Source organism: Solanum verrucosum, unplaced genomic scaffold (assembly GCF_900185275.1).
Source record: "Solanum verrucosum unplaced genomic scaffold, falcon-dt-bn FXZP01000141.1, whole genome shotgun sequence".
NCBI lineage: Eukaryota > Viridiplantae > Streptophyta > Magnoliopsida > Solanales > Solanaceae > Solanum > Solanum verrucosum.
In genome coordinates, this window is record NW_026020335.1 from 36279 (window position 1) to 108367 (window position 72089).

Here is a 72089-nt window from a genome sequence, read left to right on the forward strand (position 1 = left end):
TCAGCTTGAAGATATTTTTATTTCTTCAATTTATTTTCAGTTGTAATCTTGTAATTCTATTATTTTGTAGTTTTTCACTATCAATTTTAAGGAGATTCATAATGGCTACAATTGAAAAAACCACGGATGTCAAGATTGGAGACTTTGACAAGCCATTTCGGTTCAATGGTAACCATTTCAAGAGATGGAAGGGTAAAGTACTTTCCTACTTAAGTCTTCTCAATGTTTCTTATGTGTTAACTGAGAAGAATCCTAATAAAGTAGACATCACCTCTATGAATGATGATGAAACTATTTCTCATCTAGAGAAAGTGAAAAAGTACGATGGTGATTCTTATAAGTGTTGGTATTATATTCTTAATTGTCTATTTGATGATTTTTATGATTATTATGATAGAACTAACTCTAGTTTAAAGAAAATTTGGAAAGCATTGCAAAGTAAGTATGATACCGAAGAGGCTAGAGCGAAAAAATATGCGGCTAGTAGATTTTTTCGTTTCCAAATGGTGGACAATAAATCAGTGGTAGACCAAGCTCAAGATTTTATAATGATTGTTGGAGAGCTTAGGTCTGAGGAGGTAAAAATTGGAGACAACCTTATTGTTTGTGGCATAGTAGATAAACTTCCACCTTCGTGGAAGGAATTTCAAAAAACTATGCACCACAAACAAAAGGAAACCTCTCTTGAAACCTTAATAATGAAAATTCGTATGGAAGAAGAGGCAAGGGGGCAAGATGCACTTTTACAAACAGAAGAGATCAACATCACAACGAAGTAAATTTAATTACTTCAAATAATGCTAATCCTGAATCTCACAAAAATACTTCTTTGAAGCCTAAGAAGAAAAAATTCAAGAAAAATAATGGTAAACCTCCCAAGAAAAATAATGGTAAAAATAACCAAGCACAAAATCAACAAGTTCAAGATAAGGGAACATGCGTTGTTTGTGACAAGAGTGGGCATATTGCTCGATTTTGCAGATTCTAGAAACGTGGTCCTAACCCTCAGGCAAACGTTATCGAAGAACCTTTTGTGGCGGTGATTACCAACATAAACATGGTTGAGAGTGTTGACGGATGGTGGGTTGATTCTGGTGCAAACCGTCATGTTTGTTATGACAGAGACTGGTTTAAAAAATATATTCATTTTAAGGATCCCAAAACCATCATGCTTGGTGATTCTCACACAACTCAAGTGCTTGGAACGGGAGATGTCGAATTGCGTTTTACTTCTGGAAGGGTATTAACTTTGAAAGATGTACTTTATACTCCTTCTATGAGGAAAAAATTGATGCCTAGTTTTCTTCTTAATAACGCAGGCTTTAAACAGATTATTAATCTGATCAATATGTAATTGTGAAGAAGGGTATTTTTGTGGGGAAGGGGTATGCTTGTGGTGGGATGTTCAAACTGAATGTAGGAATGAATGAAGCTTCTACTTCTATTTATATGTTTTCTTCTATCAATTTTTGGCATGCTCGTTTGTGTCATACTAATGATCGTTATGTTGGAATCATGAGTAGTTTAGGATTAATCCCAATGGTTAAAAGGAATTTTTAAAAGTGTGAGGCTTGTAGTAAAGCCAAAATCACTAAAAGGCCTCATTTTCAAGTTGAAAGAAAAACAAAATTGTTAGAATTAGTTCATACTGATATTTGTGAACTTGGTGGAATTTTAACTCGTGGAGGTAATAGATATTTTATCACTTTCATTGATGATTTTTCTAAGTTTACATATGTTTACTTGATGAAAAATAAAAGTGATGCTTTCGAAAATTTTAAAACTTATCTCCATGAGGTTGAAAATCAGTTTGGAAGAAAAATAAAAAGAATTAATAGTGATAGAAGCCGTGAATATGAGTCAAATGAGTTTAATTCTTTTGTTAAATTATTGAGAATAATTCATGAAACTACTCCTTCTTATTCTCCTTCATCTAATGGTTTAGCAGAAAGGAAAAATAGAACTTTGGTTGAATTGACTAATGACATGCTTATTGAGTCACATGCACCTTTAAATTTTTGGGGTGAAGCTATTTTGACTGCTTATTATGTGTTGAATCGTGTGCCTCATAAAAAGTCTAAATTGACATCTTTTAAATTGTGGAAAGGTTACATGCCAAGTTTGAGATATCTAAGAGTTTGGGATTGTCTAGCCTTTGTGAGGCTAATGGATCCCAAGATTACAAAGTTGGGTAAGAAAGTTACTACTTGTGCTTTTCTTGGTTATGCTTCAAATAGTACAGCTTATAGATTTTTTAATCTTGAAGATAATGTTATAATTGAATTAGGTGATGCTATTTTTCATGAAACTAAATTCCCTTTTGATTCTAAAAATAGTGGGGGTCAAAGGATTGAACAAAATATTTTGTCAATACCTAGTTCTTCTACTCCTACTTTGAAAAATAAAGAAATTGATGATTTTGAGTTAAGAAGAAGTAAAAGAGCTAGAGTAGAAAAGGATTTTGGTCATGATTTTTGTGTGTTTAATGTTGGAGATGCCCTCTCACTTTGAAAGAAGCATCATCTTCACATGACTCCATTTTTTGGAAAGAGGTTGTAAATGATGAAATGGAATCACTGATTTCTAATAAAACTTGAAAGTTAGTTGATTTACCGTCGGGTTGTAAAATAATTGGTTGCAAATGGGTCTTACGAAAAAAATTGAAACCGGATGGATCTATTGATAAATATAAGGCTAGACTAGTTGCAAAAGGTTTTAAACAACTAGAGGGCCTAGAATTTTTTGATACTTTTTCACCGTTAAAAATAGTTACATCCATAAGACTTTTAATTGCTATTACTGCAATTTTTGATTTGCAAATTCATCAAATGGATGTAAAAACTGCTTTTTAAAATGGAGACCTAAATGAGGAAATTTATATGGATCAACCCGAGTGTTTTGTTGAAGTAGGCCAAGAAAGTAAAGTATGTAAACTTACTAAATCCCTATATGGCTTGAAACAGGCACCAAAACAATGGCATGAAAAGTTTGATTCCTGCATGATTGAAAATAGTTTTAAAACAAATGAGTGTGATAAGTGCATATATCATAAGTCTTGGAATAATTCACATGTGATTATTTGCCTATATGTTGATGATTTATTGATCTTTGGCTCTAACATTAATGTTATTGATAAAGCTAAAAATATTTTTAGAAGCCATTTTGATATGAAAGAACTTGGGGAGGCAAATTTTATTCTTGGAATAAAAATAACAAGAACATGTGATGAAATTTTCCTTGACTAGTCACATTATGTTGAGAAAATTTTGAAAAAATATAACTTTCATGATTGCAAGCATGTTGTTACTCTTTTTGATTCAAGTGTTCACTTATTTCCTGTTGAATGTGAAAATGATGCAATAAATCAAAATGAATATGCCAGCATAATTGGAAGTTTGAGATATGTGACCGATTGCACTAGGCCTGATATTGCATATGCAGTAGGAGTACTTGACAGGTTTACAAGCAAGCTAGGTAATGAACATTGGCATGCTATAACAAGAGTTATGAGATATTTAATTGGAACAATAAACTGTGGTTTGTTCTATAAAAAATATCATGTTGTACTTGAAGGATTTTGTGATGCACATTGGAACACTTTATCATGTGATTCCTGCCCTACCACTGGTTATGCCTTCACTTTAGGTGGTGGTGCTATTTGTTGGAGATAAAAAAAGCAAACTATAATTGTTAACTCTACCATGGAGGCTGAACTAATTGCTTTAGCTTCAGCTAGTGAGGAAATAAATTGGTTAAGAGATTTATTATTTCAAATACCTTATTTTGAAAAATCAATTCCTCCTATTTTAATTCATTGTGATAGCACCGCTGCAATTGGTAGAGTTCAAAACCGTTATTACAACGGTAAATTCAGACCTATAAGGAGGAAACACAGTAATGTAAGATTGTATTTGACAAATGGTACCATTAATGTTGATTATGTCAAATCGTGTGATAATCTTGCACATCCTCTTACTAAGGCCTTAACAAGAGAAAAGGTTTGGAGCACATCTAGGGGGATGGGATTGAAACCTATAAATCCTTGAGTCATATATGAGGAAACCCAACCTGGGGACTAGAGATCCTATAACCAGGTTCAAAGGGAAAAACTAATCATATGATGACTTGTTGTGAAAATGCACTATCTTTTTATTCCCTCCCTATGATGTGAGTGCATTGTTTCCTGTAGTGATTTGTGAAGGTTGAGTTGATAAAACTGTTAATGAATATATATATCCCATATGGGTGGTGTTAAGCTTACATGAGCACTCTCGACAGATTTCACCTATATGAGTGTGGAAGTAGGTCGCTTCCTATGAGAATTGGGCTTATTCTCATATGCACTCATGAAACCGGGATAACACAAGGTTGTAACGTAGTGGCTTTAAAGCTCATGTCAACACCTTGATTATTATGTGTGGACAGTGATATTTTATTTCCCTCAAGCAGCCATAGTTCAAGTTTATTGTTTCATTAAGTGAAGGTTTAATACAGAGCACACCTTCATTATGCATAGTAGTCTTCCTTCAGCTGATAGACTCTCTTGATTAATATTATAATAAGTGGGGGATTGTTAGTGTAGGCATTTTAATATTACAAAAAAATCCATCCATGCCCCGCTGCTTGTCAATCACATCGGAAAACACTGCTTCACACCACAAAAAAAAGAAGAAGGGAGCTACATCTGAGTTAAACTTAGAGATGGAAGTCTTCTTTCCTTTCCTCTAGAATATTGGATTGGAAGGTGGCGCCCTCGCCCCTCAATCCTTATTTGAAGGGAAAGATAATAGATTTTCTCTGAAAGGAACTAAAACCTAAGGAGTTATATCTTTCTCTTTATACACAATATCTTGTAAGGTAAAGAAAAAGATCTACTGTGGCCTTATGTTGGCATGGGATTTGGGTTACCTCCCTTCGCTAGTTAGAGTTGTGCTCTTCCTGAGCAGCTTGCGTGCGCTATTGGCGAAGCTATTTCTTCTTACTGGATGCCCGGTGCCCACCAAAGCACAGACTCTACTCACCCATGTTGTAGGGGCTTCAAAGAAAGCTTGTCAGGGGCTGTAGTTTTCTCTTTCTGTCGGAAAACGAGCTTCGCTTCTGGCAAAACATCGGGAGGGAGTGCTACTGCTTCCTTAATTCATCAATTCCCATCTATGAATGGGATCCAATTCGGTATCTTGTGTACAAATTCATATTGTCAACGAGGATCTTAGCCCTTTTCCTTGTTGTTTTCCCATAAAATGAACAAAAAAAGGAATGCCTTTAAGTGAGAGCAAGAAAGTCATTGCCAGCTCTTTGAACGAATACGTTCTTGGGCCACAGGAAGAGCATCTCTCTCTGTCTATTCAAAGATCCAAGGCTGCTAGTGTTGTTGGTGACATTGGTTCCCCGTCCCTACTCTCCTATAACAACAACGAATGTGCTAAACTATTAGGGTCTCCCCGCATGCGGCTCACGCCATTCAAGGTGGCGAAGGCCCTAGTACTACTGACTTTGCACCAGATTAACCAGCCACACAACTAAACACAACATTACAAAGTGTCCTTTTTTTTGGTGCAACACAGGAAAACACCCTTTTTTTGTCATCCCTACAACTTTCTAGATTTTGTATTGAACGCATGGCGTAGCTAGGACCCTTCAAATTATGTTATATTGAATTGCCACATTGACAATTTTTGTCGTTCAAGTTGCCTCTAAGGCATTGCTCCCTCTATTCATTGTTGTCGTTGGTGGACATTTTCTTTACTGCTTCTTCATTGGCAGTTAGAGAATTCACACATTGACTTTTGTCCGTTGAATTGCACTTGCACGTTGAGGGGCATTTGTTGCCCACATTATTCTTTACTCTTAATTCCTCCATATTACCCTGTAACCTATGTAACTCCTAAGGCCATTATCTTCACTATTTACTACACCATTATCTTCCTATTTATTCCTAGGAAGACTTCTTCTACTATAAATAGTGGTGGTCTTCATTTGGTTTAGGAACATAAGAAAAAGATAGAGAGGAAAAAGTTAGTCACAAAAGAGAGTTCTTATTAGTTGAAGGGAGGTGTTCTATTTGTGGAGCTTTGGACTCAACTCTTGTCCAGAGTTGTTGAGTTATACTTTGTGTTAAGGTTGTTCTTTCCTGGAGGGACAAGTCAAGAAGAACTATTGCTGGACTGGTGAAAAACATTTGCTGCAGTGGGCTTGAATCTCCGTAAAGAGAGTGAGATATCCACGCCTTAGCCTCAAGAGATTTTTATTTCTTCAATTTATTTTCAGTTGTAATCTTGTAATTCTGTTATTTTGTAATGTTTCACTAACATGCTATAATTCCTATGTTTATGCATATTGTCTCATACTTAGTACATTCCATGTACTAATGTACACTTGTACCTATATTGTCTCACTACTGAAGGGTTCCGACGCTCCTACCTCCCATACTTGTGGCTAGTTTATCCTTTGGGCTTTTGAATATTGGCAAGTCATCATGTTCCACGGACCGAGACTCTTTTAATTCGTTTATGTCATTTATGTTTTTTGACTTTGTATGTGATGTATGAGTTACATCCTAATCACTTTCCTTATGATGTAGTAGATGGCTTTGACACTTATGTTAGACTTCTACTTGTCAAACTCTTTTGATGTATAAATGCTATCTTTTAAAGTCTTTATTTCTATTGTCTTGTATGATGTATGTCAAGTGGCTTGTGTAGCGCCTCTTGGGGTTCTATACGTCATGTTACGCCTAGTGTCTGCTTTGGGTCGTGACAATGTCATCACATCCTGGGATTGAAGAATGAGCATCTTATAAAAAAAATTAAAAGTAGGAAGGAGAGTAAAAACGTCGTATTATCCATCTGAAGCAATAGCTAAAGTTTTGTGCTGGTTATATTTTTTAAAGAATATAATATGGAGTAATGTTCACACTTTAATACTTTAATATACCTTCAAATATGTAAAGGAAAATAGGTAATAAACTATTCCAATTTGTATTTCTATTATCAAACGTTTATTTTCATTTCATTTAAAATAAAAAAATATTTTTTAAAAAAATAGGGCTAAATGGGTCATAAACTTTTACAATATACACATATTTTAAAAATAAATATCATGGTGCAATTCGAATTGAGTTGGCTAATATGCTTTGTTGAATTAACAAGAGTGAGAATTTATTCTGATCTATAATACAGAGACTTCACAAACATTCTTTAAGTTATGTGATTATATTATTTGTAATGGTTTTAAGTTATAGATTTATAATGTTAAGTAAATTTAATAAGTTATATAGTACGTTCTTACTTAATTTTCACTTATCATTTTGGATTAATGATAGAGAACTATTTTTTTTATTATGGATTAGAAAAAATAAAAATATGAGTGTGTACAAAAAACAGAAACTAAGAAAAATATTTCATTCTAAATAATTTCAAAAAGATTCATTATTTTTTCTGAAACGGAGAAAAGGCTCTTACAAAAACTTAATTAATTACAAGTTATTTTATGCAAGTCATTTATTTATGAATAATTTAGTACTCATTATGACCAAGTAAATTCTCATTAGCAAAAGCCTAGAGATTCACACTTGATGTACCATTTTCCTTCACAGCTTCCTTAGCTAAATTACTCCATTTCTTGGCATTTCATCTCAATTCTTTCCCTTCTTTGCTGCCTCCCATCGCGATCTCGATACATCTAATGAACTCATATCTTTCCACAACACCACCTTCACTAACATTAAGTCTAACACCATTCTTCCAAATATCTTGAATGAATTTTGCATTACAAACTTGATCATTCCAGAGCGGACATGCCACGATAGGTACCCCAAATGCTATACTCTCCAATGCCGAATTCCATCCACAGGGAGTCAGAAAACAACCAACAGAAGGGTGTTTTAGAACTTCCACTTGCGAGCAGCAACTTACTATCTTCCCTTGCATTTCAGGTTCGTCTTTGCAACTCAATTTATCCTCCATCTTATCTCCATCTTTCCCTTCTCTAATCACCCACAAAAATGGTCTTCCACATTTTAACAATCCTTGACCAATCTCCTCCATCAATTGACTTGATATTTCGGAGTAACTACCAAAAGCTATGTAAATAACTGATCCTTTATCCTTTAAGTTCAACCAATCCATATAATGTTTTGAACTAATCTCAATCATATCCGCTCAAAAGGCATTATCTTCAAGAAAAACTGAAGGAATTGATGGCCCGATTCCAAACATAGTCACATGCTTTAAAATTCTCAAAACATCAAATTCCAAAGCATCAAAAGTGTTTACAAGAACTCTTGGATTTTCTTCACTATTCAACATTTCAATTTGATTTTTAATAGACTCAACTGCCCAATTGGTACTTTCCATGTCATCATACGCAAAAGAAGGAAAATCAATTGGACTAAGTGGTGGCAATCATAGTTCTTGAAATAATCAGAATAATCAGTGAATCTATAATAATAAATATAAAAAACTGTGGCAGGTTGGATCCAAAATAATGTAGATGGGATATTAATTTTTTTGCCACTAAACCAACCCATTCCATAATAGTAGTGTATATGACATGTGAAATAGGGGTACCATTTTTTTGCATTTGATTGAATCAAATTGAAAATAAATTCTGACCCGTGAGACTTTATAGAAGAATAGAACAAGTGAAACTCATCAATTGAACTTAATTGGAATTTGCCATCATAGCCATCAGAGAAAGGAGCAAAGCTTAATCCTCCAATATTTGGGAGTTTTTTTATTTTACTGAAAGCTGATAGGCTTGTTGTTAAAGTGACTTCAATGCCTAAATTGATTAATTGTTTTGAAAATTGAAGACATGGATTAATTTATCCTTGGCCTGGAAGTAGTGCTATGAGAACATGAGATTTTTCATTCTTCAAGTTTTTCATATTTTTGGTGGTGAAAAGAGAGGTATCCATGAAGGAGAATGAGAATTTCGGGAAAGAGAACTTTGTTGAGAAAGAAAGCATTTTTGAACTAGTTTGGTTACAACTGATTAAGGTCACACATATCTATACTAGTATGTAGATGGTTCTAGAGATGCAAAAGCATGATATTTTTGTTATTCCAAGAATCATCATTATTATTCAGTATAAATGCAAGAAATGTGTGATGACTACTTTAGACTAAGAATAAAAAAGATATAATGATAGCAAGAAATGTGTGACTACTGTAAACTAAGAATCAAAAAGAATATAATGATAGCAAGAAATGTGTGACTAATATAGACTAAGAATCAAAAAGAATATAATGATAGCAAGTAGCATGTTTTATTATCATATATATTGTGTGCTAACAAATTAGAGATATAAAGCATAACATTTTTGTTGTTCCAAGAATCATCTATATTATTCAGTAAAAAATAATGCAAGAAATGCATGAGTACTTTAGACTACGAAACAAAACAATATAATGATAACAAGTAATATGTTTTCTTATCAGATATATCGTGTGCTACCGAATTAGAGATACAAAAACACTACATTGTTACATACTCGATTATAAATCATTATTATTATTTTTGTAAATAAGAAACATGTAACGTAATTTAAAATTAGAATATAAAGAAGTAAACACATGAAAAAAATAAGAAATTTAAAATATAATATATATATATATATATATATATATATTACCTAGCTACACTATAATTTTTCTATAAGGAGCGTAACTTTTTCATTACCTTTAATTTGTTCAACAACTTGAAATAATCAAACAAGGAAACACTGCTAATTTTCATTTTTCCTATGTAACCTAAGGAAGCAAAAAATCCAAGCGATGGGTCATATTGGTGTTTCACTTAGCTTTTAGGTATTCAAAAGTTTTAAAAGGTTTTATAACTTCTTGAATCATGTATTGGCTTGATTCTTTTTCTTGTTCCAAATACATGAAACTATGATATAGGGTGAGAGAACACAAGCATGGTATCTTTATCTACTCTGATACAATATTGAAATATGTGACTTTATATCTCATTTGAAAGTTTTAACATTTAGAGAAGACACACTTTTACTTAATTAATTATATATTTTGATTACCATTTTGTTCGAGAAAAGAAAAGATACACATATAGTTTAGAAATTGATTAAATACAACCAAATTAAAGATTTTCTGTTGAATTAATTTCATTGGGTGAAATAGACATGAATGTTCTTATAGTCGGCATATAACCTTTTGATCAACTTTAATAAACAACAAGAAAAAATCCTATAAAAATTAACCATCCCTAGTAAAATGACAAAGTATGTTCACTTTGAATAATCAATCTTATTTGTCTTGTATCTCCCAAAATATATTTCACACTGATCATAACAACTTGAATTTCACCTTCACGCTCATCGCGATTTTTTAGCCCTTCAAACTCATTCTTGAACATCCTTCTAAGCTTACGTATGAAATACAATGTAGTGTAATTAAATGTTACTTCCAGAATGGTTTAGGAAAATTATTAGGAACAAAAGTCACATTCTTCATGCCTCCAACCACTGCATCTCTCCACACAAAATCTTACAACTTAACCTTACCTTTCATCCTGGCCTATTTTCTTCTTTTCTTCTCTACTATTTTATTCTATTACATACATTTTCTTGTGTTCTTCTACTCTCTAATTGTTTGAGTTAGCTATGCATCAACATGTAATGACCCGGAAGGTCATTTTTGGAAACTTTCATAAAACAATATTTTTACCCCTCCCGAGTTGCTCTGAGTCATGTTTGATCAGTCGGTGAAGTTGGTTGAGAATTTTGAACTATTCGATAAGTACGGTCATTTAGTTGATAGGTATTTATTAAATAATTAATTTTTTAGTGAGTGGTTAATTAGCCAAGTCTATAGTTTGTTTGATAGTCTTACCGCTTGATCTATGTATAAAAAAATAAATTAAAGAAAAAGGAGATTATATTTTTACTTTACTAAACTCATATGCAGCAAACTACAAAGTGGAGATGTGAGATTCTTGAGGAGAAATGTTGATCAAATCACTAATGTTGGATGCGTAACTAATGTGAGGTAGAATCAAATTTAGAGTGCTCTTAACTTTAAGATTCTTATTCTCAAATTTTTCCACAATATTTTACTACTTTGTCAAATTATTTCTAAGAAAAGTATATAAAGCACAATGTGATTCTGTTGAATTCTTTCCCCAAGTTAGTAAGTAATTTGATGATGATCAAATAATTATGGCTAATAGTAGATGATTATGAGAAGTCATTGAGGAATTATTAGTAAAATGCAACACCTCATAAATCTACCTAAGACTGAACCAGGAAATAAGGGTGAACCACGGAGGTCCAGGAGCCCCTACACAGACCATGGAACCCCACACGGTCCATCAATATGCCCATGAAAGCAAGCCAGACCCCCCACCTCCCTCCAAGGAAACTGAGGAACCACAGACCACTAGACAGAAGTGTGTCGTGGAAACAACCTAGTACAACCCCAATTCACTGTGAAGAACCACAGTGGCCTACACGAACGTAAATGGGGCAATTTAGTCTTCAAGTATTTGGTCACCTTCAAACGGTCATATCATTTAGCACAAAATGAATTTGGTGGCCCATGCCCTATCAACTTAAATATCTTCGAGTCCTCTTTCCAACCCCACTGAGTTCGCTAAAATCCAAGCTCGGAGTAAAAATTTACGCTTGTTTTAGTAGAGATCTATTGGGCAGGGACATAACCACAACCCAGTTGACGGGCAGTGGTCCTATTGACGGTCCATCAGTCCCACCGTGAAGGCCACTTCGTCAGTTTTAAGTCAGGGTTATTTTGGTCATTTTCCCTATGCATTGGGTACTTAAACTACGCCGTTTGATGCCTAAACTATGCCGTTTTACTCAATCTAAGCCTAATAATCTAGTCAGAACCTACCCAAAACCCTCAGTCCTAAAATCACCCAACTTAGAGCGAAAAGAAGAGAAAGAGGCGACCAGTTCTCTCAAGACCAAGAACAAATGTTCTTCGAAGTTAAGCCCCAAAATCTAAAGAATTTCTCCATAAATTTTTTCACCAATTATGTGGGATTTAACTAGTAGGTTCCTTTCACCCATTAGGTCCCTAGAATTTAGTTAGTTCTTCAGATTTTCATACACTATTCAAACCTAGGGTTTCTAGATTTTTAAGATTTATTGTGATTATGGTTCCTTTGATCTAAATAAATTGTTTCTTGATAATTTAGTATAATTCCATGCATAGCACTCAGAACCCTAGCTTCTGTAAATTTATCCTAGTTCATGAATTATACTTGCTAAGCCAACTAAATAGAAATTAATGCTTCAGATTTCGAATGATATATTCTCAGTATATTGCATTCTCAGTTAGCATGTCAGTTTAAGCTATTCAGTATTTAGTGAATTTTAGCTTCATGAATGTTCACTTGGGAGTAGACTTAGCACCGAGTTAGACTACGATTTAGCGTACCCTTAAAGTCCTAGAACTACGTGCATGCGTAGGTTTATAAGTCCCCTCTGTTGGGCATTAAATACAGTGATCATGCCACAGTCATGCCTCTGTACCCTGGCAAGGTATATTGGGTCCTCTCGATGGGGTTTATACATCGGACTCCACGTTTAGCTCACGTAGTTAATGTCAGTTAATAGTAGCTCCCATAGTCAGACTTTTTTTGCGTTTACTAGGTTTTTAGCATTCACTTCAGTATACAGTTCAACATATTATCTTCATGATTAGTACGAGGTCATTGCATCTAGTTTAGTTTTTAGTTATACTTAGTACATATTTATATCCTTGTTTAGATTATATCATTGCTAAGTTATGCATTGTTCAACTTATATACTTTGTTCAGCTTAGCATATCTATATCCTACATGCTCAGTACATTCCAAGTACTGATGCATACTCTGCGCTACATCATTTCATGATGTAGGTTCATGCACACAGCATCCAGATCACATTTAGTTCGATCCTCAGTCCGGCTTCCGCAGCTTTAGTGGTGAGTCCTCATACTTCGAGGACAATAAACATGATTTATCTTTTAGTCTTTATTTTTAGTTTTAGTCTTTCTAGAGTTAGTGTTCCAGTAACGCAATTCAGTTAGAGGATTTCCAGACATAGTAGTAGTTCAAATCGAGTTGTTAAGTGTTGTTTCAGTCATCACGAAACTCTTAATATATCTTATATATTCATACTAGTTGGGTTTTTCCCATTTCAGATATCCACTATTTTGGCTTCTGCATAATACATTATTTACTTAGTTATTTTTCAGTATGCTTGTCATATGCCAGAATTAGGGTTAACTTGGGGTCACTCGTGATCCTAGGTCCCGTGTTACGTCTAAGGGTAGCCTCGGGGTGTGACAAAAAATATGGTGTATATTGACATTAGGTTTAAGGATTTCCTCAAAGTTGTAGTTACTCAAATTGTAACTTAATGATGAATTTCTATTTATTTATTTATTTTAATTTCTTATGATTAAATTTTTGACATATTGGTATATCTAAAGTATTGGGTATCTTGTATTATATGAATACCATTAGATTTATGATATTTGAAAAATTGGAACTTAACCCTAGGCTTGAAATTTGGAAAATATGAGAGTTGACATATTAATTGGCATCAATATTAGGAACTTGATAATAGATTTGGATGAATTTTTGGTTCAAGGCTAAACATATAGTAATATGGGTGTGGTTAGTTTTGAAATCTTATTGTGGTTATCTATTTGAATAGATTGCATTGATTTGGAAGTTCAACACAAGGGGAAGGCTCAAGTCCCAGAGTGCTTGTTTGATTATTTGAGGCAAGTGGACTTCTCGACCTTTGTTAAGTGTATAGAATCGTGTATTTCCTTGTTGTATGTGTTGGGGAGTAATGGGACTTGGTGATATGTTGACTTGTTCATATGGAATGATCTTAATAATGAAAAAGGGGTTAAAAAGGCAACTTGAATTATTTATTGATGTGTGGTGAGTTGAGAATGAATTGAAATGTTTATTGATTCATTGTTGATGTTACATCATGATTGTGTTGTTGTGGATTATGCATTGATATGAGAATGGTCATATCTCTCTCTCTCTCTCTCTCTCTCTTTCTCTCTCTATCTTTCTCTCTCTCTCAAAGTAGAAGATTACAAAGGTTGCTTCACTATTGCTTACCCTAAAAAAAGTAAAGTTAAATTTGTAAGTGAAAAATTGACCGAATAGCGAAATAAGCAAATAAATAAAATCTAATATAAGAGGAAAGCTAAAACAATTTAATTATTGAAATAGATAATATTATGTAAGTATAACTTCATAAAGAGATTTTTGATGTTTTGTGAGGTGATAATTCTACAGTTTTTATAGAATGACTTCTCAGGAGCTGATTGTCAAATATTAAACCCTCATTAACTCATGATAAATAATTAATTGAATGCTATTTAAGAGTAAAGGAGTAACTTTGCGCTTCACTCATGGGTCGGTTTCATAACGTCTAATGATTGTTGCACACTTTTCCTCTGGGTGTTCCAAGCTTTGATCCATTATGATTTTTATGGGGTGAATCATGCTATCGATCTTTGTAGTAATGTTGTTCACTGAAAGATTCAGACAAACTCCTCATCTAGCTTTATATTGAGTGATATATAGTACTCTCCATGTGTCATAATTTGATATGGCTATATGTCTTGAATACTCCCTCTATTAGGATTTACTTGTCAAATTTTGACTTGACACACTTATTAAGAGAACAATAATTAGGTCCTTTTATTGCATTAAAAAAAAAGAGAACAATAATTAGTATCACGATTTTACCATTTTAACCCAATTAAATAGTAGGATCTCATACATATTTACTCACTACTTTTTTCAAAGACATTAACCCAATGTAAATAAATTAAGGGTATAATAGGAAGAAAAAAATTGCACTTTCTTAATTTGTAAAAAATGACAAGTAAAAGGAGAAATCAATTTTTTCACAACCCAAGATACACCCTAAATGTGACATGGTGTATAAGACCCCGAGAGGCCCTACACAAGCCACTTAGTATACATAATACAAGATAATAAAAATAAAGAATTTTAAAGAGATAGTCTTATAACATAAATAGTTTAACAAAAGTGAAAGTCTAACATAGTCTCAACTAGCCATAAATTATAGCAAAGAAGTGATTGGGACGTAGCCCATACATCACATACAAAGTCTGAAAATGGCAATAAGAAAAAACATATAAGAGTGACATTGTCCTTGGAGTATGAAGACTCACCAAGTCTTCAAGTCTCTAATACAATCAACTAGCCAAGAATGGACGGAGAAGAGTCGTCAAGCCTGAAATTAGTGAAACAATGTAGGCACAAGTATGCATTAGTAGATGGAGTGTACTAAGTATGAGGAATGCAATAAAACATGAGACGTGATCATAAGGGGACATAATCGAAAACATTCAATGCATGGCCAACTTAAAACAAAGTAAAATTAAGAAGATTCATAAATCATTAACATGGTCAATGCATCTTTAAATCATAAAGGAAGCTTCATAAGACATTAGTAATTAAATTATTTCGTTTTGTGGGAAGTTTACCATTAACCAACATAGACCATGTGAGCTATAACATGGAATATGGTATATCCCTCACACCGAAAGAAGGGGGAACTACTTCCCAAGTAGAATTTGTACACATCATATCATATGCTACATGCAGAATCTCTAGCTAGGTCATTTAAGACAATCCTATGGTGGCGCATAGTTTATGAGACATGGGTAATCTCCACTAGTCCACTCGGTGCTAAGTATAAATCCCACAAAATATTTATTTAATCATATTCATATTATCATCCATGGGAAAGTACAATTAAGATAATAATTCAAGCTAGAAACATCATAGCGTAGCTCCTTAGACCATGGGTGAGAAAATCTTTCACAATCCATAATCTTTTCACTATAGCTTTATAAGGTCCATAGTCATTAACTTCATACTAAAAATACCCTACTACTAATTGAAATAGTTTTAAAACTGTGATATTCATTGATGGCATATCCAGATACCATACAAATCAAGACCTAATTTATGAAAATAGCCCAAAAGCATTAAGGATAAATCTAGATGTCATTCATGTCATGTGATCAAGCTTCATAGAACATATATATACCTTCATCTATAAGCTTACTTAAGTCATACACCTTTATTTAATGAAAATAGGAATGATCTCATAAAAATATATTCATAGATTCAAGCTTTTTCATATATTCATGTAAGTTAGAGTTCGTAGTCAAAATTCATAGATCAATGCATGGGTTCACATGGAATTAGTTTAAAAGCATGTAATTAAGCCCAAATTACCAAAATAAGATCACAATCAAGAAATTGAATCCATACAAATAGAACAATGAGGAATTGAATGAAAACCTTATCAAGTTTTGGGAAATTGAATTGGAGAATTGAAGAAACTTTGGGGACTCAATGGGTGATTGGAACCCATTGATGAACTCCCTACATACCTTGATTGAAGTCCTAAGCAATGATGTATAAAAGGATACTTGAACTTGAAGAACCCTACATTTTTGTTCCTATATCTAAAGAGAAGATTTTTGGAGAAAACCTTGTAAAGACATTAGGAATTTGAGAGAATGAATAAGTTGGGAAAAAAATTATAAAGGTGAAGAGTATTTATAGGTGTAACACCCCAGATTCGTGAAGGAAAAATTTGCAGAATTTTCAGATTTGGCAGGTGCCCAATTCGCATCAGGATTTGGACAGCTTTTAAGTCAAGGGTGTTTTTGTCTTTTCCCACTCTTCTTTTAATTCTTAAATTAAAACGGTTTTAATTAGTCATTTAAAGTCCTAGAAACCTAACTAGAACTTACCTAAGTCATTTAATTAACTAAAACAAAAGAAAAGAAGAGAGTGGAGAGAGGGGCGGCTGAAACCCTAGCTAAACCCTAGACGCCGCCGGAAAACGCTAGAAAGTCGTCGGAAAAGTCAAGTCCAGCCCTAGTTGATAGTTTTTCGTGGAGATTTTGTCACCAGGTATTTTGGATTTCATTAATGGGTCCCTTTCGCCCGTTAGATCCCTAGAATTCAGACGATTCTTGATTCCATGCTATGAACGAAATTAGGGTTCTTGAACGTTTATTGATTTTGAGTTTTAAATGTTAGAATGCTCCAAATATTGATCGTTTTCCAATGATTATGAATGAACCCTGGTAGTTTATAAAGTTACAGCCAATTTTCATGAAGAGACTGTTCTAAAAACGTTCCGATTTAGAAATCACGTTTTTAACTATATGTTTTAACGTCCTTAACAGCATGTCACGTTTTAGCTATGTTTTAATGTTCCAAATCAACATGTCCCGTCTTCTTCAGATTATCGTATGAATATCTGAACCCTAGCTATGTATTTCTTTAGTTCTTGAATTACATGTGTTAGGTCAGATTTTATCAGAAATTAGTTATACATGCCTCAGTATTATGCATCAATGTCAGTTTTAATTGTTGCGTTCAGTTTGCATGTCTAGTTTTGAGCTATCCAAAACAATTACAGAAAATCAATCATAATCAGTTTACTACTAAATTCATTGGGACTAGCATAATACCGAGTTGGACTGGGGTTTAGCGTACCCAAATAGTCCCAGAACTACTCGCCAAGTAGGTTGTAAGTCCCTTCCATGGGAAATAGATTAGTGATCACGCCAGCATGCCTTTATACATCTGGCAAGGTATATTGGGTCCTCTTGATGGGGTATATACATCATACTCCACATTCAACTCGTGTGGTTTTATTATCAGTGATTAGTAGCTCCCACAAATCAGTCAGACTCCATTTGCATTGACCATGTTTAGTATTCAGTTGTAGCATGTCATAGTTGGTCATTGCATATAGATCAGTCATGTTAGTATTTTTCAGCATTCTATCATATCCAGATATATGTCATTGATTTTTGCTTGGTCAGTTATATATGTATTTCAGCGATACTCCATCCTCATGCTCGGTACCTTTTAGTACTGACGCATATTTTTGTGCTACACCTTCTTATGATGTAGGTTCAGACTCTCAGCATCCAGATTGCACTTAGATCGTTTTCCGATTTGCAGCTCAGTAGATTAGTAGTGGTGAGTCCTTATCCTCTGAGGGCCAGAGACATGATATCCTTACTGCTTTCAGTTTTTAGTTCCAGTTTTGCTAGATTTAGTTGGGGCATGTCCCAACATTTTTTAGAGGCTTACTTTCAGACATAGTTAGTTTCAGCCTAGTATGAGTTAATGTCTTTTGTATTAAACTCTCTCAATTATAGTATATGGGTATTCCCCATCTTTTCTTTATTTATGATTTTAGTTTCCGCATCATTTATTTTTATTCATGTTAATTATAGTATGCTCAGATTATGCCAGCAGAGTTAGCTTGGGATCACTTTTGGTCCTAGGTCCCGTGTCCGCGTCTCGGGGGTAGCTCTGGGCGTGACAACCTTGGTATCAGAGCCTTAGGTTTAAGAGTCATAGGATGTCTGAAAAGCCGCACTAAGTAGAGTCTTTTTCATGGGCGTGAAGTGCACCACATCTAATGAGCAGGAGTCTACAAAGTGTTTTAGGAAAATCTTCACTTTCTTGTTACTCTTATCGTGCGTAAGGTATGATCTAATTCCATTCTAACTCGATGTTCTACGTTTCAGTGATCATGGCTCCTCGTAGAGTTAACGCTAGGAGAGTTAATGCCAGGAACACGAATGCAGCTCCTCCAGTCCCAGATCAGGAAGTTTCAAATGCAGAGTTCAGGAATGCCATTCAGATGTTGGCTTAGAGCATGGCCAATCAGAACAACTAGCGGGTTCAAGCTCCTATGAATGCTAATGTTGGGTCAGCCGCAACTAGGGTGAGAGACTTTGTTAGAATAAACCCTCTAGAATTCTTAGGGTCGCAAGTTGAAGAGGATCCCCAAAACTTCATTGACGAGGTCAAGAAGATCTTTGAAGTGATGCAGGTAACTGGAAATGATCAGGTTGAGCTAGCTTCTTACCAACTTAAGGATGTGGCTCGTATCTGGTATACTCAGTGGAAGGATAGTAGGGGTACGAATGCAGCTCCTATTACTTGGGATTGCTTTAGTGAGACTTTTCTCGACAGGTTCTTCCCTATTGAGTTGAGAGAGGCAAGGGCCAAAAGTTTATGAATTTGAGTCAGGGTAACATGATTGTTCAGGAGTATGGGCTCAAGTTCAACCAACTCTCCAGGTATGCTCCTCACATGGTTGTTGATTCTAGGGCACAGATGAACAAGTTCTTGTATAGAGTGTCAGACTTGGTTAAGACAGAGTGCAAAAATGTTATGTTGTTGGGAGATATGAACATCTCTAGGCTCATGACTCATGCTCAGCAAGTTGAGGGTGATAAGCTTAGAGAACACGCCAAGGAGAACAAGAAGGCTAGAACTTGCAACTACGACTACTCTCAACAGAAATCGGGTGGTGGTAATCGCTCGCATCAGAAATTTCCAGCGCCTTCATCAGCTAGTGTTCCATCTCCCAGGTTCCATAATGATTAGAAGGGTAGGGCGTTAGGCTATACCCTGGTTCTCACCATTCTAGAACATTTCAATGGTAGATTTACCAACCAACATGAGACAGTTCGTACTCTCCTGAAACGGTCTTCGATGTCAGACCTTAGCATACTTTAGATGGTATAAAGATACATATCTTAGCAGGGTTATGGAATTACCCGAAAATAAGGTTGAATATTGAAAAGCTAAGTTTATAGACGGCCTTCCCCCTCTATTTGCTGAAAGAGTTCGAAAAACTCTAAAAGGCGGTCATGGTGAAATTCCTTATGCCAATTTGAGTTATGGAAAGATTATAGGAACTTGCACACAAGAAGGATTGAATCTGTGCAACGAACTAAAAATGGCTAGACAGCTTAAGATGGATAAGATAAGGGAAATATCTCAATTGGGAGATTTATGTGAGCAGTTTGGTCTACCCAATCCCGTTGCTAAAAGCAGCAATCCAGACAGGTATTACAAGTCCTCTAGAACCAAAGGTTCTCACAAGAAAAGGAAATCTAGGCGTAGATCTAAAGAAGATCGCGAAGCTAGAAAGAGCTCTCGTAAATTTAATAGATTTACCGAAGATAGATCTGGAAGAGATTTGTCTAAGATAAAATGTTACAAGTGTGGTAAACTTGGGCATATTGCCCCCAATTGCATATTAAACAAGTTAAAAGTTTTAGAGCTTGATGAAGAAACCTATGAAAAGGTTTATGGCATGTTATACACCTCAGGTTCGGATGATGATTACGAATCCAGTTTAGGTTCTAATATTGAATTATTTGATTCATTTGATAATGATAATAATCATGCTAATCCTTGTGATACTTGTCAGGGTCAGGATTGCCATTGCGAAGATGACGAAATTTATATACTGCAATTGCAATTTCAAGATTTTAATATGAATACAATCACTTCTGATAATCTGATTGAACTTATAAAGGAAATTACTGATAGTAAGCTTTGTGAAAAAATCATTAATTTAGCTACTTCTAACGAAGCTATTTCAAGTTCTTCTAAACAATTTGAAAACTAGAAGAACGATTCAAATGATTTTGAATACTCTGCTCCTTACTCTTTAAAGGACGTTGATGATCGACTTTTAAAAAGAAATACTTCTCCTAAAAAGGATTCTTCTTTCGACGATTTAAAAATTGAGGTGGAAAATTTGAAAAGAGGGATTAAATCTCTAAAACAAAATCAATCGATTTGTGATCACAGAATTACTCAAATTGAGATTAATAATTCTGAAGAAAGGTTTTCAAAAAACAAAGGAAAGCAAGTTGATATTGAACCTGTTGATCCTAACCCTAAACAAGATATGTTTTTAGGAATGATGCAAATTGTAACTGCTCATAAGTGGTATGTTAAATGTACTATTTTGATTGATAACAATTTTGCGAACTAACATTGCCATGATTGACAGCGGTGCAGATGTTAGTTGTATTCAAGAAGGCCTGGTGCCTACGAAATATTTTCAAAAAACTACTCATTTAGTTAAGTTTGCATCAGGACATGCTTTAGATATAAAGTATAAATTGCCTAATGCAAAAATTTGTCAGAATAAAGTTTGCATTCCTCATTTCTTCTTTTTGGTTAAAAATCAACTAAACCCTCCAATTATACTTGGAACTCCTTTTATTAATGCGATTTATCCGTTTACAGGGATTGACTCGAAAGGGTTCTCAGCCACTTATAAATAAAATGAGATAACATATTCTTTTGTTACAGATTTGGTAACTAGAGATATTAATGCTTTGATTAATATGAAGCAGAATCATATGGATTCTTTACAGATGAAATTATTCAACAACGACAACAACAACAAAGACGACGACGACAACAACAACGACAACAACAACAACAACCACGAGAACGACAACAATAACAACAACCACGAGAACGACAACAACAACAACAATGACAACGACAACAACAACGACAATGATAACAACGACAACGACGATAACGACAACGACTACGACTATGACAATGACAACGACAACGACAATGACGACGACGACGACAACGACAACAACAACGACGACGACAACGACAATGACAACAACAACGACAACGACGACGACGACGATGAAAACGACGACGACGACAACAACAACAACAACAATACTTTATAATGGCCACTATCCTAGAGATAAGGCCTAAAAATTATCATGGGTGGCCTTACATTATTTCTTCTTTATAAAAGTTTTTTGGCCTTATTACATGTGGCCGGCAAGCTTTTTATTAAAGCTTTCATTATTTTGTCTAAAGGATCCTTATTTTTTGGCTTTCCCTTTGCCAGCTGCAGATGTACTGGAAGATTCTTCCACCTGTTGTTGAAATCGACTGAAGAGAGCGTCTAAATACACTTCTTCATCGTTATCATCTTGTCCTTCTCCAGCTAGGCATGTGGCATCATCCTCCTCGTTGGTATGACTTACCGATGCCATGGATATATCATCCTTCATATCAATATCCAAATTTTTCATCAATTTTTTCTTAACTTCTTCCATGTATAACGCTATGGCTTCTGATTTCGAAATTAAACCCTTCTTCATTTGAAGTTTCTGGTAATCTTTTTAAATGGACTAAAATAATCCATTACCACTGGTGATTCTATCGTGGCCAAATTATAATAACCGCTAATTTTTACGTTTATCAAATCGAGGATTTCCTGACCATGAGTTTTTCCTTCCTGGTTCTTCTGTAATAATTTGCTCCAGAATTTTGTATAAAAAGTTCTTTGCAAACATGGGAATCCATCAGAAGTAGTATTAACTTCTATTGACCATTTTAAAATCCATGGAATAGAGAATTCGATGAAGAAATACATTAATGACATTCCTTCAAAAAATATATTATTATCCTGTAAATTTATGATTTTTGAGGAGATATCTACCCATTTCGAATATAATTTTTTGTAAGATTCTGATAAGATCTTCACAGAAGGACCATATAAAATCCACCATCTACAAAACCAATTAGGAATATTCCTTTCAAATATATTAGAACATATTTTGATAAACCACGAATGCTTCTTATTAGCATTCTCATATAATAGTGCTTTATTAAATCCATCCATATAGTCCCAATAATTATATTTTACTGCGACTTTATGTTCCGGATGGATATAATCCATTTCTTTTAAAGGCTTAAACCCCATTCTTCTGGTGCTAAGACCTTCTTTATAATAATCTTAGAGAAGTTATAAACTTTCTTTGTATTGGCTGGGTAGAAATGTTGAAATTCACATGACCCAGTAGCTGAGAGTATTATCTCATAATGCATCCTGTATTTGTAAGCAGTAGTAGTATAACTTACTGTATCAGATATCTGGACATTACCTTCCATGGTTCATCTTTCTATCTTAGGTCACTGTTTTCTAATAGAAGTATAACTTCTTTTTTATCATTCAAGTCAAATACTTCCGTATTTTCATCATCTATGAGAATAATGGAATAAGATGGTGTATTATTATCCTCTTCTTTTTTGGATTTTATAAAATCCATGAATTCTTTATACATGGGGTGGTTAATATCAACCTCACTGGTTCCACTGGATGATCCACCACTAATATTAGTGGTTATCAACTGCTTATTTCCATGTTGGATGAGGATATGACCTCTTCCCCCTCCGGCTGTGCCGCGTCCTCTTCCCCTCCTGGGGGGAGGCCATGTTGGTCTCATCCTGAAAAGAGACATAATTAATAATTATTAGTTCAAATAATCTCTAGTAAGAAAATCTGGAAGACTCTTATCTTCACCTTTTTTATATTGTATTTCAAAATCAAATGGCGCTAAAAGGGCTTGCCATCTAGCAAACATTTGTTTAGAAACATTATGCTTGCAATCTTTATTAAACATAAACTTAGCTGCTTGCAATTAGTTTTTATTAAAAACTTTTGATTATAAAGATCGCCTTGAAATTTGAGAACACATTTCACGATAGCCAAAATTTCCTTAACTATAGTTAGCATAATTTTTTTGGGCTGTATTCCACTTGCCCGAATAAAATTGAATGATATAATGACGTTTATTATCAGGACAATATTGGGTTAATACACCCCCATATCCTATATCTGAAGCATTCGTTTCTACCGTTTTTGCCCAATTTGGATTGGCTAACGTTAGACAAGGAAGGTTTTTAACTTTCTCCTTAATCCTTGTTGGCAAGGTGAACATTCATCTTCAGAAGTCATATAATCTTCTTGTTGAAGAGCTTTAAGATCTTCACTTGTTGAGGACCCCCTATCACTGCTAACTTCTGATTCTGATCTTTCTGAATCAGAATTGAGCATGATTTTATAAAGAGAATCTTTTATGTTATCCTCTATGTCAAGACTTTTAATCTTTTCCTTGACTCGGCAATCTTTGGCATAATGACCAAATCTAATAATAATAATAATAATAATAATAATAATAATATTTAATAATAATAATAATAAGAAGAAGAAGAATAAGAAGAATAATAATAGTAATAATAATAATAATAATAATAACGATAAAAAAAAAAAAACAACAACAACAACGACAACAACAATTAAACGATAAAAAAACAACGACAACAATTAAACAACAACAACAATTAAACAACAACAACAACAACAATTAAACGATAAAAAAAAATTGTTCTAAAAATATGGTGTTGTAACGTGTGTATACATAATATATAGATATTATTAATATAGATATTATTATTATTATTATCATCATTATTATTATATTTAAGTTTTTCACATTTTTTTTTTTAAAAAAAATCATTTAAATTCTTACCATTTTTAACGGATAATGGTATAGAAACTTCCGAAGATTTATTTTTTATAGTTAATATTAATAATTACAATAACAATAATAATAATAACAACAACAATAATAACAACAACAACAATAATAACAATAACGATAATAATAATAATAATTACTATTATTATTGTTATTACTAGTATACGTGCCCGCGCGTTGCGTGGATGATTTGAAATGTAATAATTTTTATAATTAAAATTAACTAATAAAATGTATTAAGTATCATGCCCTTGATAATATATTTAATTTATTATAATAATAATATAATAATACAAATCATTACCTTATTTATTTGAGCACATTAAATTAATATTATTAGTACACAATTCATTTTATTGTATTAAATATTATATCTATAGTTGTATCAGCTATAAGCTTTTAGTTTATAATATATTATGTTAGAATTTTTATGTGTTTGTACTTTATTATTTTTATGTCGTTGGAATTAAAAAATTATGTCAATAATTTACTGATTCTAACATACAAATAAAATATTTGATATCATGAGATTAAATGACATGTTGATATATTTTCTATATATGTTTTATTCAAAATCAAAAGATATTCAAAATATTTTTTTCCGTATTAAATTTGTGTAAAAATATAATATAAAATTGATTTAAAAGTAAAAATTATCTTAATTAATACAATCACTATATTATATTAAGTCAAAATTTGTATTGGATATTTTAAAATTGAATTTAAATCGTATGAGAAAACATATGGATATGAATGAGAAGATGTTGATTTGAACTTTATCCGCTAAAGTATATTATGAGTAATTATAGTTATCTTGTATTCAAATTTTTTTAAAAAAATTAAAATTTAAAATTGTACCATATATTTTAGAATCGCAATTTTTAACTTAATTCAATGTTGTTATATAATATTGTGAGTTCTTAAATTTTCTTAATGACTTATAATTGTTATACTATTCAAGATAGAATTTAACACTTGTTAGAAATAGATAAATATTATTTATCTTAAATTCAAAAGTTTAAATTTTATTTATCATAAAATTATTTTTCAATTTTAAAATTGATTGTCCTATATATTAATTCAAAAGATAATCGCAATAAGTCTTTAAAAAATAACTAATTAAAATATAAATAAATTAGATAAATATAAATATAAATATAGAATATAAACACAAAAAGAAGAACAAAAGCCTACGTTTTAGTGGCAAAAAATGTAGTGCTGCTGTCAAGGATAAGATTAATTACTTATTTTAAAAAAATTAAATTCCAAATTAATTATTCAGGCAATTTTGATAACGTTTTATATAATTAGTAAAAACAAAAATACCAAAATTCCCTGTTTCTCTCACTGTACAACCCTAAATTATAGCATTATTATTTGTACATGTAATTATCGGTTAGATATTTTGTGGAAATATAGTTACAAACTAATAGGCTAAATTTATTTCTGTTTTAAATTTATGTAAATGTAAACATAAATTTGTAGTTCCTAAATTTTAGCACCACTATTAGGGTAGTTATATATGCATTTTTTTAAAACATGGAAATTTTTTAAATTAATAAAATAAAACGGTACGATTATGTTTTTTTTTCTTTTGGATTAAAATTAAAATATTTTATCAAATATTTTTAATATCAGATTTTAAGTTAATTTTTTAAATTAAATATGAATTATGTTATAAAAGACTCCACCGTGCATAAGTCTCATTTACAAAGATTTTCAAATTTAAAACATTTTTAATTTTTAATTCAAGATTTTAAATTAATTTAATAAAAAATACGTTTAAAAAGACTCCATCGTACATGAAATAGTTATTTTAACCACATAGTTATAATTAGTTAGTTAATATTTTTTTGTTTCTGTTCTGATTTTATCTTTCTTCTCTAGGCTTCTATAAATTTAAGTATTCTTATCATTTATTTCATTGTTTAAACTAATAACTTGGTAAATATATTCTTACCATTTATTTTATTTAAATCTTGAAGTTTTCTAAAAAATTTAATGTTAATAACGTAGCATAATGATGGAAAGAGGATTCATCCCTCACTCACTGCTAATGATTTGGAGATGGAAGATGAGGATTCCATTGAGGTCTTCACTGAACAAGTGGGAGGGGGTGGGGTTGATCTTTCATGTATGTGGTAACTAATTTTATTTCTACTTCCTTTTTTAGTCTAAAACAATGAAAGATATGGCTTTTGTATCTAGTTCACCACCATCTTTTTAATACTATTACATTGCAAGGCATTTGTGCAACACTTGTATATTACATACAAGGGATGTTACTCCTGAGTAATACCTACTAATTTTTATATCTATAAAAAGGATTGGATTGATACTAATATGAAAAACTTGCCAACAATAGCCAACCAATAATCTTTTGCACGGTTTTTGTATATCAAAGTCAAAATCACATTTCTGTATCATGAAAAATGCGTTGCCATTTTATGCCCCTGTACAACTCTGCCATTGGTCAATGTGGCAAAAATTCTCACTTCAGTACCAAAAACAGCATATACAGAATGCTCGGAGTACTAACCAAAGGAAATCAGTTGCAGCAGGATTGCATTCTTCACTTTTGCTCATTTCTGTCTCTGAGGTGCATGAACATTGAGTCCAAACTCTTTGTTTACAGTCAAATCACCACTTATTGCTCGATGAGCTGCTAAGCACCTAAGATGGTGCTTATCGGAGACCCAAGAACCAACCCCTTTGAAAGCTACAAAAACCTGTCTCATTGTATCTTAAAGAGGGTCTTCAGTTTCATGACAAGTCTCCAATCCTCAACTGAGAGGTCTCTCTGTGAAAGGTTAAAGGCAGCAGTAAGCAAAACTAGATATTTGCTCAAACAAAAGAGCTTCACCCAAAACTCTACATACCCGGAAATTGGCCTTGAGTATGTCAATAGACCTCCTTGAAATTTTGCTGACAAGCTCATCTTCCATTTCAAAATGCCTACCAAACATCTTTTGTTGCTCCTCAGGGTTAGATCCAACTATCTGTAAACATGTGCAGGGAGTGAGACATCATGGGTATATAAGCAAAGATCAAATCAATTGCTTAGAACTCCTGAAATACGTTATTGTACAATGATGATATACAAAACATATATTGGGAATTAAAGAGAAACTACTACACACCGATCCTACATTCTACAAACAAGTAATAAAGAGAGAAGATGGATCAAAATTCTAGCAAATCCATGACAAAATTTACAAAAGTCTCAACCACTTCATACCTTAATGGCCACCCTTTGGCCTTTCTTTGCAGAATCAACAGGCTTATGGTTGTTCTCAATGGATGCAATACGACCAATATCAATGAAGTCCTTTTGAGGAATACATATAGGAGATCCAATCTGTTCAAATTAAGTTCAGCACAGTGAGGACCACAATATATATGAAATTTTTGAAGTCTATGAATGATTATAGAAAAGAGAATTGACGAGTGCTACTATTTTTCAACAGTAAAATCACAAACTGTAGGGTACTACTATTGCCAGCATAAACATTGATAGTGGAAAGCATAATCAAGGTAAACCCTTCAACTTAAATCATGGCAATAAACAATATACTGAACTACGTGTGGAGAAAAGTAAAACGAGAGAGAAGTACATAATGTTACACACACCAATAAAATTATGCAGGAATATCTAACTACAATTAACTAAAGAGACATGAGAGCAAGCAAACAAGACTTGAATTCGATGTGTTAAATGCTCATCGAGCAAAAGGTCTAATGGAAGCGTGACAGAATTAATAATGGACGAAAAATAGAAATAGGATGAGTACAATGAAATCTGCATCTGAACTTAAACATGTTTCCCTAAGGTCCAAATCTTGTAAATAAAACAAAATAAAAACCTTACCTTGGAGATGCAAATCATGGTGTAAATGAAGAATGCTGAAAACCTTTTGAAAGCAGAGAACTCAATGATAATAATAACCAGTAGAAAAGCTAGATTCTAATCATAAATGCAAAAACTCTGATGTAACCTTGTTAGATAATCAAGATACCCAATTATAAGAAAGAATTATAGAGAGAACAGATACGTGCTAACACTGATTCTTCGAATATCACTACAGCATAGTTTCACCAAACAAATAGGAAACAGTTTTCAGAGATACTGATCCATGTACTAGCTGACATGATATGTTGCAGCGTGGGATCCTTCCCCACCACTTAACTAGGCCTTCCTCTAGGGGAAAAATTCAAGTCTACTTGAATATGGACTGTAGTAGTATAAAAGATTGAGAAAAGGCAGGCTACTTGGCAAAGGCAATATCTTTCTATGGGTGGTAGACTTGCTCTTATCAATATTGTCATGGACAGTATTCCCACTTACTTCATGCCATTATTTCCTATGCCTGGTAAGGTATTGAAGTAGCTAAGACAAAATCAGAAGAAATTATCTTTGGGAGGATAACAATGAAGGACACAAGTTTCACCTTGTTAAATGGTCTTAAGTCATTAGACCAAAGCCACAGGGGGGTTGGGTATCAGGGAGCACAACAAAAGTTTGTTGTTTACATGGCTTTGGAGATATGGAATGGAGGACAATAGCTTATGGAAGGAAGTGGTTGCAGCCAAACATGGTAAGTTGAGTCACTCACTAAGCAAAGCAGAACTCCATATGGAGTTGGGTCATGGAAACATGTAAGTAGGCTATGGGAGGAATTTCATAAAGAAGTCTCATTCAACGTTGGAAATTCCCTGAATGTAAAATTCTGGAAGGATATAGAGAACTCCAATTTTAGAGAAGCCTATCCATCACTCTTCCTGATAGCATGAGATCGTGACTCTACAGTTGCACAGAATAGAGAAGGCAATCAGTGGAGTCCCCTCTTCAGAAGAAACATGAATGACTGGGAACTTGAGAGCCTTTTTGACTTGATGTGTAATCTGGAAGGCTTCAACATGAAGACTCGGGCTGCTGAAGCATTAAGCTGCGGTCCTAATGCAAAGGAATACACAGTACAACTGGGATAAAAATTGATGCTCAGAATGGAATTTTAGACTTCTAGCCATAGAAACTAATTTGGAGGACAACTCCCACCAAAAGTGATATGCTTTAGCTGGTTGGCTCTAAAAATGCATGTATGACACAGGACAACATCTGCAGGAGATGTTTCCAGTTAGTTAACAGATACTACTTATGTCAGGTAGCTGCAGACATGTGGCATATGTTTCTAGCTCTTTTCAGCCTCAAATGGATGCTGTTGAGAGCTGGAGCCTTTAGAAAGCTGAAACAACAAAATGTTTTGATGTAGTTGTCAACTCTAAATCACTTGCTAAAGTTGTTTTTCCAGATTTTGTGAGCTCCCTTACATTAGACTGGCCCTTACATGGTTGTTCCCTTTATGGTGTTTGGCTAGCTCCCCGAACCTTTCATAGCATCTTGTAAAGGAGCTAGCACATCTAATTTTGTATCCATGGCATCTTCTTGATGCCAATCAATGAACAACTTACTTTATCAACCAAAAAAAATAATTATTGTCCATAAGTTTATTTATGTCAGACCAGCTGTCTCAAACAAGGTTATACATAAAGAAGTTATACATTTAACGAGAAATCAATGTGAGAAATCAAGACCCCTTTCCCCAACCTAATGGAAGCATGAAATTAGAGAAAATCTGATAATATCAGTACAGCCCATTAAATATTGATTATCTATTCTTATTTGTATTGCTGATGTGCACAAAAGCTACTTTTCCCGAATGAAATGCAGAGATTCCATTATCTTTAATTTTTCCTTTTTTTATAATTAAGTTGGTGAATGAGATCAATGAATATGAGACAGCAGACAAGAAAAGTTAATACCCTGACAATGCCCTCAAGAACATCAACTCCCAGAACAATTGGATCCTTCTTGTTGAAGACACAATTCGGTACGATCTTGAGCACACAGGGGAAGACTGCTTCTTCAGCAACTTCCTTCTTTTTTTCTTCCTTGATAGTGTCAATGTAAGCTTTAAACTGATCAAATAAGTGATATATAATATCAGCCATAAAAACCTTGACACCAAGTTCATCTGAAAGTTCCCGAGCTTCCTGTGTCACTTTAACATCAAAGGCCAAGATGGTTGCATACTCTTTCTTCTTCTCAAGCATAACACTAGCTTTCATGACATCCTTTTTATGCACGGGACCTATGCCAATCCCACTGACGGGTATGCTTACTTCTGGGGTCTTCAAAAATTCCAGCAAAGCTTCTAATGATCCAAGTGTAGATGCTTGAACATATACTCCCTCTCCACTTTTGTCTATCCTGCTCATCACTGACTTCATATCTTCCATAGCTGCTTCTTTGATGTCTTCCACATCATCATCAGGCCCCACAACATATAGACTAGTGCCAGCAATTGCATGCTCAAAGCCCTGAACAAGAATAGAAAGAACAAAGGAGGGGAAAGGAGAAATCTCTCAGTCTCACTTATTCATGGAAAACCACCACTAAATAAATAGCCATATAGTAAATAGTGAAAGCATCACACATCAGTAGAAGAAAATATCAATACACCCATGCAAGGGACTGAAAGGTTATGGCTCGCTAGTTGAACTTCCAAGTCAAATTTCACTGAAGTAACAAACTACACAAGAACAACCATTGGATTTCTTACAACTATTCCAAGTCAAAATAGGATGGTATTTGTACAGCTATTCCAATAGAATTTTTCTCAAAGGTATCACAAAATATCCGACTTAGGAAATCAGAAATTCTGAACAGAATTGTATGCTCAGGGACATCATGAACAGAACAAAAAGAAAAGAAGAGACTATATGTGCCACATTAGAATAACCTTCCAATGCTCTTGCACAATTTCACCATATTTTTTGAACATGAGACATCAAGTGCATTGGTTGGTTTCCTGACAAGAAAAAATAGAAAACGGAAAGAGGTGTACGTGCAAAGAGATAGCTCCTCCACTTAATATTTTTCGTGCAATTACGAAGCTTCCTCCAAATCTTTACAAAAAGTTATTTGACTTCCAACAGTAATCAGGACTCAAAAGTTATATCCAGTAGATGACACCTTACTCTGCTTGATTGATCCTAGAAAAACTAATGCTAATTTTCTTTTTAATTAAAAGGAAATTAGGAACCCAAACATAGCATCATCTGATTTTAACAACAAACTAATCTAAGATTCAAAATACATACATTTTCTAACAACAGATAAGTCAAAATAAAATCCACTTATGAGTCTCTGCATTAAGTTTCCTACCCAATAGACTTCCTAAGCTTGATCCTAAGACTGACCAAAAATGAGCTCACAGATTTACAAGTAGTTGATAATACCTGGGCGGTTATCTTTATACCCTGGGCAGCCTTGATTTTCTTATGATGCAAATATGTTCCCTGAAAGAATTTTGCCCAAACAAGAGAAGGCACTTTCATCAGTACGCCATTAGATAAATCACATATCAGATAAATTCAAAGAAATAACATGACAATCAAAGATTTTTTTCATGCTCCATTGACCACAAGGTCCAAAAGTACAAAAATAATTAGGACATAACTGAACCTGCAGACTTGTGTCCCATGTTCGGAAAATTAAATAAGTAATGTGCATATCTTGATTGTGGGAAAAGCCTATTTTAACAGGGGCAATTGGAATTTGAGCACAAATGTGGAAGCCTCACAGCAAATTTCTGATCTTCTGTTTCTTTTGTTCAGAGAAAATTCAAAGTGGCAAAAACCAAGTGTGTTATCAGCAATCTAGGATTAATGTAGCAGCTCAACATTCCATATCCATGAAAGCATCCACAAGCTTGAAATGATTTACATATATCTCAAAAGACAGGGGTCAAATAAACCAGGGTATAGGTACTGTTAAAAGAAGGGACCAAAAGAACAACTGACATCATAAACTCAACTTTCAATACATCCACATAACTCTTGGTAGAAACACAAAGTAAACCTTTAATTTTGTACGCCACATTTGGCGTTGACGAAACTAATAACTCTAGAACAGTGTGTTACCTTGACAAGCCCAGACTAGATATTACCAGCATATGATCTACGTTAGAGTTCAAACAGAGCTACTGTTGTTGTAAAGTATATTTTAAGTGGAGTAGGTTTCTTTGATAGGACAACTGCCATTGTTTTTAGGCCTTTTGTTGGCTGTGGGTATCTGTAAATATGGCTTTTGCACTGCTCTAGTGCTTTCAATAGCATTGTTACCAGTTTCATAATAATAGGACTGAATACTTGGACATATATCTTCAATTCTTTTAGCCCGTCCATTATTAGTTCCCCACTCATCAAGCACCCTCCTCTTTTTACTCCTTTTTACTTTTATGTACATACTGGACAAATAACTCCTTATTGTTTTTATATTATATAAGGAGTTGAACTAACAACAACTGCTACTACTAATCTCATGCAAGTTGGGGAAAATTTAGAGAGTTGAACTGAGGTAAGAGAATATTTTTCTTTTTTTTTTTCTGATAAGTAGGTTAGAGATGTTTCAACGCAAAACCAGTAACCTGGAGTGCCTAAAGGAACATGTAGTTACCTTTACTCGGAGTTCCTTCATGGGGTGAGGTGTTAGTAGTGCTCGGATGTCGTAACGATAGGTCCCTACACACAAAACAATGCAGGAAAAGAGGAAATTTATAATGTCAAGACAAATCACCACACTGGAGGATCTGAACATAGCAACAAAGTAATGGCTCACTAAAGACTAAAGTAATGGACATAAAAAGGAGACTTCCATGCCTGCATGCCACAAACGACGATTTGATCTCCTTCATGAAGGACACCATTAACCAAAACCACGTCAATAGTCGTTCCATGCCCTTCAATAACCTTTACCTCCAACACGGTACACTGCCAAAGAGTAACAACAGTTAATCATCCCATATTGGAGAATCTCTATTTAACTGATAAGTGATATCATGTGGATATCATACCTGAACTTCATTGCTATAAGTCAGTCTCTCAATCATTGTCTTTTGTGTCCATTGAACAAGAACAACAGCATGTCAGGAATACCTTCACCACTGTTAAAGATCCACGAAATGAACATGTTTAGTTAAAATCAACAGTCTCACGAAGTGCTAGATGGACGCCCAAGGAAAAAAGAGAGGAATAACACACCAACACACCTAATAGCACTAGTTGGTACAATACTGAAGGTATCCTTTCCCATTTCTTTGTTTTTATAGTACAATTCTGTATTTATACCTTGTTCCTTGAACTGGGTAACAATCTGCGACAATTAAAGAGAATTCAATTGAGATAAGGTCCACAAATTGAGGAATGGTCAACTCAAGGAGTTATAAAACCTGAGTAAGCCTCGTATGAAATTCAAATTGAACATCTTTGGACTGTTGCTTCATCGCCTTCACAATGGGAGCATTCTTGCAAACTTTCCATCCATAAAGCCTATCCACCTGCATTGCAATAGTATCAATGAAACAAATTAAACAACAGGAATAAAAGAATACAATCAAAATAACACCATTGAAAAGTGCATCAACATAGATTATCTTCACCTTATTCAGAGCAACAATAAATTCTGTATTCCTCATCTTAAGAAGATTAAGTGACTCTATGGTCTGTGGTTCTAGCCCATGCATGATGTCAACAACCAAAATTGCAATATCACATAAGCCTGAACCTCGAGAACGCAGATTCGTGAAAGATTCATGTCCAGGAGTGTCGATGACCAACAAACCAGGGACCTTCAGCTTCGCATCAGCTTTGAGCTCCTTAGTTCTCTCACGTATATTCTCAGCTGGAAAGTAAGTTGCACCTATCTGCTGAGTAATCCCTCCAGCTTCACCTTCTTGAACATTGGTGCCTCGTATGCAATCAAGTAGCTTAGTTTTACCAGTATCAACATGCCCCATATACAGCAAATAGGAGACCGGAGATTGTCTTCATTCTGGTTAGGAGCACCAGGTTCTTCAGGACTGCCTTTCTGCTTATTTTGCTCTGCATCCCTATCCTCAGGCTCACCCTTCCTACTTCGGTCATTCTTCAGTACACCTGGTACAGTTGCAGCAGTTTTTTGAGTAGGAATCACCGACTTGACAGCAACAGGCAGAGTCGGTGCACCATGAACAGCTGAACTTGCAACCTTAATCTCTTTCTTAGTTATAAGCTGCGGTTCTGAATCTACCTCCTCATCTTCAAAAGCACTCTTACCAGGCAGTTTCAGATCAGTATCATCCCAACTTTTTGCATCCCATTCTTCATCATCTTCCTCTTCTTCTTCAACTTCATTTTCTTCTGCATCAGCTATTTCTGACTTTTCCTCGGTAATTGTCGAATCCACATCCTCAACTTTCTCAGTTTCCACAGAATCAACCTCTGACACAATCTCCTGATGATGTTCTTTAACTTCTGATATTTCAATCGACTCTTCCTGCATTTTGTCATTAGCCTGAGCTTGTGGTTTTGACTTCTTCGTTTGATAAATTGGCCGTTTGGTTGTCTCTTTCTTATTCTCCCCAGTGGGGAGTGTCCCACCATTAGCAAGAAATTGTTTCCTCATTGCTTCTAATCTTCGAGCTTCTTCCTTTTGCTTTCCTGTAAGCAGTTTCCCCTCTTGTTTCTTCTTCAAGAGCTTTTCCTTTTCTCTCTCCTTTTTCAAACGTTCTTCTCTTCTGCAAGTTTTTCTAGCTCTTCCTGGAGACGTCGTTCCTCTTCTTCCTTCCTTAACTTTTCCTCCTCTTCCCTCTTCTTCCTTTCTTCAGTTTCCTTCATCTTTTTGAGTCTCTCTTGCATCTCCCTAACCTGCTTTGACTGTTTTTTATCTACCAATTTTCCTTTTGCGTCATTTTTTGTTTCTTCCTGCTTTTCCTCTACATTAGAGGCAGCAGCAGCTGCCTTTTTCTCTTTTTCCTTCTCCTTCTTCTTTTTCTTCTTCTTTGCAGCAGCAGACTCCATAGCTCCTTCTTCAACTGCTTCCTTCTCAACAGCAGCATCACCTAGTTGAGGTTGCAATTGGCCTTTCTCCTCTTGTGGAAGAGAAGCAAGAGTAGGTGCAGATGTAGCTGGTGGCCCTTCACCAATTTCTGCCAGAATTTTGTCAATGTCATCCTCCTCTTGAGCCGTTCTACCACCCTTTTTCTTCTTAGATTTATTATCTTTTGACTCCAGCTGCGCCTGCACTTTCTCTTCAGACGGTGCAGGAGCAGGAGCAGCTTCTTCACCAAGTTCTGCTAGAATCTTGTCAATCTCATCCTCATCTTCTTGAACTGTACGACCACCCTTTTTCTTCTTGGTTTTATTCTTAGAAGTTTCTGGTACATCTCTTTCCGGCCCTTTTCTGTCATTATCATCAGCTTCTTCTTCAGGGTTAACCCCTGGGCTAGCTTGTTCTGGTTCATCTTCTTCCTTAACAGCAATTTTTTTCTTCTTCTTAGATGACTTCTTTTTACCTGCAAAAATAAGTTCTGGCGCATCATCCTCTTCAGCTGTTTCTGTGTCAAACTTAGAAACAGAAGTATCTGCCTCCTCTTCTTCGTCAAGAAGAGACACACTAAATGAATTGCCAATAGTCTTCCCCATACCAGCAACGACAGGCTCTTCATCTTCCTCAGACTCTTCATCACCAATTGTATCAAAAGCTGTAGAAAACACACTAGCACTGGCTTTTCCCTGCTTTGACTTGTTCAGTTTCCCAGAGAAGGGAGCAATGCCTTCATCCTCTTGGTCACTATCCCTTGTTAAATCCTCTTCATAATTAGAGGCACCCTTCTTCCCCTTTTTAGCTTTTTTCTTGCCACCTGGTATTACTTTTTCTTCCAGAACGACAGGGTCCTCTGTCCCAACAGTGTATTCATCATCATTAATTACCACATACTTCTTCCTTGACTTCCATCCATCACCACCACCCTGCTTGGCCGGCTTCTTTCTCTCATCATCATCTTCTTCTTTCTCGTCATCTTTGTCCCCTGACTTATTGGGCGCCTTCTTACCAGCAGGTGGTAGTGCTGTCTCTTCCTGAACTGTAGGTTCTTCAGTCTGAATAGAGTACTCATCGTCATCAATCACCCTATTCTTCTTCTTAGACTTCCCTCCTCCACCGCCCTGCTTGGGAGGTTCAGAATTCTCTTCTGTTGCCTTCTTTCTCCCCATTGAACTTCGCCACTTGTTTCGGCAGATGTAGGTAGTATTACTTCAACGAATCAAAAACCCTACATCCAAAAATCAAAACACAGATTCAACATAACAAAGCTAATACAACAAACTGATTAGTCTAATACACAATCATAAGCAAAATCTACTCCAAATGATAAATAGACCCAGATCTAATCTTCATAAACACATGTAAAAATCTTCCAATAATAAAACTAGACACTAAGCAATACACATTCGTATTGAAATAGAAACAATGAAATTGGCCTGAACTGCCATGAAAAGGATGCTGCTTTGTATTACCTGTAACACTGAAGAGAGAGATTGAGAAATCGGCCGATAAGCAAGAAGATTGAAGAAAGGTGTGATATGTGAGAGTATTTTATATATGCTTTTTTTGTACAATTTCCTCCCTTCTATTTGACCCCTCTTTCCAAACGGAAAATATAATTTGAACATTATTTCATTTCAATTGCGGAAAATTATTTTGTCTAAAGTTTTCCAATTTTAGGATTAAAGTTAAATATTTTAAGGTTTCATGCATTTTTTTAATATAACTAATTTACCATATTTTAAATTTTATTTGATGAAAGTCGAAGTATTATCATAAATGTTTGAACTTTTTCGGAAAGAAAAATATAATTATCTTCCATATTTGATTTTATTTTATTTTTAGAAAAAGTTTACAATTTAGACATTTAAGAATTTTATTTATGGGGAAGATTCTCTCTCAATGTGTTTATATTTTTATAATATGTAGGCGGCTTGGTCAAACTATATTAATGATATGTTATTTATATGCTTTTATTTGTCATATAATTTATCACCAGTATATTTGCAATTGTAAATTTCTGCATGACACGATGTGTCACGCCCCGAACTACCCCCGAGACGCGGACACGGGACCTAGGACTACAAGTGATCCCAAGCTAACCCTATTGGCATGATCACGAGCATGCTAAAGATAATAAACTGATGTGGAAGCTAGATCATAAATAAAATGAAAAGATGGGGAATACCCATATACTATAACTGAGATAAATGAAAACTGATGAGTTTAATACAAGGAGGATATTAACTCAATACTAAGCTGAATCTAACTATGTTTGAAAATAGTCTCTAGCTGACTAGAAATGCTGGGACAGGCCCCAGCTAAGTCTAGCAAAACTGAAACTAAAGGACTAAAAATACTGAAAAGAAACGTATGACTATTGTCCTCGGAGAATGAGGACTAACCACTGATTCTGCTGAATATCGAGAACCGATCTAAGCGTGATCTGGATGCTGAGAACCTGAACCTACATATGAGAAGATGTAGCGCAGAGTATGCGTCAGTACTTGAAATGTACTAAGCATACAGGATAGAATAAAGCTGAAATAACATATAACTGAACAAAGCACATAAGCAATGATATAATCTGAACAATGATATAGATGTTGAATACCGAGCTAATTGAATGAAATGACCAATTTATAACATACTGAGACTGAATACTGAATATACTGATACATGGTCAATGCAATAGAATCTGACTGAACTATGGGAGCTACTAATAACCGATAATAAAACCGCATGAGCTAAATGTGAAGTCCAATGTATACGCCCCATCGAGAGGACCCAATATACCCGGCCAAAGGTATACGCATGCTGGTGTGATCATTAATGATGCCCACGGAGGGGACTTACACCTACGTGGCTCGTAGTTTTGGGACTATACGGGTACGCTGAACCCTAGTCCAACTCGATATTATGCTACTCCCAATAGATTAAGTGATTAACACATTATGACTGAATTTCTGTAAGTTACTGGATAGCTCAAATTGAACATGCAAACTGAGGATGCAACAATTAAACTGATATTGATGCATTAATAACTTAGGCATGTATAACTGAATAGCTGAAATATCTGACCAAGCATGTGTAATTCAAGAACTAAAGAAATACATAGCTAGGATTGTGGAATTCATGCAATAAATCAAATATTAACATACTAATCTGATTTGGATCATTCTAACAGCTAAGAACCTAATAATTCTAACATTCAAGAAACCCTAGGTCTAGTCATAATAAGGGAATCAAGAAACTGACTGAAAACTAGAGACCTAATGGGTGAAAGGAACCCACTAGTGAAATCCCACATACCTGGTGACGAATTCCACGGAGAAATCTTTTGATTTCGGGGCTCGAACTGGAGGAAACTTGTTGCGTTCTTGAACTTAGGGTTGGTCGCCTCTTTCTCTCCTTTCGCTTCTAATTTTCTAAGTTTTGATTAAAGATCTGACTTGGGTAAGTTCTAGTTATATTTCTAGGCTTAAACTGACTAAAACCACGAAATTTAGGATTAAAACGACGTAGTTTAGGTGTCCAATGAATAAGGAAATGACCTAAATAACCCTGACTTAAACTGCAGACAGACTGACCACGGCCACCTTCACGGACCGTGAAGTCGGTCGTGGTCTGGACTTGGTGACTATTAGCTAAGGGCCTGAGTCCACGAGCCCTACCATGGCCCGTGTGAAGGACTACTGACCGTGAAAGTGTTTGTGGTCTTCACCTGGGCTTTGGTCTGGAGGGACTGGCTAGGAGGTTTATTGATAAGGCTCCACGGAAGCCCCCACGAGTCGTGTGAAGGTCCTCGTGGCCCTCACTTAGGCATGGCGGTCTAAAGGGCTGGCTAGGGAGGTTCACTGCCTTGACTCTATGGGAGCCACCATTGCCCATCATCAAGACCACGGACCGTGAAGGTACTCGTGGTCTGATGTCTGGGCCTGGTGACTTCCAAGTCAAGACCACGGGCAGGTTTACGGAGCGTGGACCCTATCACGGTCCGTGAACCCTGCCGTGGTTCACTGCTTCAGGTATATTTCTGAAATTTCTTTCTGGGTCTGGGTTTCGAGGTGTTACAATATCTCCCCCTTGGGGTCATTCGTCCTCGAATAAAGACTAAACTAGCTGAAATAGAGGGAACGAGCTACAACCCTACCACTAAACACTGAAGGCTTATTTCTGACAGAACTGAGTTCTAAAAACATGCAAATACGCTGAAAATGCAAGTACAGGCTGAAGGAACAAAATACTAAGATTGAATTAGTGCATGAATGACTGAAAAACTGAAGAGGAACTATTACCTCAAGCTGGAATGGAATCAGAAGGGAAGAAGTGAGGATACTTGGACTTCATGGCTGCTTCTGCTTCCCAAGTAGCTCCCTCTACGGACTAACTCCTCCACAAAACCTCAACTGAAGCGACTTATTTGTTTCTCAGCCTTCGAACCTGACGATCAAGGATTTCAACTGGTATCTCTTCATAAGTGAGACTATCCTTTACAGCCACACTCTTTAATGGCACTACGGATGCTGGATCATCCATACAGTTCTTCAATAGTGAAATATGGAAGACTGGATGCATTGCTGCCAAATCTGCTGGCAACTCTAACTCATAAGCCACTTTACCAATCCTTTTCGAGATCCGCTAAGGGCCTACATATCTGGGACAGAGCTTCTTTTTCTTCCCAAACCTCATCACCCCCTTCATAGGTGACACCTTCAGGAAAACCCAATCATCAACTTGGAACTCTAGTTCCATTCTCCTTACATCTGCGTATGACTTCTAGCGACTCTGGTTGTCTTAAGTCTATCTCTGATGAGTTGCACTTTCTCCATAGCATAATGGACTGAATCTACCCCTATCAAGGCTGCTTCACCTACTTCAAACTAGCCCACATGAGATCTACATCTACACCCATACAATGCCTCTTAAGGGGCCATCTGAATGCTGGAATGGTAACTATTGTTGTAGGCAAACTCAATAAGGGGAAAATGATCATCCCAACTCCCCTTGAAGTCGATCACACAAGCTCTCAACATGTCCTCTAAGGTCTGAATGGTACGCTCTACTTGACCATCCGTCTGTGGATGAAATGTTGTGCTAAGGTTAACCTGAGTATCAAGACCCTACTGAAATGACTTCCAGAAATGAGAGGTAAACTGAGGACCTCTATCTGAGATGATAGACAAAGGAACCCCATGCAACCTCACAATCTCATTAATGTAAAGCTTGGCGTAATCCTCCGCCGAATCTGTAGTCTTGACCGCCAAAAAGCGAGAAGACTTAGTAACTCTATTAACAATCACCCAAATGTAGTCATGATGTCTGCGAGTACGAGGTAAACTTGTGATGAAATCCATGTTGATCACTTCCCACTTCTAAGTAGGAATGTCAATCTCTTGAGTCATACCTCCTGGTTTCTGATGTTCCACCTTGACTTGCTAGCAATTGGGGCACTTAGCAACAAAATCTGCTATATCTTTTTTCATACCATTCCATCAATAGACTTTTCACAAATCGCGATACATCTTAGTGGCACCTGGATGAATAGAATATCTGGATTTATGGGCCTCTTCAAGAATATGTTGTCTCAACTCACCCACATTAGGAAAACATAATTGACTCTGGTAGGGAAGCACACCATCTCCCCCTTGGGAGAAAACCTCAACTCTCTGTTGGTGGACTGCACCCTTGAGTTCAAGTAATATCAGATCACTGTCTTGCTTTTCCTTAACTTCCACTACCAAAGAAGATTCTACCCCATTCTGAATCGTTACACCACCATCTGAGCTCATAAGACGAACTCCTAGGCGAGCAAGTCTGTGAACATCCTTTGTTTCTTCTTTAACATGTGCTACACTACCCATAGATAGTCTGCTAAGGGCACATGCTACTACATTTGCCTTACCAGGATGGTAATGCACACTCATGTCATAATCCTGAGGAACTCAAGCCATCTTTTATGGTGAAGATTCAACTCTTTCTGGGTGAACACATACTGAAGGCTCTTATGGTCTATGAACACATCAATATGAACACCATACAAGTAGTGCCTCCAAATCTTGAGTGCAAAAACCACTGCTGCAAGCTTGAGGTCATGAGTCGGATAAATTTTCTCATGCACCTTAAGCTGTCTGGAAGCATAAGTTATAACCTTACCTCGCTGAATCAACACACAACCTAGGCTGACTGTGGATGCATCACAATAAATTGCATAACCATCTGAACCCTCTGGTAGAGTCAAAACAGGAGCTGTAGTCAACCTAGTTTTCAATTTTGCGAAGCTTTTCTCACAATCATCTGATCACTGAAACTTGACCATCTTCTGAGTCAACCTAGTCAATAGTGAGGATATGGATGAAAATCCTTCCACGAACCTTCTGTAATAACCCGCTAGACCCAAGAAACTTATGATATCTGTAGCAGAGGTAGGTCTGGGCCATTGTTTCACTGCTTCTATCTTCTGGGAATCTACTCGAATTCCTTCACTAGACACAATATTCCCATGAAAAGCAACTAATTGTAACCAAAACTCGCACTTATTAAATTTTGCAAATAACTGGCGATCTTTGAGAGTTTGCAGAACAACTCTCAAATGACTCGCATGTTCTTCCTCATTCTTAGAGTAAATAAGGATATCATCAATAAAGACGACAACGAACAAGTCCAAGTACTGCTTAAACACTTTGTTCATCAAATCCATGAAAGTTGCAGGAGCATTGGTTAGTCCAAATGACATGACTACAAATTCATAATGACCATACCGAGTTCTAAAAGCTGTCTTTGGAATGTCACTATCTCTGACTTTAAGCAAATGATAACCCGATCTGAGGTCTATCTTTGAGAAATGACTAGCACCCTGAAGTTGGTCAAACAAGTCATTAATCTTAGGGATAAAATACTTATTCTTGATTGTGACCTTGTTCAACTGCCTATAGTCAATGCATATTCTGAGAGAACCATCTTTCTTCTTTACGAACAACACTAGTGCACCCCATGGAGAAATACTAGGTCTGATGAAGCCCTTATCTAACAGGTCTTTCAACTGCTCTTTCAACTGCTCTTTCAATTCCTTAAGCTCAGCTGGAGCCATTATGTTATGAGGAATAGAGATAGGCTGGGTATCTGGAATGAGATCAATTCCAAAGTTGATTTCCTTATCGGGAGGAACTCTGGGAAGATCTTCTGGAAACTCATTAATCACTGGAACTGACTCAAGAGTTGGGGTTTCAGAGCTTGAATCTTTAACCCGAACTAGATGATAGAGATAACCCTTAGATATCATCTTTCTAGCCTTAAGGTAAGAAATGAATCGACCCATAGGCGCTAAGCTACTACCCTTCCATTTTAAGATTAATTCATCTGGAAACTGAAACGAACAATCCTAGTTCTACAATCGACTGAGGAATAACATGAATGTAACCAATCCATGCCTAGAATGACATCGAAGTCTACCATTTCTAACTCTACAAGATCTGCTGAGGTGACTTTCTGAGAGACTATGACAGGGCAATTTCTATATACCCGTCTAGCTAAACTGGGTCACCGACTAGAGTAGAGACTGAGAAAGGTTCTGGGAGAGTTTCTGGACTAACACTGAATTGGACTGCTATATAAGGCGTTACAAAAGAAAGAGTAACCCTTGGATCTAATAAAGCATAAACATCGAGATCAAAGACTCGTAACGTACCAGTAACTACATCAGGAGAATCAGGCTGAAGTTGTAGACTGAGCTCTACCATTATTACCTCATTGACCCTGTTTGGAAGGACAATACCTCAACCTGTGACCAGACTGACCACACCCAAAACATCCTTCTTTTCCTGCAAGACATTCGCCCGGATGGTTCTTACCACACTTAGGGCAAGTTGGGTAGGTTTTGGTGCCTAAAATACTACCTTGAGACTTAGAGTGTAACATCTCGCAATTTGAAATAGCTAGGAAAAAGCTAAGAACTGGAAATAATGGTTTTTTGGAAATAGTGACAAATCTGGAAATTCGTTTAAGTTAGGAAAAGTGAGTTTTTGGTCAACTTCAAACGGCCATAACTCCTAACTCACGATGAGTTAGGTGTACTTCCAGATATGGTTGGGAAGCTCTTGGAATGATATTTCCAACGCCACTGAGTTTGCACAATTTCGAGTTCGTATGAGTAAGTTATGTCTTTTGGAAATTGGGCTGTTGGAATAAGGAAAGTCTAATCTGGATTTTGGAAGGGTAATTTAGTCTTTTCCTTGCCCTATTATTTTAATCCATTTTAGGAGTTTAATATGGGTCAAATCAGATTTTAGTCGGTTTTAGAAATTGGAAATTTACGCTAGGGCTTGGAGAAAGGAGAAGAAGAAACAAGATTCGTCGACTTCGTCAAGGATAGCTTGTGGATTTCGGCGGGGGTGATCCCTAAAAGGTATGTGAGATCACATAGCGTTGGGTTAGTTTGCCCACTTGCCAAACATGATTCAATTCAGCGAATTTAAGTCTTTAAAACTTTGGAAATTGAATTTCTTGTGGGTTATGTTGTTGGAGTTCTTGCGATTTGATTCACGTATCTGAGTGTAATTTCAGTTTGAATCTATCATATATTGAGGGTATAAATGATTCTAAGTGTTTGGGGAAAGAACCATTAGAGTTTTGAGGGTTTAGAGATGAAAAATGGAGAAGAAAAGTCGTCAAACACCTGGGTATAGGGGTGGGGCGTCGCGCCAGCCAATGCCCCCCAAAAGGCTCCCTGAATGTCCACTCTTGGGGCGCCGCGCTAGCCAGCGCGCCCCAGACCAGTCCCTGAATGTTGAGGGCTGGTGCCCCGCGCCTCTCAGAGTGCCAGGGACGCTAGTTCTCCACATTTGCTCCCCACCTTTTCGTACTTGTTCCTTAGCAATGTACCTATGTTTTCTAGTTTATTCCAACACTCTAAGGTACGTCTAAACATCATGAAATCATCCAATACATGAGATCATGAACCTTGAATCCATAATCCAATTCAACGAAAGTTAGGATCAAAGTCAAGAGAAGTTAAGAGTCGAGTCCAGAAATTAAAAAGCAAGCCAAAGCAAAGTTTATAAAGTTTTCAAAAGTCTTTAACAAATGTTTTAACCTTGTTTTAAGACTTAAGTTTCAAGTTAAGCAAAGAGTAAAAAGTTGAGTTCATTTCTCAAAAAGTTATAAGGGAACTAAGTATTCCCAAAGAGTTATAAATGTTTTCACATTTGAGGAAGAAAAGGGAACATCGATTCCAAGAGGGCTTTTAAGCTAAGTTTTGGGTAATTATCTCAAACCAAAGAAAGAAGTTGTTTTAAAAGATATGAGCTAAGTATATTTTTGGGAGTAGTATTGAGCACCGATATGGGGATGCGAGTTCATATTAACTCAAGTCTCCATAAACCATGTAGCCATCATGGGTATTAATGGGTCATACTTTTTAGATGATCGCATAAGTTAAGCTAGTGGATCCACTAAGTTAAGTAGGTTCTATATGACGTCAAAGTATAGGACCGTTCTGGCGGTGTGTCAAAAGACGTTGTATCACCACTTAGGCTCTGTCACGACCCGAGCCTACACCCTGGATGTGGCCGGCACTCGAGAACCATTGCTGGTCCCCAAGCGTACTCTCATCCTGGCTTACTACAAGCGGAAGACTAATTCAAGCATACAAAGCTTAAAAACTGAATAAAATCAATAACTCAAATACAAAGCTTTAACTCAAAAGAAAACTATGAATAAAAATAAGATATTCAACTCGCCATAAAATAGGTAACTTAAGTCTTTAAAACATTTAATAAAATAAATGAATAATACAGACTTCTCAACTATACTGACTATCTATGAAGCCTCTAACTGATAAAGATGGAAGTCAGGACAAGACCCACGACATCCTCACAAAATTGAAAAGTAAATGAAATCCTCCGGAAACAAGGAGGCTCACCATAGCTAACTCGAACTCCCGGATGTATCAACGAATCTCATGTTGATGATCGTGAATACATGTGTCTGCATCATGAGAAGATGCAGGCCAAATGGCTCAGTACGTGGAATGTACGAGGATGTAAGAGGAATTCTAAAGCATAACATAAGCTTGAAACTTGATAAAAAGGAAACATATTTACCTCTTCTCAAACTTACTCAACTCAAGGAATACTCAAGGATACTCAAAACTACTCAAACTTACTCAACTCAGAAGTACTCAAGGATAAGAAACTCAACTTCAAAGGTATGATACTCGACTTGAAATACTCAACTCTGGATACTCAACTCATGAATACTTAACTAAACTCATTTCATTATAAAGCAGTTTAAAAGAAGTGCAATATAAAGAAAAAGGAAAAATTGTTTAAAAATATGATGTCAACTCTGTGTGTATCCAAGGATACAACATAACTCTGAAATGTATGTAAAAATACAAATAACTGTGTATATAAGAATACAATAACTTATGTGGTAATTTCTCTAATAGACAACCATCACCTAAAAGGTATAGTGATGATACAACACTTTACCTCACGCTGCCAAGGACCATCCCATACCTTGTCATTAGTATAGGACCTTAACTTAACTTAGTTGATCCACTAGCTTAACTTACGTTATCATCTAAAAAGTATGACTCGTTAAATCCCATGTTGGCCACATGGTTCTTATGGAGATTTGAGTTAATATGAACTCGCGTCCCCAATTCGGTGCTTAATACTACTCCCAAAATATACTTTAGCTCATATGTGTTTTAAACACCTCTTTCTTTAGTTTGAGATAATTGCTCAAAGCTTAGCCCAAAAGCTCTCTTGGAATCGATGTTCCCTTTACTGAAAACTAGCCCAAAGGCTCTTCTGAAAATCATAGTTCCTTTCTTGCTCAAATGTGAAAAACATTTATAAACTTTTTTGGGAATACTTAGTTCCCTAATAACTTTTGAGAAGTGAACTCAACTCTCAACTCTTTACTCTTTACTTTACTCAAAACTTAAGTCTTAAAACAAAGTTAAAATGTTTGTAAAAGACTTCTTAAAATATGGTTCATGTCGAATGATGGACATGAACGACTTAATGCAAGGTTCTCAATAACCATAGATAGAACTCAAATACTTAGAACTCAAGAACTCTAACGATACTACTCATTTCAAGAATGCTCAACTTAGAGGGTTCATGCGGAATTATGAGCATGAACGACTCAACTCAAGGACTCAAAGATACTTCTCTTCTCAATATTGCTCGACTTATAGGATTCATGCGAAATTATGGGCATGAACAATTCAAATCAAAGACTTTATGGTTAATATGTAATAGTCCCATGCTTAGAAATATAATCTCAAAGGGGATTAGGAACTCAATACTCAAGACTTAGAACTTGAAGATACTACTCATATCAATGATACTCAATTTATGGAGTTCATGCGGAATTATGGGAATGAACGACTCGACTCAAAGGTCTACATAACTACATGGAACTCATGTATACGACTCTTCTCATTCTCTTGCTTACTTACTCAAAACTTAACTCAAATTGATGATGGATCTCAAAGGTTTCACAATTGAACTCAAAGGGACTCTCTTAGAATGTTCGAAAGAATTATCAAAACTTAACTCTTAGCTCTACCTTGAATTTTAATTATGAATTCAAGGTTATGATCATGTTATGAATGACTTCTAGATGTTTAGAATCGAAAAAGAGTGAAGGTGCACTTTAAACGAACTCAAACGAGGTAACCGACGACAAACTGGATGGGGCAGGCAACCCTGGCGCTATGGGTGGCGCGGGGCGCCAGCCCCTAAACTTCAGAGGAGGGTTTGGGGTGCTCAGGCTGGCGCATCGCGCCAGGCCCCCAACCCAGAAAATCTGACGAACTTCTTTGCTCGTTTTCTCACCCTAACTCGCCTAGAATCGAACGGTTTCTTCCCCAATCACTTAGAATCAATCACTTAACATAATTTCACTCTAATCTACTGAATACATCCCTTAAAATACTCACTTTGATCTCAAGAAATCATCAAAAACCCAACACAACAAGATTTAGAAAGAACTTCAAGAACTTAAATCCTTCAACTTTTTGAGAATGAAACTTCGTTGAAAATAATATGCTTGGCATGTGGGTGAACAAACCCAACACTATAAAGCTTACATATCTCTTAGGGATTAAACCCATGGGGAAAATCCGCAACAAAACGCAAGACTCTCGACGAACGCTTTGATCTTTTCCTCTTTTCTCCTCTTTTCTATTTTTTCTTCTTCTTAAACTCTCAACTAAAACCCTAGGCTAATTTTAGGATTATAAAACTGAACCTAATAGGATTATACCCTTAAACCCTTACTAAAAACGAATTAAATCTGATTAGGTAAGGAAAAGACCAAAATATCCCTCACTATTTTCGGTAAACTTTCCTTAACTGGACAACCTAACTTCAAAAGGCCATATCTCACTCATCCGACCTCGAAACTTAGCAAACTCAGCAGCGTTGGAAAGATAATTCAAAGTTATTTCCTATGGTAACTGGTAGAACACCTAACTCATCCTAAGCTAGGAGTTATGGTTTTGAAGTCAACCCAAAACTCATACTTAACTTAACTTGCAAAATTTCAGATTTTGCTATTTCCAATTTAATTCTTTTTGGAACTCAAGGTTCTACATATAGTGACATTAACACATAAGAAATTTTTAATTCCTTGGTAAAATCTCACTCACTACGAAGAACGGCTCGAGTCTTAATTCGAAATTTTTTCTAGGGTGTTACAGGCTCATAGTGGTGGTTGTCGGTTAAAGAAATTCCCACCTAAAGTATATTACTTTGTATATGAGTAATTTGAGTTTGTTATTGCATTTTATTTAATTAACTAAGTTGATTTTACTGTTTTATAAAGCTTTTCATATAATGCATGTGTTTCATTGCTTTATTCTGAGTTAAGTTTATTCATGAGTAGAGAAGAGCCAAGGTAAGTGTTTCTTCAGATTCCTTTCAAGCCTATATCTTGTTTTAGCATTCCAACTCGCATACTCGTACATTCAATGTACTGATGCCAGGTGGCCTGAATCTTCTTATGATGCAGATGCAGGTAATCAGCCTGAATCTTCTTATGATGCAGATGCAGGTAATCAGGATCAACATCCAGCGCCTCGTTGATCCAGCTTGAGCATTCAGAGTCTGTTGGTGAGCCTCATTGCATTCCGAAGGACTCATTTATTTGCTTTCTAGTCTTTCAGATGTTAGGATGATCGGGGGTCATATCCCGACATCCCTCTTTGTTTTAGAGGCTTCATAGACAGTTAGTAGTCAGACGTCTTTACATTATCATATTATATGTTAAGACTTGAGTTGCCATTTTGGCCAAGTTGAATGTTGACCATTAAACATTCTGAGTTATTTCACCAAAGTTATTTGAGTAAGTTCATTTGATCATAGCAAAATGTTTAGTCTTTCGTTGAGTCAGTAAGCTAGGCTAAGGATTCGCTTGGGGCCAACAATGGCCTTTGAGTGTCGGCCACGTCTAGGGTGTAGGCTCCGGGAGTGACAAACTCGGTATCAGAGCACAGAGTTCAAGAGTCCTAGGGAGTCTATGAAGTCATGTTTGTAGAGTCCTAGTTATCGGTGTGAAGCGCACCATATCTATAATTAGAAGGCGCAACACTTAGGAAATTATCTCACTTCTTTCACACTCTTTTTGTATGTTAGAGTTTGATCTCTAAAAAGTTTTTTCTAATTCATGCTTGCGCGTGTTTTCAGATAATCGTGCCTCCACGAAGAGCTGTCAGAGGTCATCCTGCGAGACACAATGTTGAACCACAAGAGCAAGAGTTACCCAATGCACCTGAAGTGCAACCTCAAGGAGAAGTCACCAATGTTGAGTTCCATGAGGCTATCCGGATGTTGAGCCAAGTTGTGACTAACCAGGTCGGGTAGCAAAGAGGAGCTCGACAAGAAGAGACTGACACTTCAAGGATTCGTGAGTTCTTGAGAATTAATCCTTCAAGTTTCACTGGTTCAAGCACTAATGAGGATCCAGAGAACTTCATTGAGGAACTGAAAAAGGTATTCAATGCGATGCATGTTGCTGATACTGGGAGAGTTGAGCTAGCTGCATATCAACTGAAGAATGTTGCTAGGACTTGGTTTGATCAGTGGAAAGAGGGTAGAACTGAGGATGCACCACCTGCGAGCTGGGCCTGTTTTGAGGAAGTTTTTTTGGGACGTTTCTTTCCCCGAGAATTGAAAGAGGCAAAGGTACGGGAATTTCTTACACTTAAGCAAGATTCTCTAAGTGTGCATGAGTATGGGTTGAAGTTCACCCAACTATCTCGTCATGTTTCGGAAATTGCTAAGGACATGAGGAGTAAAATGAGTTTGTTTGTTGTTGGGTTGACCCGTCTATCAAGCAAAAAGGGTAGGGCAGCGATGCTGATAAGTGACATAGACATATCAAGGTTGATGGTTTATGTGCAGCAGGTTGAGGAAGAGAAACTGAGGGACAGGGAAGAGTTCAGAAGTAAGAAAGTGAAGACAAGAAATGAGTCTGGGCAGCATAAAGGTAATGTGAACTGTTCGTCCTTTCAGCAAAAGCAAAAAGGACCTGCTCTATCATCTGCTAGTGTACCTGCACCCCGAAACAAAGGTGAGTATAATGGCCAGAACTCGCACAGCTTTAGAGCTAGACCTGCACAGTCTCAAGGTAGTGTGGCACAAGGAGGTAACTGGGCACCTGCATGTACTAAGTGTGGTAGGATCCACCTAGGTAAGTGTCGTGATGGCCAGATAGGTTGTTTCAAGTGTTGGCAAGAGGGTCACTTCCTGAAGGAGTGTCCTAAGAACATGCAAGGTAGTGGAAATCAAGTCAATAGAGCCCAATCTTCATCAGTTGCTCCACCAAACAGGGCTGCACCTAGAGGAGTTACTTTCGATACTGGCGGAGGAGCAAACCACCTCTATGCGATCACGAGTCGCCAAGAGTAAGAGAACTCTCCAGATGTTGTCACTGGTATGATCAAAGTCTTTACTTTTGATGTTTATACTTTGCTAGACCCGGGAGCAAGTTTATCTTTTGTAACCCCTTATGTTTCAAATATGTTTGATGTTCTTCCTGAGAAACTTTGTGAACCCTTTTGTGTTTCTACACCTGTAGGGGAGTCTATTCTAGTAGAAAGAGTCTATCGTGATTGTCCCATTTCTATCAATCACAAGAGCACCATGGCTAATTTAGTTGAGTTAGACATGGTGGATTTCGATGTCATTCTAGGTATGGACAGGCTACATGCCTGTTATGCATCAATAGATTGTAAAACTCGAATTGTCAAGTTTCAGATTCCTAACGAGCCAGTTATAGAGTGGAGTAGTAGTTCAACAGTGTCTAGAGGTCATTTCATTTCATACCTTAAGGCGAGAAAGTTAGTTTCAAAGGGTTGTATCTATCACTTAGTCCGAATTAATGACTCTAGTGTTAAGATATCTCCCATTCAGTCAGTTCTTATAGTAAGAGAGTTTCCAGAAGTCATTTCTGATGATATACTCGGAGTCCTTCTTGAGAGAGAAAAAGACTTCGGCATAGACATTATTCCATATACTCATCATATTTCTATTATGTCATATAGAATGGCACCAACAGAGTTGAATGAGTAGTTAAAAGATCTCCTAGATAAGGGTTTTATTCGACCAAGTGTCTCACCTTGGGGAGTCTTGTTTGTAAGAAAGAAAGATGGTTGCCTTAGGATGTGTATAGATTACCGCCAGTTGAACAAGGTTACCATCAAGAATAAGTATCCTCTTTCGAGGATTGATGATCTTTTCGATCAGCTTCAGGGTGCTTCCTGTTTCTCGAAAATTGACCTCAGATCAGGTTACCATCAATTGAAAGTAAGGGAATGTGACATTCCAAAGACAACATTCAGGACCCGTTATAGTCATTATGAGTTTATGGTCATGTCGTTCGGTTTAACTAATGCACCAGCAGCGTTCATGGACCTTATGAATAGAGTCTTCAAACCTTATTTAGATATGTTTGTTATCGTCTTCATTTATGACATACTAATCTATTCAAGGAATGAAAAGGATCATGGTAGCCATCTCAGAATAGTTCTTCAGACTTTGAAAGATAAGAAGTTGTATGCCAAGTTCTCTAAGTGTGACTTTTGGCTTGAGTCTGTGGCATTCTTAGGCCATATTGTGTTTGGAGAGGAAATTAAAGTTGATACTCAGAAAATTGAGGCAGTGCAGAATTGGCCTAGACCCACATCTCCAACTGATATTAGGAGTTTCTTGGGTTTAGCTGGCTATTATAAAAGGTTTGTAGAGGGGTTCTCATCTATTTCGTCTCCTTTGACCAAGTTGACTTAGAAGACAGTGAAATTTCAATGGTATGAAACTTGTGAGAAAATCTTTCAGGAATTGAAAAAGAGGTTGACTACTGCCCCAATTTTGACCTTATCAGATAGTTCTCAATGTTTTGTGGTGTATTGTGATGCATCTAGAGTTGGCTTGGGTTGTGTATTAATGCAGAATAGCAAAGTTATAGCTTATGCCTCCAAACAGTTGAAAGTTCATGAGAAGAATTATCCAACCCATCATCTAGAGTTGGCTGCTGTAGTTTTCGCTTTGAAGATATGGCACCATTATTTGTATGGTGTTCATGTGGATGTGTTCACCGATCACAAGAACCTTCAATATGTGTTCACTCAGAAAGAGCTTAATCTCAGACAGAGAAGGTGATTAAAGTTACTCAAGGACTACGACATGAGTATTCTTTACCACCCAGGTAAGGCTAATGTTGTTGCTGATTCCTTAAGTAGGTTGTCTATGGGTAGCACCACCTATGTTGAAGAAGGAAAGAGAGAGTTAGCAAAAGATGAGCACAGACTGGCACGCCTGGGAGTCAGACTTATGGATTCCACAGAAGGAGGAATAGTGGTGACGAATGGGGCTAAGTCATCATTAGTGTTAGAAGTAAAAGGCAAGCAAGACCAAGACCCTAATTTGCTTGAATTGAAGGAAAATGTTCATAAGCAAAAAGTATTAGCTTTTGAATAAGGGGGAGATAGTGTATTGAGATATTAAGGTAGGTTGTGTGTACCAATGGTGGATGGACTCCAAGAAAGGATCATGGAGGAAGCTCATAACTCCAAATATTCCATTCATCTGGGTTCCACCAAGGTGTATCATGATTTGAAAGAAGTGTATTGATGGAATAGCATGAAAAAGGGCATTGCAGAATTTGTTGTTAAGTGCCCAAACTGCCAACAAGTTAAAGTAGAGCACCAAGGGCCTGGTGGTTTGGCGCAGAATATAGAACTTCCGGAATAGAAGTGGGAGATGATTAATATGGATTTCATCAACGGCTTGCCAAGGCCTCGCAGACAGAATGATTATATTTGGGTGATTGTCGACAGAATGACAAAATCAGCCCATTTTCTGTCGGTAAAGACTACCCATTCAGCAGAAGATTATGCCAGGTTATATATTCAAGAGGTGGTAAGACTTTATGGAGTCCAGTCTCCATTATTTCAAATAGAGGTGCACAATTTACTGCACAGTTCTGGAAATCTTTCCAGAAAGGTTTTGGTTCGAAGGTGAACTTAAGTACTGCCTTTCATCCTCAGACAGATGGGAAAGCAGAGCGCACTATTTAGACATTAGAAGATATGTTGAGGGCCCGTGTGATCGATTTCAAAGGTAATTGGGATGATCACCTACCCCTTATTGAATTCTCTTACAACAATAGTTACCACTCTAGAATCCAAATGGCTCCATATGAAGCTCTTTATGAGAGAAGATGCAGATCTCCTATTGGATTGTTTGAAGTTGGTGAAGCAGGGTTGATAGAACCAGATTTAGTCCATCAAGGTATGGAGAAGGTTAAAGTGATTCAAGAGAGGTTGAAAATGGCATAGAGTCGTCAAAAATCCTACACTGATGTTAGGAGAAGGGCGTTAGAGTTCGAAGTAGATGATTGGGTATATCTAAAGGTTTCACCCATGAAAGGTGTTATGAGGTTTGGTAAGAAGGTGAAACTTAGTCCCTGGTATAGTGGGCCTTATCGAATATCCAAAAGGATGGGCAATGTAGCTTATGAGTTGGAGCTACCACAAGAGCTAGCAGCGGTTCATCCAGTGTTTCACATCTCCATGTTGAAGAAATGCATGGGTGACCCTTCATTGATCATACCAACTGAAAATATTGAGATCAAGGACAACTTATCGTATGAGGAGATTTCGGTTCAGATTCTAGATCGCCAATTTCGCAAGTTGAGGACTAAGGAAGTAGCATCAATCAAAGGCATTTGGAGGAACCAATTTGTTGAGGGAGCTACTTGGGAAGCTGAAGAGGATATGAAGAAAAGATATCCACATCTCTTTGAGTCCGGAGAAGATGCAGACCAAGGTACTAACTCTTCTTAGTACTCTTTAAATTATAAGTGAGCATGTTGTTTGTTTGTATTTGCTTGTTGGGTGTTTGAACTTGATGTTACACCCTGAGCCTAGTAAGAATAATCTCATTCGAGGATGAATGTTCCCAAGGTGGAGATATTGTAACATCTCGCAATTTGAAATAGCTAGGAAGAAGCTAAGAACTCGAAATAATCATTTTATGGAAATATTGACAAATCTGGAAATTTGTTTAAGTTAGGAAAAATGAGTTTTTGGTCAACTTCAAATGGCCGTAACTCCTAGATTAGGATGATTTAGATGTACTTCCAGATATTGTTGGAAACTCTTGGAATGATCTTTCCAACGCCGCCGAGTTTGCGCGATTCCGAGTTCGTATGAGTAAGTTAGGCCCTTTGGAAGTTGGGTTGTTGGAATAAACAAAAGTCTAATCCGGATTTAGGAAGGGTAATTTAGTCTTTTCCTTGCCCTATTATTTTAATCCTTTTTAGTATTTTAATATGGGTCAAATCAAAATTTAGTCAGTTTTAGAAATTGGAAATTTACGCTAGGGGTTGGAAAAAGAAGAAAAGAGAAGAAAGGAGAAGAAAAAGCAGGATTCGTCGATTTCGTCAAGGATAGCTTGTGGATTTCATCGGGGGTGATCCCTAAAAGGTATGTGAGGTCACATAGTGTTGGGTTAGTTCGCCCACGCGCCAAACATGATTCAATTCAGCGAATTTAGGTCTTTGAAATTTTGGAAATTGAAGTTCTTGATGAACATTGTTGAATTTCTTATGGGTTGTGTTGTTGGAGTTCTTGCGATTTGATTCACGTATCCGGGTGTAATTTCGATTTAAATCTATCATATATTAAGGGTATAAATGATTCTAAGTGTTTGGGGAAATAACCATTAAAGTTTAAAGGGTTTAGAGATGAAAAACAAAGAAGAAAAGTCGTCAAACACCTGGATATAGGGGTGGGGAGTCGTGCCAGCCAGCGCCCCCCAAAAGGGTCCCTGAATGTTCACCCTTGAGGCTCCGCGCCAGCTAGCGCCCCCCAGACCAGTCCCTGAATGTTGATGGTTGACACCCCGCGCCTCCAGAGCGCCAGGGACGCCAATTCTCCCCATTCGCTCCCCACCTTTTCGTACTTGTTCCTTTGCAATGTACCTATGTTTTCTAGTTGATTCCAACACTCTAAGGTACATCTAAACATCATGAAATCATCCAATACATGAGATCATGAACCTTGAATCCATAATCCAATTCAAGGAAAGTTAGGATCAAAGTCCAGAGAATTTAAGAGTCAAGTCTAGAAATTAAAAAGCAAGCCAAAGCAAAGTTTTTAAAGTTTTCAAAAGTCTTTAACAAACATTTTAAACTTGTTTTAAGACTTAAGTTTCAGTTTAAGCAAAGAGTAAAGAGTTGAGTTCATTTCTCAAAAAATTATAAGGGAACTAAGTATTCCCAAAGAGTTATAAATGTTTTCACATTTAAGCAAGAAAAGGGAACATCGATTCCAAGAGAACTTTTAAGCTAAGTTTTGAGTAATTATCTCAAACCAAAGAAAGAAGTTGTTTTAAAACATATGAGCTAAGTTTATTTTTGGGAGTAGTATTGTGCACCGATATGGGGATGCGAGTTCATATTAACTCAAGTCTCCATAAACCATGTAGCCATCATAAATATTAATGGGTCATACTTTTTAGATGATCACATAAGTTAAGCTAGTGGATCCATTAATTTAAGTACGTTTTATATGACGGCAAAGTATAGGACCGTTCTGGCAGCGTGTCAAAAGACGTTGTATCACCACTTAGGCTCATAGTGGTGATTGTCGGTTAGAGAAACTCCCACCTAAACTATGTTACTTTGTATATGAGTAAAGTTGAGTTTGTTATTGCATTTTCTTTAATGAACTAAGTTGCTTTTACTGTTTTATAAAGCTTTTCATATAATGCATTGTGTTTCATTGCTTTATTCTAAGTTAAGTTTATTCATGATTCAGAAGAGCCAAGGTAAGTGTTTCTTCAGATTCCTTTCAAGTTTATATCTTGTTTTAGCATTCCAACTCACATACTCGTACATTCAATGTACTGATGCCAATTGGCCTGCATCTTCTTATGATGTAGACGCAGGTAACCAGAATCAACATCTAGCGCCTCGTTGATCCAACTTGAGCATTCAGAGTCTGTTGGTGAGCCTCCTTGCATTCCGGAGGACTTCTTTATTTGCTTTCTAATCTTTCAGATGTTAGGATGATCGGGGGTCCTGTCCCGACAGGCTTCATAGACAGTTAGTAGTCAGACGTCTTTACATTATCATATTATATGTTAAGACTTGAGTTGCCATTTTGGCCAAGTTGAATGTTGACCATTAAACATTCTGAGTTATTTCACTAAAGTTATTTCAGTAAGTTCATTTGATCATAGCAAAATGTTTAGAGTCTTTCGCTGAGTCAGTAAGCCAGACCAGGGTTCGCTTGGGACCAGCAATGGCTTTTGAGTGCCGACCACGTCCAGGGTGTAGGCTCGGGGCGTGACAGAGAGCCTGATGCTCCACCTTTCTGATTATTCCGGAACTTGGAAGATGGGACATTGGTTGATGAAGGAGCTGGAGTTGAAAATTTCTGCTGACTCTGCGAGCGATTTCCACCACCCGATTTCTGCTGAGAATAGTCATAGTTTTCAGTCCTAGCCTTCTTGTTCTCCTTAGTATGTTCCCTAAGTTTGTCACTCTCAACCTGCTGAGCATGAGTAATAAGCCTAGAGATGCTCATATTTTCCAGCAACATAGCATTCCTACATTCTGTCTTCACCTAGTCTGACACTCCATATAGAAACTTATTCATCTGAGCCCTGGAATCAGCAACCATGTGAGGGGCATACCTGGAGAGTTGGGTAAACTTGAGCCCATACTCATGGATTGTCATGCTACCTTGCCTTAAGTTCATATATTCCTGGGCTCTTGCACTACAAGAAAAACATTCAATAAAGAAGGGAAATTTGGTCCCTAAAAGTAAATTTTTGGTCTCTAGAAACTATTCACGACTAGATATTTCTGGTCGCCGCTCGTCCCTATAGCCTCCGACGCTAAAGGTTAATAAGGATGGGAAATGTGATCTGGTCCTTAAAGGTTTTGCGACTAGTCTTTTTCTCGTCCCTAAAACATTTTTAGAGACCACATTTCTGGTCCCAAGTTGATGATGTTAAAAGTTAATAACCGGTCCTTAAAACATTTAGCGACTGGCATAACCTGGTCCTTGAAAATGTGTTGTGGTGCTACAAAAATTTAAGGACGAGTCTTCTGGTCACTAAAACTTATGACCAGGTCCTATAGATCTTTGTCCAAAAATATTCTCTTAATAAATTGATTCTATAATTTATTCAATATGCAGCTAAATAATTAGATCATAAAATAATAATATTAGGAACTTGCTTTGATTAATTACAAAAAAAAATATCAATATTTATAAATTTTTAGTACTATATAGCCACAATGTATGCTACCGTCACAGTATTGTGTACGGGTTTTCTTAGCAAAGAAAAAAAAATATAGATAATATCCATATCCTATAGGATAAATTTAGTCCATTCTTGCGAAATGATAGTCAATCAATTGTACGTCCTCAAAAATTTGCTTCATGTGAACTTCAATATCCAAGGCCTATAACAAGTATCAAGAGATTTTATTTAGAAAAAACGTATAAAAATCAACTAGACAATTGGTTAAATAATCTAAAGCACCTTCTAACGATAATTTTATCGATGCTTAATTCACATATAATCAAGATTTATCAAATGTATGATGGCATAAAAGCTTATGTTTTGATGAATGGTCCCTTGAAATGAATTCAAGTCACATTAATACATATAGGTTTTTAGAAGAGGCTGAATTCACTTGACAGATTTTCATTCAAGTTACAAGTAATTTTCATACTAGATGAAATTTCTCATTTATCATGAACAGTTGAGTCAAGTTGGCAAGTTATGAAGTAATTCTACCTTAAAATGGCACATCTTGAAAGCATGGCTTATCCTTTTAAAGTCGAAATGCTGAATAAATAGTCTGATATATATGTATCTTCAGATATCAGTATCTCCATCCCAAGAGCATGGAGTCAACTTCAAAGATAAAACGACAATTAGGCATGCTCCATGTTAGATTTCAATTCTCACTATGAACAATTACTCGAGAAAAAAATATCATTTTTGGATGTCATACCAAACACTTAGTATCCTGTTGGCTTTTCATTTTTATTATCGACCCAAATAGATCCCTCCTTGTAATAATCCACTCAATCTCTACAACAAACTAGAAATAGCTTTAAAAAGTATACAACCAACTAATAGCAATTGATGATGTTAGCAGATACTAGAAGATATCGATATTAAAGATTAACTCTTTAGCATAAACAAGTAATACGAAAACTTATAACAAGGTGTAGTAGAAACAAACTTGACGCATTCGGTTGTTAAACTCCATTTCTTGCATTTTAAAAGCAGCATATCTTCCACACAAAATCCAAATAGAATGAAAGAGAACAACTTTTTAATTAGAATTGGAGTTGCTAACAATCAAAACTCAACAACAATAGTTTGAATGCCAATTATGAAGCTGTAGGAATCCACAAAGCTTGTTCAAAAGCTAAAACTTGTTATAAAAAACTAATGCTTTAGAAAATCAGTATTTTTAGAGAGACAACAAATTGAAAGATAACAGCAAAGTACAAAATGATATAGTATTAGATCTTACTGCTTCACTTATTTAATTGAAAACTTAGTAAATGTTTAACTAACATTCGGCTAAAACTATTCTTTATACAACATACAATGCATTTAAATTATTCCCTATGAATAACAGTACATGTACTATTACAGTTCAGCTAGCCCAGAAAGAAAAGAAGCGAAACCAAAAGGAATTAAATCATCCCAGAAAGTTAACAACACAAAAATTTCCAGCACACTATCCAGTGAAACAGAGGAAACAATCATGCAACACTAACGACTGTGAGTAAGAATTGAAGTTTTTTTCCAACCCTTCCAATGACAGTGACCAACAATGAGAATAGAAGACAATGAAGAGGAAGAAAAAGACATACCTGGAAGATGAAGTGGCCATACTCATCATACTCACAGTCGATTAAAGGTGAAATCTAAGTTGAACTCTACCTGGAACACTTTTTCTTTTAAAAAGAGTCCAATGCTTCTTAAGGCTCTTATTTTGGTCTCATCTCGCTTCAAGGCATGAAGAACTTTATTGGACCTCCTCGACTTCAAGATATTGAAGTTTTAGTCTCCACCACGCTTCGCTTCAATCCTTAAAGTGATTAATCATACACATCTGTAAACAATGCTTCCAACTCCATTTTTTTTATTGTCGAAGGTAATTTATTAATAATCCAGTAGAAAAATGCAAAAAAAACAACTTAGAGAGGTCTTAACGTACCATGATGATATCTTTCATTTACCCTCTTTATTATTTTGTCAATTCATAAAAAACATGCAAAGGATTCAATAATTAAGCATCAAGAATAGTAAGAAAGGGGGTACCAATAAGAAATAAAATAAGAATATTCCACCTACTTAGCTTAAGAACTATCCACATGTGATTTAAATTTTATTCTTTGATGTCATCCCATGATGATACTCCCAATGGACACACATTATGATCATGAACAAATTTTTTGAAGTGCCTCTTAAAGAGAGTGGTATTCTTTCAAACTCTTTGATTATTGTAAAATGTTATAGTAGTAGTTTTAGATCCGAGAAAAGAAAAAGAGAAAGATAAAAGAATTGAGACTACAACATGAGGTTTAAACAAAATAGGTCATATTAGCCTTAATTGAGTCTCAAGTAACGTTAAAACCATGCCATCTGATTGTAAGAGACAAGTTACGTTTGGATTATTATTTTATAAAGATTCCTGTAAACTCATTGCTTTGTATTATTTAGTTCCAAAAAAAAAATTATTTGCAGCAGCAGAAGCTGTAGAAGAAGAGAAGCAGTGACAAAGGATTAAAAGATGAACAAATATAACAAAAAAAGAAGAAGAAGAACATCGATTGTAAGGAAGACAAGGAAGAAGAAGAAGTCGCGACTCTTGAAATTTACCATAATCTTTAGTGTAAAAAACAAATATTAAGAATCATGGCATGAGCTCTGAAAAAGAATCATATCATATTATCTTTAAGGAAGTCTCAAGTTAGTGTGGAAACCATAAAATCTGATGGTAAGAGACAAGTTATATTTCGACTATTATTTATAAGAATTCCTGCTAAGCTCCCTGCTTTGTGGCATTCACTTTGACAAAAAGTTGTGGAACAACAACTGTACAATAAGAAGAAGATCAATGACAATAGATAAAAAGAAAAAAAAGTGCTAATAGAGAAGACGAGGAAGAAGATGAAGAGGTCGCTACTCTTGAAATTTACCGAACTCTTTAGTGTGCAAAACAAAAATTGAAATCATGGGAGTTTTGGAAAAAAATAGACCATATAAAATCTCATAAACAGATTGGTTCCAACCATTCTTGCTAAGGTTCCTAGTGAAAGATCAAACTTAAGCTTCAAGGGAGTCTCAAATAGAGTTGAAACCATGCCATCTGATTGTCAGAGACAAATTACATTTGGAATATTATTTATAAAGATATATGTAAAGCTATCTACTTTATGGTATTCAGTTCCAAAAAAACAAAACTACAGCAACAATTATAGAAGAAGAAGATCAACGATAACAGATAAAAAAAGGAAGAAGAAGAGTAGATACAGTGAAGAAGAAGATGAATAAGAGCAGTATTAATAAAAAATACGAGTGAGAAGAAGAAGAAGAAGTGGCGGCTCTTGAAATTTACCAAAATCTTTATTCTTTAGTGTACAAAACACAAAATTAAAAATAAAGACTTAACTTAAGATCACTTCAACATCCACACCGTAGTCGTATTCACATACTAATCAAAAGAAACGAAAAAGAAGAAAAGTAGCCTAGCATTTCATCCACTGTTAACCTGTAGTAAAATGAATTTCTTACTCAATATACTAATTGACAAATCTTTCCATGGAGGATTCGCAGGTCAAAACTAATAAAGAACAATGAATATATCATAGTAATAAATCAATTTGACCACTACACCTAATCAAAGAAAATTTTACAACCAATCTCAACATCTTCATAACAAAGAAAATAAAATTTTGAAGATGAGCATAAGCTAAACTCTTCTTAGGCTAAAGTAATTATGCATATAAATACAACTAGTAGTATCTAAAGCTCAAGAAACTATATAACCAAGCTCTAACCCATTTTTCATCATCAAAATTTAAACACCTGACTAAACAAGACATATTGTTTTAATTTACAAGTACAACCCATCTCACATTTTGATGGTAAAAAAGGTTGAACTTTGAAGACGACCATAAGCTAAATTCTTCTTAGGCTACAATGGACATCGAACAATACATTAATTGTGCATATAATGACAAGCAATAGTAGCTAGAACTCAAGAAGCTAGAGAACCAAGTTGTAAGAATGTTTTCTACAAAAAAACATCTAAACAAGGTTATGAAGGCAAACGCCGACATAAAAAAATAAATCTTAATTTGAAATATCTAGAGAGTACGAATTGAATTAGAGCACTTAGTGGGTCAAAAAAATCAAAACATATAAAAACCCTCAATAAATTAAACACACAACACTTTCTTAGCCCTTAACCAAGTCTCCAAATAATTTCTTAAATACAACCCAATAGAAGAAATCCCGCAATAAAACCATGAGTACCTCCTTGAACTTCAACCCATTACTCACGGAACAACAGTGTTTTCCAAACAAACAATGAATTTCTATCACAGAAACTTGGGTCGGAATGAACGAAAAAGAAGAAATAATAACTTTATCATGGAAACGAAGTATGAAATACATACATAAATCTACTCCTAATTTACCTGATAATGCAGCAGAAATTGGAATTTGGTGGTACTTTATCTGGAGAATGCAACCTTTGAAATTTGAGTGATCCAGTGGTTCTACATAAATTTGAGATTTTAGGTTTTTAGGGCTTTTTGCTCTTTGAGTGAGGAGATGAAAATATTTAGGGATAATAAGATTCGCGCCTTCGCTGAAATTTTCAAGTGCCCGCCTACTAAAACTTTTGTATTAGAGACCGGATCTGTGCGCTCCTTATGTTCTTAAAAATAAAAATTGGGATTAGGGACTAGATTGTAACCTCATCCTTATAGGAATACCATTAGAGGCCGTATTTTATACTCGTCCTTAAAATTTGGTCTCTAATAACCCCTTTTCTTGTAGTGTTGCTTCTCTCAACTCTATAGGGAAAAACCTGTCCAGAAAGATTTCGCTGAAATAATCCCAAGTAATAGGAGTTGCATCTGTACCCATGTTCCCCTTCAACTGAGTATACCAGATATGAGCTATATCTTTCAGTTGATACGATGCTAACTCAACCCGGTCATTCCCAGTTACCTGCATCACCTCAAAGATCTTCTTGACCACATCAATGAAGTTTTGGGGATCTTCTCCAACTTGTGATCCTAAGAACTCTAGCGGATTCATCCTAACAAAGTCTCGCACTCTAGCTGTAGATGACCTAACATTGACATTTGCCTGAATGGAACCAGCTGATTGTTCTGGTTGGCCACACTCTGAGCCAACATTTGAATGGCGTTCCTGAATTCTACATTTGAGACTTCTTGATCAGGGACTGGAGGAGCTGCGTTTGTGTTCCTGGCATTCGCATTTCTGGCGTTAGCTCTACGAGGAGGCATGATCACTGAAACGTAGAACGTTGAGTTAAAATTGATTTAGATCATACCTTACGCACGATAAGAGTAACAAGAAAATGAAGATTCTTCCTAAAACACTTCGTAGCCTCCTTCTCATTAGATGTTGTGCACTTCACACCCATGAAAATAACGTGCGGCTTTTCAGACATCCTAGGACTCTTAAACCTAGTGCTCTAATACTAAGTTTGTCACTCCCTGAACTACCCCTGAGACGCGGACACGGGACCTAGGACCACAAGTGATCCCAAGCTAACCCTACTGGCATGATCATGGCATGCTAAAGATAATAAACTGATGGGGAATACCCATATACTATAACTGAGATAAATGAAAATTGATGAGTTTAATACAAAGAATATATTAACTCAATACTAAGTTGAATCTAACTATATCTGAAAATAGCCTCTAACTAACTAAAAATGCTGGGACAGGCCCCAGCTAAGTCTAGCAAAACTGAAACTAAAGGACTGAAAAAACTGGAAAAAAACTCATGACTATTGTCCTCGGAGAATGAGGACTCACCACTGATTCTGCTGAACTGGAGATCGAGAACCGATCTAAGAGTGATCTGGATGCTGAGAACCTGAACCTACATCACGAGAAGATGTAGCGCAGAGTATGCATCAGTACTTGAAAGGTACTGAGCATGCATGATAGAATAAAGCTGAAATAACATATAACTGAACAAAGCACATAAGCAATGATATAATCTGAACATGATATAGATGTTGAATACTGAGCTAACTGAATGAAATGACCAGTTTATAACATGCTGAGACTGAATACTGAATATACTAATACATGGTCAATGCAATAGAATCTGATTGAACTGTGGGAGCTACTAATGACCGATAATAAAACCACATGAGCTAAATGTGGAGTCCGATGTATACCCCCCATCGAGAGGACCCAATATACCCAGCCAAAGGTATAAAGGCATGTTAGCGTGATCACTAAATGATGCCCACGGAGGGGACTCATACCTACGTGGCTTATAGTTCTGGGACTATATGGGTACGCTGAACCCTAGTCAAACTCGGTATTATGATACTCCCAATAGATTAAGTGATTAACACATTATGACTGAATTTCTGTAAGTTACTAGATAGCTCAAACTGAACATGCAATAATTAAACAGATATTGATGCATTAATAACTGAGGCATGTATAAATGAATAACTGAAATATCTGACCTAGCATGTGTAATTCAAGAACTAAAGAAATACATAGCTAGGGTTCTTAAATTCATGCAATATACCGAATATTAACATACTAATCTGATTTGAACCATTCTAACAGCTAAGAACCCAATAATTCTAACATTCAAGAAACCCTAGGTCTAGTCATAATAAGGGAATCAAGAAACTGACTGAAAACTAGGGACCTAGTGGGTGAAAGGAACCCACTAGTGAAATCCCACATACCTGGTGACGAATTCCACGGAGAAATCTTTCGATTTTGGGGATGGAACTGGAACTGGAGGAAACTTGTTGCGTTCTTGAACTTAGGGTTAGTCGTCTCTTTCTCAGCTTTCGCATCTAATTTTTTAAGTTTTGATTAAAGATCTGACTTGGGTAAGTTCTAGTTATGTTTCTAGGCTTAAACTGACTAAAACCACGAAATTTAAGATTAAAACGACGTAGTTTAGGTATCCAATGAATAAGGAAAAGACCGAAATAACCCTGACTTAAATTGCAGACGGACTGACCACGACCACCTTCACGGACCGTGAAAGGGACCACGGACCGTGAATTCGGTCGTGATCTGGATTTGGTGACTACTAGCTGAGGGAATGAGTCCACGAGCCTTACCACGGCCCGTGTGAAGGACCTTGGACCGTGAAAGTGTCTTCGGGGTCCTCACTTAGGCGTGGCGGTCTAAGGGGTTGGCTAGGGAGGTTGACTGCCTTGACTTTACGGGCGCCACCAAGGCCCATCATCAAGACCACGGACCGTGAAGGTACTCGTGGTTTTATGTCTGGGCCTGGTGACTTTCAAGTCAAGACCACGGGCAGGTCTACGGACCGTGGACCCTATCACGGTCCGTGAACCCTGCCGTGGTTCACTGCTTCTGGTATATTTCTGAAATTTCTTTCTGGGTTTGGGTTTCGAGGTGTTACACGATGATACGTTTCGAACCCAACACTAGTATCTCAATAGTGTTGCATGTGTACTCCGAGTTATATTTACATAGTTTTATTAATTTTATTGATACATAGCTCTAATATGCAATTATTGATAAATTCTTGTTTTAATCTTTGTGAGGTTTAACTATGCATGGTTTGACCTTCAATTAATTGAAACGTGCATTATTAATTCCTTTGCTTATTAATATTGATTTCAAAATAAATTATACCCATTAAAAGGGATCAAAAGTACTGTTATTAAGTAAATAATTATACGTGAAAGAATAAGTATAACTTTTTTTGTGAAATGATCAATGTAGATTTGTAGTATAAGTTTTTGTGAATGATCAATGTGGATTCGGGAACGAGTTGGACGTTAACCTACAAGTTTGATTGAATCCAGTAGTTTTAGTTCAAATCTTATATTTTATTTGAAGAAATTGGTTAAATATGTATCATAATTAAATCTATAACATTTGATATCGCAATGCCAAAATTTTATAATTCATAAAATTTAAAAAAAATTCTCTGCTTTAAGTGAATCATCGTATAAACTCATTTATCGAGAATAAAATATTTGATTATCATTTGAACTTGACCTATGAATATGAGCAATTAGAAGTTTAGTCGGAAACATGTGTTTTCTGGCTTATGTTATTTTTGTAGTTACAAACATGCAATAATACAAATCTCACTTAACATTTAATATTTTTGCAGCATGTTATAGACATGAATTTTATATATTACAAAAATAGACAATTAAATAAGTAATAGGGCAAAGGAAGTAGAACATTTTTTTATAGTCATCATCAAGCCAATTCAATTTCTCAAAATAATAGATTAAACGTAGAAAATCAATATCGAATAGTGATAGTTGTTTGATTTTGAAAAAAGTAAATATACCATCTATACATTTTCAATTTTCTTTTATTAATTAGGCATTTAGACATGCGATTTCATATAGCGATATAAAATCATGAGATGACCTTTAATATTCTAAGAAGGCATCTAGCGAGGAACATAGTGCATGTATCCAATAATGCTTTATTCTAGTCATGCTCTGAATTCAACGATTGAATATGTTATTTTTCATGATCATGTTAGATGAAATTAATTGCTCAATTCTTCTAAAAATTTTGTAAGTTTTAGATAATAACTTATCCACGCACTCTTTAAAGTATATATTGAAATGACTTTAGAGAACAACATGAATTTACTATTTATTATTTTTAGAATGGTAATTAATTTAGTGATGATTTTTTCTACCATAAATAAAAGCAATTTCAATTAAAAGGAGTTATTTCAGAACTTGGAGTAAAAAATTGACAAATGAGGCATATTAATATTGAAGAAATACATGTAGAATGGTTTCAACGAAGAATAATGATTTTGTGGTAGAGTTCCTTGTAAAAAAAATTAGTTTCCTTCTCCTCCTTTCAATATCGAAAAGACGAACTTTCCAGTAACTCAAGGTGATCGTTGACCTTTTGTAACACGTTAAAAGTTTCTAAGCCTAGGTCAGACTATAAAGAATTAGAAGATCATATATCAGTAGAAAAAGAGTTTATACGGACCCATTCATAAACATGAAAAGAACTATGAGTTGTAAAGGAATATGTGGATCAAAGCTCTGGAATTGGAAAATTTTGAAGGTGAGTTTCACGGACAAGTTCATGGGTCGTATATCGGTCCATGAACAAGGCCCCCAGAACTCAGTGACCTTATCTTTTACGGTCAATTGTACGGCCCATGGACCAATCCACAGTCTATAGAAGCTCCTGTATAAATGGGTCCTCAGAGTTCATAACCCCCTTCCATTCACAAACCGTGGAGGATTGTATGGTCCATGGAAGGCTTCTGTGAATGGGTTCGTCAGTTTTGGAGTCATGATTATTATAGTCTTTTTCTACTGTTTTAATTCTTATACTACGTCATTTTGGACTATTCTAAATGAAATTAAGTGATCTCTAATAACCCTCACCTTTGATTCTCTTGATAACTTCCCCAAATTAGATTTTTTCTCTCTCAAGTCTCCTCCCAAAGTAAGAACTAGGATTTCAAGCTTCAAGTATCTATTCCACGAATCAAACCAAGGTTTCTATTCTAGGTATATGAGATTTCATCAATGGAAATTTCTTCACCCATTAAATTTTAAGAAAACTCCAATTTCTCAACATTAGGATTCCAACATGCTATATTTTTAATGATCTTCATGAATTTTCATTTTAAATCAGTTTTCTTCATGAACAGTCCCTAATTACATGATTTACTCATTGTTAACACCCGATTTTGACCGACCTAAAATCCTTTCGAGAGTGCTATTTGATTAAATACGTATGTTTAAAAACATATTTCGAGTTTAAAGCTTTAATCCAATTTTGTCTAAAATTATATATTATAGTAAGCATGATTTTAAAAATATTGTAATCATCATCAAATTATTTTATTAAATTATTTATCGATAGTTAAACTCAAAATAATTACTTTGCTTAAATATTTTAAAATATTAGATATGTTTAATTATATGAAAATATTTTAATATATGTAGTATTTTATTAATTGAATAGCATTACCGTAATTCCCCTCCAAATCATTTAAATGTTAGCCTATTCTATTCTAATTCCTTTCAATTCTAGCCATCTTTCTATTCAATTCTATTTCAATTCTAGCCCCTTTAAACCAATTGCTATTTCAATTTTATCCATTCTTTGAACCCAAATCTGAGAGCCTCTCTTTTAATCTCAGTCATTCATTCATTCAAAGAACTCTAAGATTATATCCTAATCGTTCAATTTAAAAGATCCAACGACTCAGATATATCAAGCCTTTATTTCCTATGTTAGTCCTAAAAGCCAAAACCCTAAAATTTTATCATTCTCTCCCTCTCCTCTCTCTCCAAACGTCGCCCATCTCCCTCTTCTGCTCTCCCGTCTTTCTTCTGTGAAAGCAGCAACAGCCGATAATAGAAGTAGCCAGCCGTCACCAGCAACTCAACGAGAGTAAACAGCAGCCGCCGGCGAGATGCAGCGCCGACCTCTCCTGCCTTTTTCCTTTAAAAAAGAAAAATTATCGTGATATTGTGTCTTTGCACCTCTCACAAACACTTCAATTCTCTTCAAATACCCATTATAGAGAGTCGACATATGCGTGGACAGAATATATAGTATTACTACAGGGAAACGACGAGCCTTCTCGCATAGAACCTCTTCAAGTCCATGTCGAACCAACTCTTAGAAATCTCAATTAGGTCATACATGTTGCATAAACCTTAGGTGGTTTGACCCTTGGAGTCAATCTGCACAATTAGTAGCCACCCTATCGTCTAAAGGGCTCCAACACCCTTCAGACAAACTGCATAATTATGTGTCAATGTGATCATGATAGTTAAATCAAGCCAAATTATGCCAAAATAGAGTTTAGAATTTTACTCTAACTTAACTCCAAATTGACAAAATAAGCTTGAATTAATTATTGTGCATCACTTATGTGTCGTCTTATGCCAACCTCTGGCTCAACAAGGCCCCTTGCATTTGGGGCGTTTATCTTACAACAATGTGTTTGCTATCCCAATTTCAATGTTCTAACTTGGGCTTTCTTTTGCTTTTATTTTTGTGTTACCCTTCCCTTATGGTTGATCATGGTTCACCACACACGATCAAAGGGCACTCCTCCTTCTCTCCCAAGTGAGAATCACAAAGGAAAGAAGAAGGTGACTAGTAATAAGATTATGGGTAAAACTATCGAGAAGGAGCATCCTTCGAACAAGTCGACCCCAAGTTTAGAACAAAAAAAAGGATTTAGAAGAAGAGATATGTGGTATGCGCGGGTGGTCCAAGCTGTTACTCTCCGCCAATCCCACTTTGAAGACAGACATGGATAAGCAGCCTGTCACAAGCCAAGCCACTTTCCAAAAGGATCCTCCACCAACTCACCCTACTCCTCATCCTAAAAACCAACCAAGCTCCATTCATATGCCTCCAAGGAACACTCACATTCCAAATTACCAATATCCTCCTCAAAATCTTCCTTATGCCTCTAGACCTCCATATCTCACTCCGCGCTTGAAGAATCCCATCATGCAAGCTCCTCAATATGAAATGCCTCTGCACGAAGTTCCTTGGCATCACGCACCTCTCATACCATTTCAAATTCCTCCATATTAATGCCTCCATCCTAAAAGCTCCTCTACCATATCAACAACCCGCCTATCCTGTCCACAATGTCAAAACCCTCACTCAACCTCACATTCGCAAAAACCTATTCAATACTGAGAAGAATCCTATCAAAATTTGTGCTTCCTTAGCTGAACCCTTCGACCAACTCTATAAAAGGCTTAAAATGTCTGGCTGTGTGACACTTATCCCTGCCAAGAATCCAGATACTCAATCTAAGGGGTATGACCCAAACGAGATTTGTGACTATCATTCAGGGATAAAGGGACATACTATTGAAACATGTCGTGATCTAAGAGACAAGATTCAACAACTGATTTAGGCCAATGTCATACACTAGACAGACCTTGTGCCAAAGGAGTCCAAACAGTGAGCAGTTCAAAGTCCATTTGACGCAGTTCCAAATAAAGGCTTATGTCATTTAAGCTTAAGTTCTCTACATTCATGTTCCATCAAGTTCTGACAAGGAAAGTACCCATATTAGCATATGGGCAATAAAGTTTGGTCAGAATCTATCTTTTGGTTGTTGTTTAATATACTCTGCTTAATGTCTTGAATTATGCTCTCTGTATTTGGAACTACGTCAGACTTGATCCCGCTTAAGAGGGGATACGTAGGCGCTCTTATAGAGTTCGGTCTTATCATAATAAAAAAATTATTTTCCCCTTTTGACTATGTAATTGGGGCAGAATTTTTTAGAGAGTCTCAAAAATTCCATCAGAAGGACATTTTCTTACAAGTGAGGATACTGAGGTAAAATTTTTGAGAGGAACTCAAAAATTTCTTCAAAAGCATTTCTTCTCACAAATCAGTAATTGGGTAGAATTTTTGAGAAGATTTCAAAAATTCCTTCAAAAACATATTTTTCTTGCAAATCAAGACTGGGGCAGAATTTTTGAGAGGATCTAACAAATTCACAACAATCAAGCTACAGCTTACAACAAAAATCAGAATAGCAGAAGTTCCACACTACGGTAGAAAATTTTGAAGGGACATCAAAATTTTTGACAACACTTCAAAGGACATTCTAGCGGACGTCAAAGGAGTATACTATGCCAAATCAGGAATACAGATCAATTTCCCCCTTTAACTATTTTTCTTTGAATGCAGAAAATACAAGTACATATACAAGAAGCAACATCAACACCACTTGAAGGATCAACGTCCCACTATATTGAGCCCGAAAAATCGCTAATCATTGCCACATCTTTCCAATCAGACGAAAGGATCAAGCTACTTTATATCAATCCCGAACAATCGCCATTCAACGTCAACCTCTTCTTACTATAGGACGGAGGGTCAAGCCACAATACTCTGAACTCAAAATTCACCGACAAATGGCACTCGACCCTTCCAACAAAGAGAAGGTCCAAGATATTTTATGCCCTCAATAAACTATTATGCATATACCCGAAGATTGCATTGCATTGTGCCCAAAGATTGCATGTGCTTGAATTGCATTGTGCCCAAAGATTGCATGTGCCCGAATTACATTTCTGCCTGAAGATTGCATGTTCTCAAATTGCATTTGTGCTCGAAGATTGCATGTGCCCGAGGATTGCGTTATTGCATGTGCTCGAGATCGCATTGTCCCCGAAGATTGCATGTGCCCGATATTACATTGTGCCTAAAGATTGCATGTGCCCGAATTGCATTGTGCCCTAAGATTGCATGTGCCCGATATTGCATTTACCAGAATTGTATTGTTCCCGAGACTACATTGTGCCCGAATTACATTTGTGCCAGAAGATTGCATGTGCCTGAGGATTGCATTATTGCATGTGCCCGAGATTGCATTGTGTTCGAAGACTGGATGTGCCCGATATTGCATTGTGTCCAAATATTGCATTGTTCCCTAAGATTGTATGTGCTCGATATTCATGTGTCCGAGGATTGCATGTTCTCAAGATCGCATTGTGCCTGAATTTCATGTGCCCAAGATTGCATTGTGCCTGAAGATTGCATGTGTTCGAAGATTGCATTGTGTCCGAGAATTACATTATTGCATGTGCCTGAGGTTGCATTATGCCCGAGAATTGCATGTGCCCGAATAAATTCAAATCAAGTCACAAGTACCAATAGATTCCCGAATTACACACACTTTCTTTACTCATCACTTATGTTCCGAAGGCGTCATGGTCTAAATGGATCATTTTTCATGGCTTGTGGACATCATATCATGGCCTAAGGATTTAATTTTTGTTTATCATGATTCAAATGTGTCATAGTCTAAAGGCATCATTTTTCATGGCCCACAAACAATATTTTCATGACCTGAGGATATAATTTTTGAGTATCATGGCCCTAGACATCATTGCCTAAGACGTCATTTTCAGAGTCTTAAGGCAAACATTATGGTCGATATGGTAAATTGCATCACGTTTACTTTTACCGTTTATTTGAAATATTTGCTCTAATCATATTACAAGCTACAGATTTGCAGAGACTAACATTTTGCAGATAAGATATTTTTCACCTCTCGGCTACAATTATTGTGCTTACATTTATCGCAACAAAGCCCTCTAAATTCTAGCTACTCGTACTTACTGCTTTTCACCTGATCCTTTGCTCTAGTTGGAAATCTCCCTGTCATGCTCTTCTCTCTACTATAATCTTATCCATTCAAGCCGATATCGTTCATGTTCGAATTTCATACTGCTCTTTCAATTTTTTGGAGCTTCATTTGTTCCTAAATCTAAAACTACACACGACCTAATTCTCGTAATACAAGAGATATGTAGGTGGCTTAATACCAAAGTCTCGGTCATACCCCTCTCCAAATCTACATCATTTCAATTGATCCCATTGACCTCTCTCGTCGATCGGACAAAGTTGGCTACTAAGTCAACATTGATTTGCCCGACAATTCATCCTTCATTTCCAAGCAACCAAGGGGCAGCTGTTGACACCCAATTTTGACCGACCTAAAACCCTTTCGAGAGTGCTATTTGATTAAATACGTATTTTTAAAAACATATTTCGAGTCTAAAACTTTCATCAAATTTTTGTCTAAAAATTGTATATTTTAGTATGCATGATTTTAAAACTAAATGTAATCATCATCAAATTATATTATTAAATTATTTATCAATAGTTAAACTCAAAATAATTACTTTGCTTAAATATTTTAAAATATTAGATGTGTTTAATTATATGAAAATATTTTAATATATGTAGTATTTTATTAATTGAATAGCATTACCGTAATTCCCCTCCAAATCATTTAAATGTTAGCCTATTCTATTCTAATTCCTTTCAATTCTAGCCATCTTTCTATTCAATTCTATTTCAATTTTAGCCCCTTTAAACCAATTGTTATTTCAATTTTAGCCATTCTTTGAACCCAAATCTGAGAGCCTCTCTTTTAATCTCAGCCATTCATTCATTCAAAGAACTCTAAGATTATATCCTAATCGTTCAATTTCAAAGATCCAACGACTCAGATATATCAAGCCTTTACTTTCCTATTTTAGTCCTAAAAGCCAAAACCCTAAAATTTTCT

At 35.9% G+C, this 72089-nt stretch overlaps 3 protein-coding genes and 1 pseudogene across 3 annotated transcripts; 2 read left to right on the plus strand and 2 right to left on the minus strand.

Annotated features, from left to right (window-relative positions):
- Positions 1 to 7514: 7514 nt before the first annotated feature.
- LOC125836857 (UDP-glycosyltransferase 75C1-like) lies at positions 7515 to 8821 on the minus strand (annotated as a pseudogene).
- Positions 8822 to 19819: 10998 nt separating this feature from the next.
- Positions 19820 to 21599, plus strand: LOC125836858 (uncharacterized). The gene is made up of 2 exons (XM_049516017.1): positions 19820 to 20417; positions 21193 to 21599. The coding sequence occupies exons 1-2, from the start codon at positions 19820 to 19822 to the stop codon at positions 21597 to 21599; spliced, it is 1005 nt and encodes a 334-aa protein (XP_049371974.1).
- A 5024-nt stretch (positions 21600 to 26623) lies between these two features.
- On the minus strand, positions 26624 to 36712 carry LOC125836865 (eukaryotic translation initiation factor 5B-like). Its single transcript, XM_049516021.1, is given in 16 exon segments — positions 26624 to 27045; positions 27125 to 27244; positions 27484 to 27603; positions 30066 to 30623; positions 31545 to 31604; positions 32764 to 32810; positions 32813 to 32828; positions 32967 to 33077; positions 33161 to 33222; positions 33225 to 33250; positions 33356 to 33459; positions 33536 to 33643; positions 33746 to 34104; positions 34107 to 34856; positions 34859 to 36397; positions 36642 to 36712. Coding segments are annotated over 15 exon segments (3987 nt in total). The 5' UTR covers positions 36339 to 36397; positions 36642 to 36712; the 3' UTR covers positions 26624 to 26979.
- An 11349-nt stretch (positions 36713 to 48061) lies between these two features.
- On the plus strand, positions 48062 to 50093 carry LOC125836859 (uncharacterized). The gene is made up of 6 exons (XM_049516018.1): positions 48062 to 48081; positions 48170 to 48237; positions 49150 to 49175; positions 49266 to 49367; positions 49590 to 49804; positions 50015 to 50093. Exons 1-6 carry the CDS (start codon positions 48062 to 48064, stop codon positions 50091 to 50093), a joined length of 510 nt encoding a protein of 169 aa, XP_049371975.1.
- Positions 50094 to 72089: the final 21996 nt, after the last annotated feature.

Coding starts and splice junctions, on each gene's coding strand:
- LOC125836858 (XM_049516017.1), top strand. CDS start 19,820: ATGGCTAGACAGCTTAAGATGGATAAGATAAGGGAAATATCTCAATTG. Junction 20,418..21,192: donor TATAAAGGAAATTACTGATA/GTAAGCTTTGTG, acceptor CTTTTGTTACAG/ATTTGGTAACTAGAGATATT.
- LOC125836859 (XM_049516018.1), top strand. CDS start 48,062: ATGAGTAGAGAAGAGCCAAG. Junction 48,238..49,149: donor TTCTTATGATGCAGATGCAG/GTAATCAGGATC, acceptor ATGAGGATCCAG/AGAACTTCATTGAGGAACTG. Junction 49,805..50,014: donor TTTAGAGCTAGACCTGCACA/GTCTCAAGGTAG, acceptor TCCACCAAACAG/GGCTGCACCTAGAGGAGTTA.